The sequence below is a fragment of the Pleurodeles waltl genome, chromosome 2_2, assembly GCF_031143425.1.
Source record: "Pleurodeles waltl isolate 20211129_DDA chromosome 2_2, aPleWal1.hap1.20221129, whole genome shotgun sequence".
Lineage (NCBI taxonomy): Eukaryota > Metazoa > Chordata > Amphibia > Caudata > Salamandridae > Pleurodeles > Pleurodeles waltl.
In genome coordinates, this window is record NC_090439.1 from 17,809,655 (window position 1) to 17,881,743 (window position 72,089).

Genomic DNA, 72,089 nt, shown 5'->3' on the forward strand with positions numbered 1-72,089 from the left:
GTGAGTCCTGTGGCGGGGCCTCCTGGCCACTAGCAGCAGCGGAAGTGGAAGGCTGTTCAGATGACTGGCTAGTAGCAGGGGCCCGCTGGTGTGAGACTGCCTCCCTCATAATGTCGGCCATGTCTGTCAGCACCCCTGCTATGGAGATCAGGGTGTTGTTAATAGTCTGCAAGTCCTCCCTGATCCCCTGGTACTGTCCCTCCTGCATCCGCCTGTTCTCCTGCACGTTGTCTAGGATCTGGCCATCGTATCCTGGGAATGTTGATGGGCTCTCAGGATCTCGGAGAGTACCTCCTGGAGAGTCAGTTCCCTGGGCCTGTCCTCCCCCTGGCGCACAGCAGTCCTCCCAGTATCCCTGTTGGCCTGTGCCTCTGTCCCCTGACCCATGTGCCCACTGACCCCAGGTCCCTGATTGTCTTAGGTGCGAGTTGTAGCCTGGGGTCCCTGTAGAGGTGGGCAAACTGCTGATTGACATGTCCTGGGGACAGAGGTTTGGGTACGCTGGGTGGGTGCTGTGGTGTTGTTTTCTGATGGGGGAGGCTCTGTGGTGGTCTGTGACTGGGCTTGGGTAACCGTCTGTCCATTGGTCCCTGATGGGCCAGGTAGACCGCCCAGATCCCGAAATCCAGAGTTACTGTTGTCACTGTGGGCCTCTTCTGTTGGGGGACTGGATAGTGCTGGCACCTCCTCTCCGGTGACATTGGCTGGGGTACCTGTGGGGATGAAAATGATGTAATATGGTTAATGTGTATGACATAGTTTACATCCCTGGCTTCCCCTCCATGGTTGTTGTTGCCCTGCCATCTTTTACTTGTGTATGTTGGTGTATGGTGGGGTTGTTAGTTCTCTAAGCTGTGCATGCTTTACTGATGTGTGTCCATGCAGGGCTGTGAGGGGTGTCCATGCATTGGTTCAGCATGCAGGGCTTAGCACTGGGATTAGTGAGATGTGATGGTGGGGTGTGTGGGATGTAGTGGAGTGATGGTGAGGGTATGTGATGGCATGTAGGTATGGGGGTGATATTTGTTGAAAGTTGACTTACCAGAGTCCAGTCCTCTTTTGACTCCGGCCAGGCCCTCAGGAAGTAGTATTGTCAAGGCTTGCTCCTCCCATGCTGTGAGTTGTGGAGGAGGAGGTGGGGGTCCACCGCCAGTCCTCTGTATAGTGAGTTGGTGTCTTGCTGCTATGGAATGTACCTTCCCCGTAGGTCGTTCCACGTCTTCCTGATGTCGTTCCTTGTTCTGGGGTGCTGTCCCACGGCCTTCACCCTGTCCACGATTCCCCATCATAGCTCCATCTTCCTGGCTATTGATATTTGCTGCACCTGTGCTCCAAACACCTGTGGCTCTACCCTGAGGATTTCCTCCACCATGACCCACAACTCCTCCTCAGTGAAACGGGGGTGCCTTTGTGGTGCCATGAGTGTTATGTGATGTGTGTTGGTGAGGGTGTGTTGGGTAATGTGTTGGGGTGTGTGGAGTAGGGTGCGTGAGGGATGTATGGGTGTATGTGCTGTGTGTATGTAGTTGTGTCAGTGGTCTTGGTGTCAGTCTTGTGCCAATGAATTATATTCATAAAGGGTTGTGGGTACTGTGGGTGGGTGTTTTATAGTGGTGTGGGTGTGTGGGTGTGGTGTGTGTATGGGTATCAGGTGTGTGTTGTTTGAATTGTCCAATGTAATGTTGTTTTGTATGTGGGTGTCCATTGTGAGCGCGGCGGTATGGACCACCAATGGTTTACCCCTGTTGATTGTCCGCCATGGTGATTCGTGAGTCATAATGTGGTGGGCGTTGTTCTCTTGGCGTAACAGTGTGGGTTTTGATACCGTCAGTTTATCACTGACCTTTGGGCTGGTGGATTTGTGTCTGTGGCTGAATTCTGTCGGATTGGTGTGTGTGTGTGTCATAGTATGGTGGACGGATATCCACCGCAGCGGTGGTAAGTTGGCAGCCGTCAGCATGGCAGTAAGTGGGATTTACCGCCAGGGTAATAATGAGGGACCAATTGTCTTAATACACTTCTCAATATACTCCGGGGTCTTAGACACCTTCTGTCAGTTTTGTCTTTTCGACAACCACGTGTACAATTTTCCCAAGCACTAAGCCCACACACATGTGAAGTTCGCCGACTTCCCTACTCGTATATACTTCAGAGTACGCCAAATCTCTTTTGAACATTATTTCTCCCTCTAGAGTACATCCACTCCTAAAAATCTCACAAACAACTCAATGAACTGCAAATTAGCTAAAGCTGTGCAAGCGTGTATTCTACCTACTCAATCGAACAACGATACGCAGAGAACATAGAAAACAATATGCTGAGAACATTCCCTATCAACTTAGAGAACCTCCAAGAACCGGGAAAAGTCACTTTAGGCATTTAGCAACTCATTTTATCAAATTTGAACAACATTAAAAAAAATTACCAATCGAAAACACACCTAGTAATTCTTACAACTTATGACATAAGCAATGACATTATCAAAAGGATCCATAACCATCCTCTGCTACCAAAACTGTTGACGCAGAGAAACTCTAGCTATATTTTAGCCACAAGAGACTAGATAGTGGATTTCACACACTAGGTCGATGAACCGAACCAAATCTGTTTTGAATAAATGTCATTCGGAAATATGTCATAAACATCACTTATAACAAACGATAATCAATTCAACCTCAATAACCACACCAGTTTATTGAGAAGTTGATGATTTATTTCCCTATGTTAACAATGCTAAAGTCACGAAAATAATTCCCAAACACAATTGATACATATAGGGAAAAAACACAGGCTGATTCGAACGCCGGATAGATCTTGGTTTAATCTATGCAAAAAGAAAAATTATCTCAATGGTTATAACACAAAACCATAGCAAAAGATTCTGAGCAAGAGAAATTGAATACATCTGAACATTTTTGTTCATCTCTTTATTATGTAGGATACAACAACATATTCAATTGACAACCAAGTCATTCCTTCCAGTTCATATTATGGGTATATCTTTGCAGTAAGGGAAACAAACAAGAGGAAATGTCACTGACAGGAGGGGGGGAGAAGGACACATAGGTATGATTGTTATAGTATTATTGATGTTACCAGGGTGCTGTGAGCTCCCATCCGCACATGGTGAGCATACTAAAATGAAGCCACATGAGCATAATGAGGGACACGTAGACCCATGTATTACCATTGCACGTATCCTACTTGCTGAAACAGATCTGTGTTGGGGTAGTCATAACGCTAGTCGCGTCTGCTGGTACCAAATATTAGCTCATTCTGTTATGGGCAACAATGAGGCACTTTATAGGTGACGGTCACCCTTATCCTTGCTAGTCATTTACTGCGGGCCTCCTCACCAACTCTGCAGTGGCGGTAATGTTTTCCTATATTGGCTCCAGGGTGCCTAGTTATGTAAGTCCTCAGCGATTTGGGTACTCTGTTCTGGTTTGTTAGCCTCACATGCACCCTGTGTTTAATCGCCACCTGGATCGTGTCACAAATACGTAAGCCCCGCCCACCTGGTGTCCTCCCTTGTGAGTTTAGGGGGGGTGCGTGTCATCTTTGACCTCAATTGAAGTTATAAATTTAGAACCTGTGCTTCCGCGCTTGCCCATCTCAACAGGTCGCTCCCCCAACGTTGCGTGTCTGGTGTGTTCGGTGCTTTCCATTGCATTGCCAAAAGGTGTTTAAACAGCACAAACGCCATGTCTATGAACCTATCCAACTGCTTTATCTTTGCCGACCTTGCGCGGACCCCTAGTAGGCAGGATTCAGGCATAGGCAATAGTGGATGTTCCACCAGCTCAGCTGGCAAAGAGGTAATAGTGTGCCAAGACCATAACACTGGAGGGCAGTCCCACGTCATGTGATAAAAGTTAGCATCCGGCTCTCCTCACCTCGGGCATTTGTGAGTATTGTGAGAGAACATGCGCTGAAGCCGGTGAGGGGATAAATAAGTTTGGTGTAAGTAGTTAAATTGAGTGTAGCGGAATCGTGGATTACGCAACACTGCTTTGATCATGCTAAGCGCCATGTTCCATGCCGTTTGTGATAATGGCGTTGGGAGATCCCAGTCCCATCTAGCCCTGGCTTTAATGTGAGCATCCACAGAGCTTCCTAGCAGACCACTATACAACTGGGAAATGCTATAATGAGATCCAAAGCCCGCTAGCAAATTATGTAGTAGGGGAGAGATGGTAGGTTTATTGCCCCCGTTTTGCCATACCCTGTGTGTGAGTTGTTGTAATGCACAATAGGTTTTGAAATGTCCTAGACCGACGTTGTGTGTGGTTGCGAGCTCAGTGTATGACATCAATCTACCCTCCTTGAAAATATCCCCTATTGGTTTTATGCCTAGTGCTGGCTATGCCTAAGGGGCACGATGTGCATTTAATTTCCGCACCTCCTGAACGGCCAACAATGGAACCCTGGACGAGTAAGGTGGGACTGAACCCCCATTCATTATGTAACGGTGCCAGCACTTGTGAGCCACAATCATCAGAATATTTGTGTTTTCCGTGGAGGACTTGTGATGTCATGTAGCCATCCTAGTACATAAGGGAGAGCCCCAGGTTATTGTGCACTGATGTTATCTCTCTGTTTGGAAGGTTCTGTATCCAGTGTAGCGGCCATTTTAGCTGTGCCGCTGCGTAATACAACTCGTAATTCGGTGGGCCTACTTCCGCTTTTGCGAGTGGTGAATATATTACGGCTAGAGCTACTCGACAGCGGCCTCTGCCCCATATTAAGTCAGTAAGCAGCTATTCATCATTTTAAGGAAGGAACAGGGGATAACTATTGGAAGCGCTGTAAAGTAGTATAGTAATCTGGAGAGTATTATAATTTTTGCAATTGTTACTCTTCCCAATGGTGATAGTGGTAGTGAGCTCCAGAGCGTTAGGGAGCCCTTGATTGATCTGACCGCGCGTCCTAAATGGCCTTCCCTTAAGTCAGATATATTGTGGTGTATCTGAATACCTAGGTATTTGAATGTGGAGTAACACCATGGCAGTCTGTGAGTTGGTAGCTTAGATCTTAATTCCTCTGGGACCGGAGTCATTGGGAACAAACAAGATTTCGACCAATTCACCTGTAAACCAGGTATGTCTCTGAAGTGCTCCAGTAGTTGTAAGAGGTCTGGAAGCGAAGATGTGCATTTATGTAAATATATTAGTGCATCATCTGCTTAAAGGAATACTATCTGATGTCTGTCGCCGTCCAGTATGCCCCACTGTTGTGCCCGTAGTCTGAGTGGGATGCAGCAGGTTTGATCTCTAGTGAGACCAACAGCAGTGATAGTGCACATCCTTGCCTAGTTCTACGGCCGATAGGGAAGCTTTCAGAGATAACCCTGCCCATTTTGACCCTAGTTGTGGGGTTGGAGTACAGGGTATCAATCCAACCCATGAATACGTGGTCGAATCCCATACTCTTCGGGACTGCTCTGAAGAAAGGCCAACCAAGGGTATCAAAAGCCTTCTTAATATCCAAGGAAACTGCAACTCTATTGTGGTCCGGCTCCAGAGCAGCTGACATGAGCCGCAACAGGCATCTAACATTTAGGGAGGTATTCCGACCGGGAATTAACCCTGATTGGTCTCGTGTACCAAATGCGACATGAACGGGAGCAGTTGATTCGCGAGTTTCTTGCGCAATATTTTACAATCCAGGTTCAACAATGATAAAGGCCTATATGACCGTACATCCAGGGAATCCCAGCCTGGTTTGAGCAGGACCGCTATTAGCGCTTCACACTGGGGTTCTGAGAGTTGCCTCTTTATTTGTGTTTCATGAAGCATCTCTAGGTACGGTTTGAGTATCTGTGCATTGAAAGTATGATAGTATTCCACCAGTAGGCAATCTCTGCCCGGTGCCTTGTTGCGGGCTAATTGTCGCAGCGCTGACTGGATGTCTTCTACATCAATGGGCCTCTCTAGCTCTAACTGTTGCAGTGGAGAAAGCTGTGTGAGAGAAAGTGAATAAAAGAAGTCTGCTATCCTTCTGTTGGGGTGTCAGGTCTCACCTCATTTAGGCCCTCATATGGACCTCGGCGGTCTTTTCGCAAGACCTCTGAGGTACCGCCGTGCTGAAGGGCGCCAGTGCAGACGGTTTTCCGCACAGCGTATTATGACTGCTGGCAGCCCTTTGCCCTTTTCTGGATGGAGAGCCACCAGCAGCCATACTGGCGGTCAGCAGTGAAGTGGAGGCTGCTCCACCTCCACCGTCACGTCATCAGAACACCGCAAACCGAATCACGTCCCATGATTCGGCGTGGCGGTGTTCTGGTGATGGGGAGCTGGCGGCGGAGCAGCCCCCATGGATCCCGTTCCCTCCCGTAGGATCACCGGACCAGGTAAGGTGATCGTCCCTTAGGGGAGGGCGGTGGGGGGGTGTTGTGTGTTGTGTGCGTGCATGTGGGTGTGCGTGTGAGTGTGTAGAGGGGGTGTGTGAGTGCATGTATGCATGCAGGGGTGTGTTGTGTGTATGGAAAATGTGTGCATGTATGTCTGTGTGTATGTGTGTGTATTTGTGCGTGTATGTGTAGTTGTTGCGTGAGTGTGTGTGTAGAGGGGTGTGTGTGTCAATGTTGGGGGGGTGTGGGGAGGGGGGTCCTACCACCTTTGGGGAATGGTAGGTGGGTTGTGGGTTTGGGGGAAGGACTCTGGGAAGGGAGGGGGGTTGGACAGACCCCTATCAATGGCAGGGAACGTATTCCCTGGCACTGATAGTGCCTACCGCCATGGATTTCATGGCGGTACAGAACCCCATGAAATCCATGGTGGTATGGCGGGTCGTGATACCGCCGGCGGTGTAGTAACGGCCGCCGGGCTGGAGACTGAAGTCTCCAGCCCAGCGGTTGTTACTACCCTGGCGGTCAGAGTGGAGAAGTGGCGGTTATGCATGGTGGTCACCACCATGCTTGTAGTTTCATTTTTTTTTACCGCCCGCCTGTTCACTTCTCCACCGACCGCCAGGGTTGTAATGAGGGCCATAGTCTGCTGTAGTATTGCTTAAAGGCATCATTGTTGTCTGCCTATGTATTAACCAACGTCCTGGTGTCGAGCCGTATGACTCCAATAGGAGTGCGCGGTAGCTCACCACGGATTATTCAAGCCAGTAGTCTGTCTGAGTGATCACCCTTGGAGTGTGTCCTGGCAATATAGTGTCAGTAGTCAAATTTCCACAGGCACATGTCCACCTCGTACCTACGTGTGCGTGGTTCAAGAAGGGCATCAGGATTGAGCTTGCCCTGTGCTACTGCGCATTTCACATCCCGCAGATCTGTTTATAGCTGTATCAACTCACGCGACAACGTGCGTCGCAAACCACCCGCGGCTGATAGGCAATGGCCTCTCACCACAACTTTATGGGCATCCCATTCTATTGTGCATGACGTGGCCGTTCCCCCATTTAGTTTGAAATATTTAGAGATGTGCTCAGCCATTTCCTGGCAAAACGGAGGGTCTAACAGCATGTCTGACTGCAGCCACCATGTGGGTATGGAAGCGCGTGGTCTACCCCATTGTATAGAGGCTATTAAAGGGCAATGGTCTGATAGTGTCTCAGCCAAGTAGGATACCCCCTTGAAAGCACTAGCCAGTCCAATAGAACTGAGCAGCAGGTCTATGCGGGTGTTTAAACGATAGACCGGTGAGTCAAAGAAGTATTCCCTGTCTAGGGGGTGGGTAAGCCGTCACACGTCACACAGTCCCCTTTCAGATATCCATGTCATCAGTGCCTTGGATATTTGTCTGCTAGGGGTGCCGACTAACGGTGGATGTGACCTGTCCATGTCTATGTCCGGTACACAGTTTAGATCATCTCCCCATATAATACTGGACGTTGGGTCCCTAAATAGAATAGTTGTGAGCAATAGGAGGAACTCACCTTGTTTCGTGTTGGCAGCGTATAGCTTTGTTATGGATAATGGTTTGCCATCCACTGAACCTTCCAATAAAACATAACAACAGTTAGTGTCTGCCGTGCAATGCCCTACCACATATGGAACCCCTGGAGCCACCCACACCTGCACCCCTCTGGTGTATTCCGATGTTGTTGTAGCAAATAATTGTCCCGCCACTTGTTTTCAAGAGCATGTAGTTCTGCTGCTATGAGGTGCGTTTCTTGCAATATTGCTATGTGTATCCTGTACCTCTTCAGGTAAGTGTAAATCCTGGTTCGCTTAGTGAGAGTAGCCATGCCTCTCACATTCCAGGTTTATACATTATAGACGTCAGCGCTCATATGGTTTCGATATTGTAGAATAATGTATGATCTAAACTTTACCACCCATGTGGTCGTCCCCCCTCCCTGTTGCAGTTGGATCGGTGTCACAGAGTATATGTTGGCATGATAACAATAAACAAGGTGCCAACTTACTGGGCAACACCCAGCTTGTGATGTGTAAGCACAACAGGTGCAACATACAACAATGGTGTAAACAGTGTCTCTACGGAAACCCTTAGGGTGTGGAGGGGAGTAGGTGAAAGGAATAGAAGTGGCATGGGCCTTTGGCCCAATTTGACTAATCTGCTCACCCGTTCTATCTTATCTGCATAGTCTTTTGTTGTGCCTGTGTTTTGGTGACAGGCCCCAGAGGGAGCACCAGACGGGCCGGAGGGTAAACACGGTAAGGGGAGATTGCTTAGTCACCTCAGTTCTTCCATCGGTTACCTTGACATTCATTGCATTGTCTGCATAGCCAGAGAATTATTAGCCTGAGCTTTGGAGTCAGGGCGAGGCCCCCAGAGCCATGAATGCTGGACAAATTTAGAGGTCATCTGCTATGCACGGGGTGAGTTCTGGGCCAAATGCAGATGGGGACATGGAGGCACTTGAGCGGCCTTGCGACGGGGTTCGAGTCCTTGCTTTTGTCCTTGCGAAGGGTGTCGTATTGGTTAGATGAGAGCTGATGGACTCTCGGCCACTTGCGCCCTGGATGTGCACACTGTGATTCTGGGTTTTTTCTTGTGCTGAGTTTGCGGTGTAACCCAGTCGTCTGTTTTGGTTGTAACACTTTGAGATGAAACCAGACTTTGGCATGTAACCAAGTCCATAAGTCCTCCGAGGAAGGGAAGATGTTAATTTTTTCTCCATCTACCACCCAGAAGCGTGCCGGAAACAGTAGAGAATAGGTGATGTTACACTTCTGCACAAGCTGTTTAGCCCTCGCGAAGGATGCTCACTTTCGTTGTACCACCATGGTGTAGTCGGGGTAGGCGATAATGATAGTATTGTTGAATTGCCAGGGGCCTTACGATCTGAAATTCTGAAGAATCTGGTCCTGATTGCAAAAGTTGAAGAGCTGTGCTATCAAGTGACCGGGCAGAGCCCCCAGACGAGGTGGCCTGCCCAGGATTCGGTGAGCACGTTCGACCACAAAAGAAGGTGACATATTATTTGCCAGCACTGTGTCCCTTAATCACTGTTCCAAAATGCCTCAGCATTAGGCAGCTCGACTTGCTCCGGGAACCCAATAAAGTGAACGTTGTTTCTCCGCGATCTGCCCTCCGCGTCCTCCGCTCTGCATTTCAGTATTGATACCTCTGTTTTCAGCCTCTGCAGCTGAACCTGTACTGCCTTGATTTCATTCGAACTGTTATGAGAGTGGTTTCATTTGCAGATACCCTGTCCACTAATTTACGGTGATCCGCTCTCAGTAGATTCACCTCAAGCACCACCAAGTCTATTTTTCCTTCTAGGGTCACCTTGGTGTCCAAAACGGCTTGTAGTAACTTTTTGAATTGGGAAGAGTGGGTCCTTAATGTCTCGTTCATTTGTTGAAGGGACACAGCCTGGTCACTTGCAGCATTATCAGGGAGTAGCATCTCGTCTCCAGTGGATGAAGGCGGTTGCATCTGCTTTGGTTTGACCATGATTATGGGTGACCGTGTTCCTGGTCACACGGTCGCACGTGTTATTTGTGGCTGCAATTAACTAAGCCCGTCCACTATGCAGCGCACCCCTGGTGGCGCGTACAGTACTGTGCGCAATGTAAGAGTCTTAGGTGCTGGTGTGAAGCTTTGGGGAACCCACCCCGCACTCAACATGAAGCGGACGGCTCTATCAGGGTGTGGCCAGAGCATTCTCCCTTGAGCCTGTTGGGGCGGCCTGTAGAAATCAACGGCGGGCTCACTCTAAATTAGGTAAACACACAACACGTATCCCTCCTGTTTTATATGGCTGGTCCCGCTCTGAAAACCACTCACCAGCTCACACTTGGCCCCCCTGTGGCAAGAGGATCCGGGACCCACGGCTGTCTGCGCCATGTTGCTGTTCTGGTTCTGGATGGCCCTCAGTCTGCGCGAACTCTCAATGCATCCGCCGCTGTGCACTCCCAATGCAACCTACGGATCGCCCGACACCGGGGCAAACCGCCGTTGCGCCGTGCCATCATCTCCCTGATGCTCGCAGGCTCGCGGGGTCTCCTTAATCAGGGCCCAGGTCACCGACGCAACCATTTCTTAAGTCCTCTTCCGGAGGGCCGCGTCCCCCAATTATGGCTGGCACTCCAAGCTGCCAGGCCGCACGGCTCTGCCTGGTCAGCTCTCGCGGCTTAGATAGCGCATCCACATCGGCTCCCGTTTAAGCCCCCGCGGCCATCCCGAACACGTTGGTAGGCCCCAGCGAGGTACGGGCGGGATGGCAATTAGGATCATTTTAGGGGTGAGAGCAGAGCTCACTATTTAGCGTCCGCTCCAGTTGCCATCTTGGCCACGCCCCCCTACATCTGAATAATGAGAAGATAGAAAATATCGATGACAGTTCAGGAGCATGTGAGTAACACCTCACTAGCTGCTAACTAGCATTAACATGTTGGGCTTAATTTGTCTTAATTTATGTTAAGTTTTAGTAACACAAATTTAGAAAACATCTAAACTATGGCGCTATCAAAATTAGGCAGCAGTGATTAAACAATTGCAGCTGGTGCCTGAAAAACATAAGACAAATATCAATTCACATTATATATAGATTTACCAAATCACTATAGAAAATCAGCAACAACGTCTACTTTGTCAGTGGGACAGCAAAATCAGACACCAACATCAGGACTGGAACAGGAACAAGGGCAAGGGTAATGGTTTAGAAAATTAGACTATAAGATACATTAGACCATCTAAGCATAGATTCAATATTAAGCAGACATAAACTAATAAAGTACCAGAATGTCATTGGACTATGAGGTGAGAAAGTTATGATCAATCAGAACATTAACAGATATAAAAATTGTACAATTAGTTTACTCCAAACACTTCTATTTGCTGTCATTCCATTGACAAAAACTAAACAAATACTTTAGTACTCTATACTTCCTCTTCTTCAGCTTAATCTGTGGATCCATTGTTTCCACTCCACCGGAATACGAAGTCGCAGGAAAACGATTACAAAATATGCTACTACACCATTTCTTTTCCCTCTATGAAAGACATACAAGTTGGAAACATATCTTCAAACAACGAAGTCAGTCAAACTACGGAACACACTAGAGACATTTTATACAGCTTGCATTGTACAGCGAGCTTGCATCTGCTTCTACTTCAGTCTAGCAGAGGCCACTAAATACACATTTAGTTCTACCATTTATTTTAGTTAAGGAATGCACTCTCTTGTAAAGACAAAATAATTTCATCAGATTAAGTTAGCATGGACAAAGTATAGGCTTTATATAAGATAGTAGCCATTCAGTTAGTCACCATTCTCGTAAACACATTACCATTAGATTAATTACACACATCAATTCGTAAGTATAATTACATAAAGACTAAACAAACTATCAATAAAATCTCAGCTCTCACACAACACTGTTGTAAACTGCTGATCACTAGGTAGTCAACCGGCAGACTGCTGCTGCTGTTGAAAGTGCGTGTGTCAGAATGTTTTAGTGAAAAAGAAGAGGACAGTATTTCAGAATTCACTTAAAATGTGCCCTCATTTTTCTTTCCACAGCACTAACCATAATTTATGTGACAATATGAACTCCCTCATTTTGTTCCTTTGTAAATTAACCCCTTCACTGCCAGGCCTTTTCCCCCTCAGGTGCCAGGCATTTTTTTTTGGCTATTTGGGGCAGTTCGTGCTTAGGCCCTAATAACGTTTTGTCCATATGAGCTACCCACACCAAATTTGCATCCTTCTTTTCCAATGTCCTAAGAATTCTAGATGTACCCAGAGTTTGTGGGTCCCGCTGGAGGTGACCAAGAAAATAACCAAAATACAGCAAACCTTTTTTTTTTTTAAAGAAATGGGAAACAAGGGCTGGAGAAGAAGTCTTGTGTTTTTTTTCCCCTGAAAACTGCATCAACAAAGGGTTTGCAGTGATAACATTACCATCTTCCAAGCTTTCAGGAACAGGCAGACTTGAATCAGAAAACCACATTTTTCAATACAATCTTTAAATTTTACTGGGACATACCCCATTTTTATTATTTTTTGGACTTTCAGCCTCCTTCCAGTTAGTGACAGAAATGGGTGTGAAACCTATACTGGATCCCGGACAGCTAAACATTTCTGAAAAGTAGGAAAAATTCTCATTCAGCAAGGGGTCATGTGTGTAGATCCTTCAAAGTTTTCATGCAGAAAATACAAGCTAAAATAAAACAAATATTAAAATTCAGGTAAAAGAACAGCCATTTTTCTCCACGTTTTACTCTGTAACTTTTTCCAGCAATGTCAGATTTTCAAAAGCAATATACCATTATGTCTGGTGGACTCGTCTGGTTCCGGGAATATATAAGGCTTGTAGGTTCATCCAGAACTCGAGGTACCCAGAGCCAATAAAGGAGCTGCAGGTTGCAATGGGTTTTCATTCTATACGGTGTATACAGCAATTCATTTGATGAAATATAAAGAGTGAAAAATAGGTATCAAAGAAACCCGTGTTTTTCCAAAATGGGCACAAAATAAGGTGTTGAGAAGCAGGGGTTATTTGCACATCTCTTAATTCTGGGATCCCCATACTTGCGTGTGAATTACAAGCATTTCTCAAATAGACGTATTTTTTCCAACCTATCAATCCTGTGCATTTCTCAAAAGTAGACGCCTAGGGGAATTTAGGATTTGGTGACTTGTGGGGTTCTCACCAGGTTCTGTTACCCAGAACCCTTTGCAAACCTCAAAATGTGGTAAAAAAACACTGTTTCCTCACATTTCGGTGACAGAAAGTTCTGGAATCTGAGAGGAGGCACAAATGCCCTTCCACCCAGCATTCCCCCAAGTTTCCTGATAAAAATACTACCTCAGTTTTGTGGGTAGGCCTAGTCCCGCGACAAGAAATGCCCCAAAACACAATGTGACACATCACAATTTCCCAAAGAAAATGTATCTGTTTTTTGCAAAGTGCCTAGCTGTGGATTTTGGCCTATGTCTCAGCCGGCACCTAGGAAAACCTAGCAAACCTGGACATTCCAGAAAACTAGACACCTAGGGCAACCCAGGATGGGGTAACTTGTGGTGCTCTTACCAGGTTCTGTTACCCAGAATCCTTAGCAAACCTCAAAATTTTGCAAAAAAAAAACTTTTTCCTCACATTTCACTGCTGCAAAGCTCTGGAATCTGAGGGGAGCCACACACTTTCATCTACCCAGAGTTCCCCTAGGTCTCCCAATAAAAATAGTACCTCACTTGTGTGGGTAGACCTAGTGCCTGGGACAGGAAATGCCCCAAAACACTATGTGAGCACATCAAAACTATCAAATACAAAACTACCTGTTTTTGCGGGGACACGCCTGCGTTTTTGGTCCTGGGCTCAGCAGCCATCTAGGGAATCCTACCAAACCCAAACATTTCTGAAAACTAGACACCCGAGGGAGTCCATGGAGGTGTGACTTGCATGGATCCCCAGTGTTTTCTAACCCAGTATCCTCAGCAAACCTCAAATTTAGCTAAGAAATCTCATCATTTTTTCCCACATTTCTGTGTGGGATCACTGCATCAGCACAAATTTCCTATCACCCAACATTACCCTCAGTCTCCTGGTAAAAATGATACCTCACTTGTGTAGGTGGGCCAAGAGCCTGTGACAGGGAAGAGCCAAAAACATGTTGAAAATGAATGAGAACCAAAGCGGGTCTAAAAGGTCAGTTTGAAAAAAACAATTTTAGGCTGACTGGTGCGGCAGAATTTTTATCGGAATAGATGTGACAATGCTGGGTGGTAGGAATTTTGTGGATTCCTGCAGATTCTAGAAAATTCCATCACAAAAATGTGGGAAAAATTTATGATTTCCAGCAAAGTTAGAGGTTTGCAAGGCATTGTGGGTAAGAAATTGGTGCGGGATGCATATGAAGCACACCATCCTGGACTCACTCAGATGTTTAGTTTTCAGATGTGTCTAGATTTCTTAGATTTTTCTACATGGCAGCGTCCCAAAGTGCAGCCCTCACCATTCCAAGTGGGATTATTTTGAGAGTTAGACAAACTCTCATGGCCCCAATGTAAAACCAAAACCCCAAATAATCATATGTCCTCTTGCTTGCCATGGGATAAGAGGTTTTAGTGTGCGGGGGAGAGTTGAAAGACTGTAGCTACCACTCCACTATTTTTTATTTTTGTTTAATTCCCTAGCATCTAGTAGGCTTTCTGCCCCCCCCCGGGAGTAATTCCCGCATCTCCCCACCAGTGGGAAGAACTACTTTGTCCCCATTTATTTATGGAGGAGGTATGGCCATAACCACACCCTCTTTTTTTGAAAAAAAATAAATCTTCCCTGGTCTCTGGTGGGCTTTCTGCCCCCCTTGGGGGCAGATGGGCCTTACAAAAAATAGTCCAAGAGTAATGGCCCAAGGGGCTGCCCCCCAAACAAAACACACATGCACACACACACACCAATCCCTGGTACCTAAGTGGTTTCTGCCCCCCGGGGGCAGATTGGCCTCATAAAAATATGCCAATCTGTCCCTTGGGGGGCAGAAATGGCCTAAAATAAATTTGCCCTCCGGGGGAGCCTAAGGGATTGCTCCCCTTGAGTGAAATTTGCGCAAAAAAAATAAATGGTGCCTAGTGGTTTCTGCCCCCCTTGGGGAAAGATCGACCTAAAACAAATAGGACGAACTGCCCCCAAGTGGGGCAGAAATGGCCTAAAGATAATTTGCCCTCCTGGGGAGCAACCCTTGCCCGAGGGGTTGCTCCCCACAGTTAAAAAAGTAAAAAAAAAAAAAAAATGATCCCTGGTGTCTAGAGGTTTCTGCCGTCACCCCCCTCCCCCAACAGAGGCAGAAATGACCTTAACATATTTGCCCCCCTAGGGAGCTCTCCTCATGTCAATAGCAAAAAAAAACAAAAAACTCTGTGGTGTCTAGTGGGCATTTCTGCAGCCTGATCGCTTCACGATCGGGCTGCAGAAAAGCTCATAAATACATCAAAGGAAAGGAAAGGCCTTTCCTTTTTTTGATGCCTCTCCTGCCCCCAGCCCGTGATTAGAAGAGAAATGCTTTTGCATTTCTCTTTCAATCCGCACTGGAAGCTTAGCTTCTAGTGCAGTAGGGGCGACCTCTGATGAGGTCAGCGCACTGACGTTATCTGATGTCACTGGGGTGGGCCGGGGATGGGCAGGGGTGGAAGGAGAGACCAACTCTGGCCAGAAAAAAAAGGAGGAAGAAGGCAAAAAGATTGGGGATGACACTGCAAAAAGGGCCAAGTCCAACACACATGGAAAGTCAAGCTGGGGCCAAGAAAAAGGGGGGTCAAAAAACATTGCGTTTCCCATGTTAATTCCCACAGATATTTAGATACATCTACAGTCCGAACCACTGGATGGAAATGACACCAAATTTGCCAGAAAGTTAGCTGTTGGTAAACAGATTACGCTTTCGCTTATTTGGTGTAAATCGATTCAATAGTTTTGGAGGAAATTAGGGAAATCCAGATTTGTGTATCCATGGCAGCGAACTATTCTTGAAAAAAGACGACCTCGTGCAGGGAAATGCATAGCTCTGATTGGCTGCCATGACTTCAAACCAGGAAGTGTTGGCAGGCATCTTGGATCTCGGCTTGATCCAAGTCCCAGTAAAAAAGTTTAAAAAAAACAATGGGACATGGTACAGAAACCCTGACCCCTTAGTTCTGGTGGTGGGGTTCCAGAGGAACCTCCAAAGAGCAAAAAAAAAGATTTTTTAAATTATTTTTTTGCCACTGATTTGTGATATTCATGGCAAATTAAAATAAGCACTTGCTTTTTAATGGGTCCCCGGGTGGGCCAGGTCCCCGGGCAATAATATTTTTGAGTGTGCGTGTGTCTCTCGGACCCCCCACAGGTCGGGGACAACCAACTCCCTGGGGTGAATTTCATGATATATGCGGGGGGCCATGGTCCCCCCACACCCAAGGGACCACCACTTTCCTGGGGCAAATTGCATTAACTATGTTGGGGAGGCCTTTCACCCCCGCAGCCCCAGGGATCATCACTTCCTGAGGGTTAATAGCAGAATATCTAACAGGGGTCTGTTTCTGACTCCAGCTAGCCCCCGGGACTACCACCTCTCAGTGGAGCCAATGATGGCCCTGGGGTCGGCCACCTGCAGATCTGGCTCCTGCTATGTTCCAGGGTTCCTACCCCTGGGACATAGCTGTTTGCTGTGGCATGGCTGCAGCATTGAAGCAGCAGCCAAGCCACAGCAAACACTCTGGTTTCCGTCAGCGGGACCCGCTGTCCAAAAGCGGAGTTTTCATCTCTGTTCACTGCATACAGGTATGCGTACAGGGATGAAAAAATTGCTTCACCAAGCATGCAGCTGGTGTTAAAAGCAGCTCCTCGCTTGCTGAAGCAATGGCACCATGAGATAGGCCTTGAGGCTTACCCAGTGGTGCCAGAAAGCCCGTAAATGGAATTTTGTATAATAAAATATAACAAATATAAAAAAGAACATGTAGGGAATGCAGGGGAGCCCTTGAGGGCTTCCCCCAGTCCCAGATAGCCAATAAAGATCTAAAAAGAACTGGAATCAATAAAAAAAGCAATAGCTCAGCATGAAGGCTATTTTTACAAAATTACAAATGTTTGAAGGTAAAATAAAAGGGGATTTTATTTTTTAAAATAAGAAATACCTTTTTCTTTTTAAATTGAACAGAAATATCAAATTCTAAGTATATCATACATGAAAGCCTAAAAAGTCTCTATCTCTCTCCCTCTAACTCTCTTTCGATTTCTCTCTCTCTCTCTCTCTTTAAATCTCTTTCTCCCACTCACAAACCCTCTCAGACACTAATGCACCCACTCATAGACCCACTGAGATCCATGTGCACAGACTCACAGCCCCAGTCAGACCCTCAAGCTCCCACTCACAGCACCATTCAGTCACGACCCACTCACAGACCCACTCAGGCTCTTACACACCCACTCACAGACCTGTGAACAACCTTATGCACCCACTCACAGACCCGAATGCACACTGAGGCACCCACTAAAACACTGATGTAGACTCTTCACACCCAGACAGACACTCTCACAGCCACTCTCATCCACAGATACACCCTTTAACACTTATTCTGACACCCAGAGAGGCCACGAGCAATTTCCACCACACACGGTTAAAGGGCAGTGTACAGCATGGGATTGAGTGGTTAGGGGGTTGGCTGCAGGGACTGGCTGCAGGGCAGCCCGTTCGGGCAACTCCTACTGCGCAAGGTGAAGGTCGTGCACTGTGCAGGGTTGGGTGCTTATAGAGGGTTGGCGCCCTGTGGCTGGATTAATGTATGGTAATGAAAATTACTAAATGTTAAAAAAAAACATAGAAATTCACTGAAATAAACAAAGGTTACAAGGATGTTACAGTTAGCAAATGGAATTAAAAAAAATATAGAAATGTACTTAAAAAACCAAAGGATACAGGGACATTGTAGTTAGGCTCACAGTTTAAACTTTCAAAACCATAGAAATTCACCAGTTATAGATAGAGTAAGTTACCTCAAATAACTATAACTCGTGCCCTAAGGTATTATAACTGTCACACCCGCCATGCACTGTTAATTAACCCACAAAATACTGCATTCTTTGACAACACCATTGATAATATCAATGTAATTTTTTCAGAAACTTTTTTGACGGAAAAACTGTGCATGTTATAGTTACCATATATATATATATATATATAAATATATATATGTATGTATGTATATATATATATATATATATATAATAATATATATGTGTATATATATATATATATATATATATATATATATGTATATATTTACCTCACATATACTTAGCATTGTTTTGTGAAAGCATGCATGGTGAAGGCATATGCCCTGGAAAGATCCGCTGGTAAAAACAATGAGTGGTGAATGCACTGCGTGGTAAAGGATGTGTGCAAGCTTGATGTTACTGAAAGAATTTACTCTGACTATATTATATATATATATATATATATATATATATATATATATATATATATATATATATATGTTGCCAGTAGGGCCAGTAGGCAGTTACAGTTAGGACCTAGTTTCCATTTTCCATAGGGGGAAATATATATATATATATATATATATATATATATATATATATATATATATATATATATATATATATATATATTTATATTACCATGTGGCAGTCGCCAGTTATAATTAGGACCATATTTTCATTGAAAAAGTGTTTTTTGATTGCGTATATCTTTGGCGTTGTTCTCCACAACATTTTCTTAAAAAAGTGTCCTTGAGAACCTTGTTGTACACAGGAAGTTTCGGGGTGATCCGTCAAGCAGAGGCCTGAGAAAAAGGGTTGGTCAAAAAAGTGTGTTTTCCATTATAATTCCCATAAGGATTTTAGACACGACTAAAGCCCGAAATGTTGGATAGGATTACACCAAATTTGACAGGGAGATAGTTCTTTGTCTGAAAAGAGGGCTGTTTGTTATTTGGTGTAAATCTGTTTACAGTTTTTTGAGATATTAAAAGAAAAATAAATATAGATATCTAGAGGCGCGAAGGATTCCGGAATGATAACAAGAGCTCTGTTTGGCTGCCAACATTTCAACTAGGAAGTGTGAGTGTGTGGCAGGTGTCATAATAGGTATGAGATGGTGCCTCCGAGTGACAATGGCTGTGAGAGTGTCTGTCTCTGTGTGAGAGTCGGTGTGAGATGGTCTATGTGAGTGTGAGAGTGGGTGTAAGAGGGAGCACTTACTACTGGTTAGTTAGAAAGTGCTATCTCGTTAGGTGAATGGCCAGTGTTGGGAAGGGGGACCCTCAAGGTCCCCCTCTCCTGGCAAACTTTGTCCCTGGGGGACACCTGCCCTGCGGGCCCAGCCTTCAATGAATGGAGGAGGGTGGCCATGCGACCCCCCATTTCCTGGCTGATTTCAACCAAATGGAGCCCAGCAACCAGAGCCCGGCATTAACATTTTAGTTGGGGGGCATGTGGCCCCCTCCCTAGGCCAATCATGTCCCTTGGGACCACATTGCCCTGGGCACAGCCTATAAAAAAAATTGGGGGTGGCAGCGCAGCCTCCCTCCCCCGGCTGATCTCAGCCCTGGGGACCCATCCCCTGGGGCCTTCTCTTAACATATTATTTTTAGGGTAGCTGATCTGGGCCCAGGGACCCATCCCCAGGGGCCCAGGTTTAACATATATTTTTTCTGACCCACTCAGACCCTTGCGCACCCACTCACAGACCCACTCAGATACTCATGCACACACTCATACACCCACTCAGACTCTCACACACCCACTCACAAACCCACTAGCACGCCCATGCACCCACCTACAGACCTGTGCAGACACTGAAACACCCACTAAGACACTGATTCATGCACTCTCACACCCGGAGACTCTCACAGCTACTCTCATCCCGAGATACACCCTCTTACACCTATTCTCAGACCCAGAGAGACAGGCTGCGGTCAACTCCATCTGCGCATGGCCAAAGAGCCATGCGCTGTGTGGGGTTGGTGGTTAGGGGGGTTGGTTGCAGGGGCTGGTTGTAGGCCAGGTTTTGCGGGTAACCCGTGCCATGCACAGACGAAGACAATGCATGGTCCAAGGTTGGCTGCTTATAGGGGATTGGCTTCGGTGCCTGGTTGCAGCCCAGGCACTGTGGCCAACCACTGTGGTGATTGGATTAACGTCTAGTAATTACTATACAATAAGAAAACATAGACAGTCATAAAAAAAACAAAGGTTACAGGGAGGTTATAGTTAGGTTGGTTCACATTTTAAACCTACCAAACCATAGAAAAGTACCAGTTACAGTTAGATTTATCTGATGAGCTAGAAAATGGAGAAGGACAGGTCAGTATATCAAACCAGCTGAATAAAGATAAAGATACAAGCTTACCGGATCAAACAGGAATCCAGCCATTAACCGCAGGAGGCTGCCACAGTGGATAGAGATCTACAAGTAGCACACAAACCAACTCAAGGTATCAAGGCAAAATGGAACTAGGAAACTAAGAAGAGGAACTGAGGAAACTGAAGAGAGATAACACTACAAATATGAGGATCAGTCGGATACAAGTGTGAACGGGTATGTAAAAGGAGAGAGCCAATGCAATTAGCTAAAAGTTGCCAGATGAAGACTTTGGGCCTTATTTATAGTTTTGGTGGCAGGGTTACTCCACCACAACAGTGACGGATATCCTGTCCACCAAAATATAAATCCCAATATATCCCATGGGATTTATATTTTGGCAGACAGGGTATAAGCCACCGCTGTGACAAAGTAACCTATCCGCCAAACTCTAAATCAGGCCATCTGAGTTCTGAGTGATCTCAAACATAACTTTACCACTCTTGACCCAAACATGACCTTAAAATTAGGATGTGAGAATGTGATTTCCATGCATCTAGTGTTTCTGATCTCACAAGCTTCCATTGGCCTGTTCTATCATTTCCAGCTCATGGGCATGCTATTCTGCTTATGTCTGGCCTGAGCCCTTAATTGGCGTCAGGGTTCTGGGAGCAGATTTCTCCACAATATCTCTGTATTTTGTGGAATGTTGGACCTGTAGTGGCTAGGTGTGACATTGACATGCTTTGCAGTCAGGACCCTAACTTGATGTTTTGTGTCCATGTCACTTTTGGGGCTGTGTGACGATTGGAGCTCTATTAGTTAGGTTTGGGCATGATGGTTGTAACAAAACTGATGGAGATGAATACTGAGGATTAAGTAACTATATTTGTATATTTTTATTTTTCTTCAGTAAAGAATACATGTCTTTACACATATACATAATACTCAGCCTTAACATTACGTTTGGTGCATTGGATATGGTTGTGATGATCTGCTGTCTCCAGGAGTTTGCCTTCCTTTGCGTGTTTTGCAGACCTTTACTCAAATCCCTAGCTCTAGCCACCGCTGACTCATACCAGGATTCACCAACAAATAAAGAGAAGTGCCTCCATCAACAAGATCACTTATTCTCACCTAACCCATCTCTTACACAAATACATTTTCTGGCTCATGCTTGAGGGTCATAAAGTCACTTTTCAAACATTTACACCATGATTCAACTCTGCAGGTAGGGGCTCTCTAACAAGGGATAAAAATGAAACACCCTATACTTTTAGTCACATGGAATAAAATGCCCTAGCAAAGTGAGTGATCCCAACCCTTGTTATAAACCACTTAGCTGCTAGGTATTCCACACCCCCTTGTGCTGAACCCTTTCTTGGTTGTTTGAGTAGTTCGCGCTAAGGGCTCTGTAGATTTTTTTCATGCAAGGTACCCATGCCAGATGTGTGTTCTTTTTTTCCAACATTCTGGGAATCCTAAAGGTACCCAGAGTTTATGGATATCCCTGGAGGGGACCAAGAAAACATGCAAAATCACACAAAATGTTGAGATTTTTAAGAAAAAAAACAAAAAGTGTTCCAGGTAATTGTGTGTTATTTCCCTAAAAATGGCATCCATGAACAGTTTGCTCTGTTAAAGTCACCATCTTTCCAGCTTTCAGGAACAAACAGAGCTGAATCCAAAAGCCTAATTTTGTCCCACAGTTTTGACATTTTTCTTAGAGGTTGCCTATTTTCCTTATTTTTGTGCTCTCAACCTACATTCAGTTTGTGGTGGGAACCAGTGTGAAGCCTATGGCTGACACAGAAAAGCTATAGATTTCTGAAAAGTAGACATGATTTTCAATACACAAAAGGGTCATATGTGTCGATCACTCACAGTTTTGGTAAGGAAAATAACTGAGAAATAAGGAAATATTTAAAATTAGTAGGAAAAAACAGGGATTTGTGACAACATTTGCATCTGTAACTTTTTGTCATAATGGCTGATAAACAAAACTAGCATACCATTGTGTCTGCTAAACTCTTCTGGTTGCAGGGATATATATATTTGTAGGTTCTCCAAGAACATAAAGGACCCAAAGCTAACAACTGAGCTGCACGGTGTAATGGTTTTTCATTGAGTACAGAGTATAGACCAAATCTTACAGCAAACCAGGCAGAGTGAAAAATGGGTATGAAGGAAACATGTATTTCTGAAATGGGCACAAGCTATGGAGTTTAGGATCAGTGGTTACTTCTACATCTCTGAATTTGTGGGTACCCGTACTAGAATATGATTTGGAGGGTATTTTTCAAAACGTCAAATATTCTCATACACTGGCTTACATTTGAAAGGCACAGATGTGTCAAAATCCATTAGGTAATAGAAAATGTTCCACTATTCTATGCTCCCACAAGTCTCCTGATACAAATAGTACCTCAGTTGAGTGGATAGGCCTAGTGCCCGTGATAGAAAACAGCCCAAAATGTACATGGATGAAGCACATTTTTCGACCAAAATCTATCCCTTTTTTCCAATGTGGACAGCTCAAAAATTTAGACCCTAGCTAAGTGACACCTAGGGAAACTTGGACAACCTGTACATTTTTTAAAACTAGACACCTAGAGATATAAAGTGTGGGCTAACATGTATGACTCTCACCATGTTTTTTTTACACAGAATTTCTTTGAAACCTCAAACTTTCACTAAAAACAAAGGGGCATATTTATACTCTGCTTGCGCCGGATTTGGGTCATTTTTATTGACGCAAATTCGGCGCAAACCTAACACCATATTTATACTTTGACGCTCAACCCCGCGAACGTCAAAGTTCCGCCGTGTGCGCCATTTTCTGGATGCGTAAAAACCGCTGTCCGTTAATGACATGCAAGGTAGGCATTCCCGTGCGTCATATTTATCCAACTGTGCAAAAATCCTGCACGTCTGGGAGACAGAGTAAAAAATTATGCACAGCCCGATTTGCGTCAAAATTTAACGATTGGGTCAGGGCAGGAAAACACACAGAAGCAACATCAGAGCTCAAAAAGGAAGACATGGAGGTGCTATTCATCCAGCATACACGGAGATGCAGAGCACAGGACCAACAGCAGCAGCTTCCACCACACCAACAAGGACCCCAAAGGAAACGCAGAAGGCAGGAGGGGATATTCCGGACCAGGACAACCCTTCTGGGCCTTAGGTAACATGACATCATTCAGAGGTACAGACTAAACTGGCAAGCCATACAGCAGCTGCTGCGCAATATTGAGCCACAGTTGGCACCCAGCTTGCGGACATCCCACACCATTGCACCAGAGACCAAGCTGCTAGCTGTCTTCCACATGTTGGCAAATGGCTCTTTTCAAACAACTGGTGCCCTGGTTGCCGGAATCTCACAGTCCTCATTCTCTGCCTTCCTACCCAAGGTACTGGATGCCATCATCTCCCTCACACCCCGCCACATCAGCTTCTCCAACACACAGCTGAAGCAGCATGCTTGGTGCCATTGACTGCACACATGTACGGATTGTGCCACCTGCTGCAACTGAGCAATTATACTGCAACAGGAAGCATACACATTCCATCAATGTGCAGGCCATTGTAGATCACCAGGGATTGATCACCAACATCGTGGCAAAGTGTCCTGGGAGTTTACATGATTTATTCATCTTCCGCCACTGCACCATCAATCAACACTTCCAGGATGGACGATATGGAAATGGCCTACTTGTTGGTAAGTACAGAAACCCAGTTATATACACACTGCACAGCAACCCTGTAGGACACACAACACATACATCACTACATTGACACGTGGCCAGGAAGACACTGAGGTTGTGACACTGCTACTCATGTTTGATATCCTGACCCAATGGGATACACACCTATGGACAAATGACGGATGCAAATAAAAATAGATGCCACTCCAGAGCCACAAGGGACCAATTTAAAAACACACAGTGACAATGACGTGGCCTTAACTGGCAGTACAACTTGGAAGATTAATCTTTCAATATCACATCAATAACACTCAATCACACACCCTTCCAAGCAATATGTACTGTGTAAAGGGTGTGTAATGTGTTTCACTGCAGGTCAAACACCATGAGACACATAGCATGATGATGATGACTCTAATGAAGGTGACATGGAATCATTGAGGCAGTACAACATCTCACATCTCTCCTGGGGTGACATTGCCCGCTACCAATCAGTAAGTGGACTGTGCTAAGAACACATATTGATGTGACATTATTGCAAAGTGCACATTGCTACACATACAGATTGAGACAATTACACATATACACAACAGATGTAGAGGAATATGGACCTTCTGACAATTAAACCTTTACCCCCACAATCAAGTTAGCCAGCTTACCTGGAGCAGGTTCATTAGTGTAGGTACACGTTTGCACATGAGCCAACTCAGTGAGGGCACAAAAATAGGTTTGCACAGAACTTGTCACACATGGGTTATTTTTGCATTGTAAAATGTCAACACTTCAGTGCTGCCAACTTATGGAGATGTGTTGTACGTTGTCATCTAGCCAAATCAAAGGGCCTCACTGTTGTTTTACACATGCTATTACATATGTTGAATTAGATGGGATCTTCAGGCCACATAGTGCCATCGTGTTACCACCACTGTGAAATCGATTCTGTGTGTGGAAGTATCATGTCACCCCCAGTGAAGACACATGGACACTTCTTTCTCATGACATAATGCATGGGAGTATGCAATGTACTGCAAGTGTACAAAAATACCGCTGATATTCGGTCCATCAGCCAGACACCAGTTTAGATAATTAAACAACCCAATGCTGATCGTACATCCTAGAAGCCTAGGATTCCACACAATAACACAAGCACAGATGAGTCACAGACAATACATGATAACAAATGCCATGCAAAGTGATAATCATGGTACAAGCTAAATTTTTCACTCATTTTCTCTTTCAGCTGCTCAGGGGTATGGGATCCAGCCATGGATCATGACCCCATTTGCCAACCCAAGCACAGCATCAGAGCGTGCCTATAATGAGGCATATCGGAGGACACGCACTATAGTAGAGAGGACTTTTGGCATCCTGAAGTCACGACTCAGGTGCCTCGACATCACCAGAGGCAGCCTCTTATATTCATCTGAAATTGTCTGCAAGATCATTTTGACCTGTGCCATCCTGCATAACATATGTGTAAGGAGGAAAATTCCCCTCTATGAACCAGAGCCACAAATGCCTGAAGAGGAGGAAGAGGAGGATGCTGTCCATCAACATGAGGGGGACCATCCAAAAACTGCAGCAGGATTGCGTCGGAGACAACACATTGTACAAAACTTCTTTTAACTATAGTTACCATCACCACTGTTTTACCATATGTCATTAAACACCTCACTTCATCACTCAATCATGGTCTGGATAATTATTTATGCATCACATGATCCCTAGGAATCATAATCAGAGTTTAGCCTCATGGAGCATTGCAGAAATACAGATTAGAATGCTGAAAAAGGCACATCACATCACATTTGATGAGTATGAATGTACAACCCAACTTCACACACAGTGTAAATGACATATATCCTGTCTACTTCACATTTGAAGAGCAGGATTGTATGACCAGACCCTTGACAGCAGTAAGTGACATCGGCTATCTCTGCAAGGAGCATGTGTGACAAGAAGTCCATGTAAGCTGCGAATGGATAGCAGGAGTGCCCCAGGTATGACAAGCATTGCTCACAAGACATGCCCTATGCATGCCATTCCATGTTATAAGTCCTGCCACAGGCATGTTTTCAGTCTATCCCCACCCTTCTCTAGGGGGCCCTGTAAATGGACTATTTGTACCATGATAACCTTCATCTACACATACCCAGACTCACATTCTGACTACAGTGTGCTTCCCTCTTTAGTATGGAGGCCATAGTCTGAGTTCATCTGTCGACATGGACTTCATATCCGATAATGACTGCCTAGTAGTCTGTACGATCTGTAATCACCTGTCCATTGCTTCCCATGTGAAAGGTACTGTTGGCCCTTTGAACTTGATTCTCACCTACAGGACTTGTGAGAGACTGAAGCTGCACACACTTGCGAGCACTTCCATGCAGACCAGCCATTTGAACCTGCACTGCCATTGCTGCTGCCTGGAACGGCTTACAAGCTGCCATTTTATGTATATCCTTGTTGTGCATTGCAGTATAAATCACTTGTGTAACACAGGCCTTGGGTTATTGTGTAACATTGCAGCCCACAGCACAAATACAGTTTTTATTTTCCACAGTGTTGTTGCAGCTTTTCCCAGTCAGAGTCTGCTCACTGTGCATTTGCCTTGTTCATGTTAGTTCCTGACAGAGCCTGCATCCTGTTAGCCTGATTGGTTCCTAACTTTGTGTTACCATAGAGGTTCTCTGTGGCTACATTTGTAACATAGTTGCTTTTCATTCCCTCACTTTCCTCCTGGGTATTGTGTCTGGTAGGTCTACGATGAATCCTCAAATAGAATGTATTGTGTAATCAGTTTACTTATCGTATCATGATCTGGGGCATGTATTCAAATAGACTAATCCCGGCCCTATCCCTTGTATGGGTTTCATGTATGCATGATTGACAAACAGTGACATTGTACTATGGATGTATGCATGGATTGGGTATGTACCTCCAGCACATCAAACTATGGGGGTCATTCCAACCCTGGCGGTCGGTGTTAAACCAGCGGCCAAACCGCAAACAGGCTGGCGGGAAAAAAAATGGAATTCCGACCCTGGCGGAAACTGCCAACAGAGACCGCCACATTACCACACCGCCCGCCACGGCGGCACAAACAAACAGCGCGGCGGTCACCGCCAACAGACAGGCGGGAGACAATGTACCGCCCACTGTATCACAACCTACCAATCCGCCACCTTTTCCGGGGCGGTAGCCCCGCCGATAAAAACACGGCGGAAACAGCCATTTCGAAGGGAAAACGCTCACCTCCATACAGCCCACGAGGAATAAGGACAGCATGGAACCCGAACTCCACATACTCCCAGCGATTGTGTTCCTACTCCTCTACCAGGAGCACGAACGCCGGCGCAGAAGACAACGGTGAGTACTGCACCTACGACACAGGGGAGGGGGTGGAGAAAATATTACGGGTACACACATACGCGACACACCCACCCTCACCCTCACCCACTACAACACACACATCAATGCGTATCAACACATCAGAGTGACACCCCCCAAACCCCCTCGAAGAATGCAAACACAAAAGGAAATGATTCTAAACATAGGAATATATTGTATTACTGGCTTAAAAATATAATTCTACATCAAAAACTGTTATATACATAAATGTACAAGTCCGAGCATTGTAGCATGTATTGTCCGTGGACCACTGGGCCCAAATCACATGGGCAAAGCCCATACAAGATACCTGACTCCAATGGAGAGAACACTGCAGGGGCATCAGATAGCAAAACTACAGGCACCTCAGGGGGAAGGGAAGGGGGGGCACCTCAGCCAGATGAGTCCACGACGCCAGATCCACGAGGGGCCTCCATGGCCACTGTTCAATCCTGGGGAGTGCAAAGCCACAGTCTCTCAAGTCCGGACAGTCGGTGGGTTGCCCACTGTTCAATCCTGGGGAGTGCGAAGCCACAGTCTCTCAAGTCTCTACAGTGGGTGGGTTGCCCACTGTTCCATCCTGGGAGTACAAAGCCACAGTCTGTCAAGTTTCAAAAGTGGGTGGGTTGCCCACTGTTCAATCCTGGCGAGTGCAAAGCCACAGTCTCACAAGTGGATAACAGTCTCCACTGGTTCTGGGTGGGGCCTGGTGCCCAGACTGCTTCGTGCAGCCCTGCCCGACTAAGATGCGGGCCAGCCCCTGGCGCTCATGGTTCAGCGGTGCTTGAGACGGCGGTGCCCAGTTCACCGGTGCTTGAGATGAAGGGCCCAGTTCAGCGGTGCTTGAGATGAAGGGCCCAGTTCAGCGGTGCTTGAGACGGCGGTGCACAGTTCAGCGGTGCTTGAGACGGCGGTACCCAGTTCAGCGGTGCTTGAGACGGCGGTGCCCAGTTCAGCGGTGCTTGAGATGAAGGGCCCAGTTCAGCGGTGCTTGAGACGGCGATGCCCAGTTCAGCGGTGCTTGAGACGGCGGTGCCCAGTTCAGTGGTGCTTGAGATGAAGAGCCCAGTTCAGCGGTGCTTGAGACGGCGGTGCCCAGTTCAGCGGTGCTTGAGATGAAGAGCCCAGTTCAGCGGATCTGGTCATAGCGTGGAGCTCATTTGCCACCTGTCCTGTGGCTGGCGGTGCCTTCCTGCCCATCTGTCCTGTGGCTGGCGGGGCCCTCCTGGGCTGCAGTGCCGGGCATGTTGGTGGCCTCCTGCCCACTTGGGATGGGGCTGGCGGGGCCCTCCTGGCCAGCTGGGCTGATGGTGGTCTTGTCAGGCATGCTGCCCTTCCCAGCCTTCCCTGATCGCCTGTGGCCCTTCCCCACCTTGGGCGGTGTGACAGCTGTCTCCACACCTCCTGCCGGAGCCACAGTAGGGGTTTTTGTGCCTGGTGTCTTCACCCTCTCGCGCCGGCCACTGCCTATCTTTGATTGTTTCTCCGGGGGTGGGCTGCCCGTGCCTTGGCTCCGTACTGAACTGGCTGCCCTGGAGGGTGGGGGACTCCATAGTCCATGGCAGACTGTCATGACAGGGCCCGGTTTTGTGGTGGCTGAGGTGCTGACTGGAGTCCTATGACATGGACGGGGTGGGGGAGTTGGTGGAAAGAGGTTAAGTTTGCACAGGAAAAGCTTTTTAGGAGCAATGGGAGGGGTAGGTGTAGTGGGTATGGGAGTGGAGGAAGAGGATGTGGTTGTAGGAGTTTGAAGTCTGGTGTCTTTGGGTGCAGGTGCTTGGGCTGGAGGCTGTCGTGAGGTGGATGGCTGTTGGGTGGGTGGCTGCCTGCGTTTGTGTATCTTGGAAGAGGGGGTCACAGACACACTGGGAGAGGACACAGGGGACGTGTAAATGGCAGTGGGGGTGGTGACTGCACGTGTGCGGGGGGTTCTGGTGTGTGTGCTGGTGATGGACGTAGTGGCTGAAGATGTAGTGCATGCAGATGTGAGTGGAGACGTGACAGGGAGGGAGGAGGGAGACGAGGAGGAGGGGGACACAGTGGAGGCAGTGGGTGTTGGTATGTCTGTATGTGGATGTTGCTTGTGTGAATGCCTGTGTGATGTGTGGTGCTTATGTCTGCCTGAGCTTCCCTTGGGTGTTGAGGTGTGTGCAGGCTGGTCTGATGGTGTGTCTGGGATAGGCAGAGGTACAGGTGATAGGGTCTGGGTGGAGGAAGTTGGAGGGGGGAGGCTAGAGACAGGGACAATGGCTGCCATCAGTGCTGAGGCCAGAGTGTTGAACGATCGCTGAAGGGCAGCCTGACCAGAATGAATGCCCTCCAGGTATGCATTACTCTGGTGCACCTCTCTTTCGACACCCTGGATGGCATTCAATATGGTAGACTGCCCAACAGTGAGCGTCCTCAGGAGGTCAATGATCTCCTCACTGAGGGCAGCAGGGGTGACTGGGGCAGGGCCTGAGGTGCCTGGGGCGAAGGAGATGCCCACCTTCCTGGGTGAGCGGGCACGGGGCAAACGCTGAGGGGCTGCTGGGAGTGCGGTGCTGGTGCGCTGGGTGGCGGCTGTACCTGTTGTTGCGGGGGGCACAAATGTTGCCGCTACCACAAGGGAGCTCCCTTCAGAGGACGAGTCCGTGTCACTTATGTCTGCCCGAGTCCCCGCTGTGGAGCACCCCTCGCCCTCCGTCCCACTGGTGAAATCGGAATCCGTTGCATGGCCCTCCATGGCCATGTGGGATGCAGCTCCCTCGTGCTCCGATGCCACTTCTCCTATGCCTGATGATGCTAATGCACACATGAACAGGAAAACCACAAAAAAGGGGGGGGGGAGAAAATAAAGACATGTTGAGTGCATGCATTGGCGACACCGTTGGCGGACAGGACAGACACAGAAGCCCCCTGCACTACGCCGCGCACTTGGGGTACACTACTCAATCCGTGGGACATGGCCTACAAGCCTATGGACGACATCTGCACAAATAGATGACACAGGGCCATGAATAGCTGTACTTGGCACCCTACAGAGGTGGGGGGCAGGGGCACAGGGCCATGCCTTACGGAGGGGCCTAGCCTACAGAAATCGCCCTTGCCTAGGGATACCCACAGCCCTCCTCCCCCACCCAGACACCTCCACTGCGCGCAAAGTCACCAGAATAAGAGTGTACTCACCCCCTTGTGTCTGCTGTGATGTCCTCACGCGCCCATCCAAATCGGGGTAGGCCACCGCCAGGATCCGGAACATCAGGGGGGTCAAAGTCCGACTGGCACCCCTCCCACGTTGGGAGACCATCCCCAGCTGAGCCTCCGCCGTCTTCCTGCTCCAGCGTCGGATGTCCTCCCATCTCTTCTGGCAGTGGGTGCCCCGATGGCACGCCAAATATCAATCTTCTGGTGGGCACTGACCTATGTGAAATGTACAGGGGGAGAAAAAGAGTCATCACCTTCTGCACCCTCAATGTGAGTGGCCCCCCCATCCCTACCCTTGCCATGTGGCACATGCTCTCATCCGTCATTTGATGCATGCCTCAATCGCTCCCCTCCCCACCATCTTTCATCCACCCCACTCAACACAGGCATTGGCCACTAATCATGGCCCCAGTGTACTTACCTGTTGGTCTGGAGGACCGTAGAGTAGCGCATACTGGGGGAGGACCCCATCCACGAGTTTATCCAATTCCTGAGCAGTGAAGGCAGGGGCCCTTTCCCCAGTCGCATGAGCCATTGTCTCTTCCAGACCGAGGTCACAGCAGCACTTGCAGTGTAGGTCCTCTCCTGTCGAAGATCAGGTATCGAGTGATTAAGCCGATAGAAAATGGCGGTCACGCCCGCGGTGGTGCGTACCACGGCAGTGCGTACCGCGACCGCCAGCGCACATCGTCATTGGCTCCTGAGACCCATAGGGTTCAATGTTAACCAATGCTGCTTAGCGCCACGGTCTTTGACCGCCTACCGCCACAGTGTGCCAAACCAGCGCATTTACCTCACATCCCATTGTCGCACTTCACAGGTCAGGCAGCCGCCATTTCAAGGGCCCACATGGCTTACTTTTTACTGCGTCACATATACCTAGGCCTTGCATCAACACCCATACAAACCATTCAATGCATTGGGAATCGTGTTTTGTGCAAGCTGTGGTTATGTACCTGTGGGTTGATTGACTCTGTGCTCGCTGTTGTCCTTCATAGGCACCGTCCACTGGGACATGCGAGGAGATGGAGGAATCTTCCTGTGTACAGACCGCTGGTAGACCTGTCGACAATGGAGGAAAGACATGTCATACTGACATACAGGCTTGACCGAGCCACTATTCATGAACTGTGTGCCCAGCTGGAGCCAGACCTGATGTCACCAATCCGCCAACCCACAGGGATCCCCCCTCTAGTGCAGGTGCTGTCAGTACTCCATTTCTTTGCAAGTGGGTCATTTCAAACAACAGTGGCCATATCATCAGGGATGCCCCAGCCTATGTTTTCCAAGGTGTTGTCCAGAGTGTTGTCTGCCCTGCTGAAACACATGCGGAGCTACATCGTTTTCCCTGAGGTGGGGGATTTGCCTACAGTGAAGGGTGATTTCTATGCCCTTGGACATATCCCCAACATCATAGGTGCCATTGATGGGACCCATGTGGCTTTAGTACCCCCCAGCAGGAGTGAACAAGTGTACAGAAACAGGAAGAGTTATCATTCTATGAATGTACAGATGGTGTGTTTGGCAGACCAGTACATCTCCCATGTTAATGCTAAGTTCCCTGGCTCAGTGCATGACGCGTACATTATGCGGAATAGCAGCATCCCTTACGTGATGGGTCAACTCCAGAGGCAACGTGTGTGGCTAATTGGTGACTCGGGTTACCCCAACCTGTCATGGCTACTGACCCCAGTGAGGAATCCCAGGACAAGGGCAGAGGAATGGTACAATGAGGCCCATGGGAGAACTAGGAGGGTGATCGAGCGGACCTTCGGCCTCCTGAAGGCCAGGTTCAGGTGCCTCCATATGACAGGTGGATCCCTATTGTACTCACCAAAGAAGGTGTGCCAGATCATCGTGACCTGCTGTATGCTTCACAACCTGGCTTTGCAACGCCAGGTGGCATTTCTGCAGGAGGATTGTCCAGATGGTGGTGTTGTAGCAGCTGTGGAGCCTGTGGAGAGTGAAGACGAAGAAGCCGAAGAGGACGACACAGACAACAGGAACGCAGTAATACAGCAGTATTTTCAATGACACACAGGTAAGATTCCAACCCGGCATATTACATATACCTAACCCTTACTACCTCTCTACTGTCTGACCTTTTCCCCCAGTGTATGGTAACTGAGTTGTGACTTTCCCTTCCAATTTCAGAGATGTGGGCCCCACTGCGTGACATCTGCTTTGTTTCCCCATGCACTACAGCTGTGTGACAGTGGTATGTTGGCATCACAATGTAAATATGCATTTTTGGCACGGTAATGTCTAATACATTTGTACAAACTCGTAGCCAGACTCCTGATTGTTTTGTGCAATAACTGTGTTTATTTCAGTGCTCTATATTGGTGGGTGATTGCAAATCGGTGAGGGGTGATGGTAGAGGATTGTCCATGGCAGAGTCCAGACTATTAGTATCACAGGTGCATTGTCCAAATGCCTGTGGAAAGTGGAGCATGGGCAGTATAAGGATGGACAGGGTGTCAATGTGGGACAGTCAGGGAGGTATCCTTTCCTGGCGGGGGTCTTGGCATCTTACTCTGTCTTCTTCCTGGATCTCAGGGCCCGCTTGCGGGGTGGTTCTCCTTCTGCAAGGGGTGGGGTGCTGGAGGCCTGTTGGTCCTGTGGCGGGGCCTCCTGTCCACTAGCGCCGGCAGAGGTGGAAGGCAGTTCTTGGTCCATGCTAGTGTCAGGGGCCCTTTGTGGTGCCACAGTGTTCCGCAATGTGGTGACTACCTGATTCAGAGCCCCTACAATGGTGGCCAGGGCGGAACTGATGTTTCGTAGTTTCTCCCTGAACCCCAAATACTGTTCCTCCTGCAGAAGCTGGATCTCCTGAAACCTGGACAGGACCGTCGCCATCATCTCCTGGGAGTGGTGGTAGGCTCCCATGATGGAGGAGAGGGCCATGTGGAGAGTGGGTTCCCTGGGCCTGTCCCCCCCGTCGCACAGCAGCCCTCCCAGTTCCCCTGTTTCCCTGGGCCTCTGTCCCCTGGACCGTGTGCCCACTACCCTTGCCCCCAGGTCCCTGTTGTTGTTGGGGTGGTGGGTTAACCTGGGTGCCCTGTAGTGGTGGACACACCGCTGATTGACGTGTCCTGGGGACAGAGGTATGGGCCTGCTGGGTGGGTGCTGTGCTGGTGTTCCCAGAGGGGGGAAGGTCTGCTATGGGCTGTGGCTGTCTGAGGGGAACCGACTGTCCAGAGGTCCCCGATGGGCCGGGCTGGTCATCTAGATCCAGGTCGACAGAGCTGCTGTCCTCACTGTGGGCCTCTTCTGGGGGTGGAGTGGACATTTGTGGACCCTCCTGCGCGGTGACGTGGCGTTCGGGTCCTGCAGGGGTATAAAAGTATGGTTATTGCATTTGTGTGTGCCATAGCGTGTAATGGGTGGGTGCCCGTGTACCCCAGTGCTGGCATTCCCGTGTGGGGGCTTTTGTGACGGTGGTTTGGGGGGGATGGGTATGTGCGGTGGGCATGCTTTGTTGATGGGTGTCCATGCTTTGTGGTCGCATGCAGGGCTTGGGGTTGGGATGGGTGGGCTGTGATGGGGAGACATTTGCAAGGAGCAGGATGTGATGGGGTGAGGGTGGGGGTGGGGGTATGAGTTGGCATGCTGGTGGGTTGGGGGGATGAAGTAGTGAAGATGAGACTTACCAGAGTCCATTCCTCCAGATACTCCTGCGAGGCCCTCAGGATGCAGGATTGCCAAGACCTGCTCCTCCCATGGTGTAAATTCTGGGGTAGGAGGTGGGGGTCCGCCGCCAGTCCGCTGCACCACGATGTTGTGCCTGGATACCATTGAACACACCTTCCCCTGTAGGTCGTTCCACCGCTTCCTGATGTCGTCCCTATTTCTTGGGTGCTGTCCCACAGCGTTGACCCTATCGACTATTCTGCTCCATAGCTCCATCTTCCTGGCAATGGTGGTGTGCTGCACCTGTGTTCCGAAGAGCTGTGGCTCTACCCGTGCAATTTCCTCCACCATGACCCTGAGTTCATCCTCCGAGAACCTGGGGTGTCTTTGTGGTGCCATGGGGTGGTGTGGGTGATGTGTGGGGTGGATCGTGTGGTGATGTGTATTGGTGTGTTGTGTGAAGTGCGTGGAAATATTGCTGGGTGAAAGTAAAATGCGCGTCTGGGTGCTCAGTTCTCTTTTTCTCAGTGCGTGGTCCCGATTCTGTAGGAGTGGGGGTTTGAGGGTGATGTGGGTGTGTGTTTTATATTGTGTTGGGTGTGTGGGAGTGGTGTGTGTATGTGTATCAGGTGTGTGTATTTGTAATTGTCCAATGTGGCTGTGTTTTGTAAGTGTGTGTGTATTTTGAGCGCGCCGGTGTGTACCGCCAATGGTATACCGCGGTTGAAAGACCGCCGCGTGGATTCGTGTGTCGTGATAGTGTGGGCGTATTTCTGTTGGCGTGACGGTGGAGGTTTGGTCATCGCCAGTTTCTCGCTGCCCTTTGGTGTTGCAGACTTTTGTGGATGTCTGTATTTTGGCGGTTTGCCTGTTGTGGGTCAGAATGACCGTGGCGGTTTACCGCAGCCGCGGCGGTATGTTGGCAGTCTTCTGACAGCGGTAAGCGGCTTTTACCGCCAAGGTTGGAATGACCACCTATGTTTGCTAATGTGCATGAAAGGACAAAACATGTTTGTGCCCTGACGGTCCACACACAGATTCACATTGTCCGCAACCTAGTGATGGTGCTTGCGTGGTGACTAGCTGTGAGATTAATTAGCACAGAGGCACTGATGTTCCCTGTTGCAGTGGGAATTTTAGAGGCCACCCTGTGTACAAATGTTGTGATGAAACCTGCCGGTTTCCATTTACTGATCCATTAAGTTTGTGAGCACACCAAGGTTGCCCTGTTGTCAGCCTCATAAAACTTCTGCAGTGCCATAGCTGGACTATCCCCATGTGTGTTTTCAATTCCTCTTTGGCTTTCGGTCAATTCTGGTTTGAAGGATACTCTGTTGATGCAGGGAATGGCTCCACAGACTCATGACTAGACCTGCACGTAACTGTGACAACATGGAGGCCAATAATGACACAGGGTACACATGGCCACACACTTGAACTGGACACCTTTGTGCAATTAACCACTGGAAATATGTGAACACATGCAGCTTGGTCTGCTGGTCCTCCACTGCCAGAAGAGAAATATAGGTCATTTATATGACTCAAACTGGGGAGTGACATTACATTTTTGGATTGGTTTTGAGACTCTGTGTCACAAACACTGTACCTACATAGCATTTTCAAATGCCTGACTCGTGAGTAGTATACAAACAAGTGACAGTGGAATCCAACATTCCAGTACATGTGATGGCTTACTCTTGTAACATTGCCAATATCAACCGTCCTCTATCTATCCTGTGCATAGTTTGTCATGGGAGATGTTTTGTCCCAAAAGTCAGGGAAGTTCCCACAGCATTACATGCTACGTACATGCTAAACACATATCCTGACTCATTTCCACACTGAATAGCATCTGATGGTTATCCAAATTTACAACACATGCACACATGCACACAAGCACATTAATGAAAGCATGTCTTGTGACGGTCACACAGAGGCACAACAACAATTGAAATAGCCAACTCACAGACATAAACACACAGGCCATGAGTTAATGTATTAAGTTGCGTAGCCTTGCTATCCTCTATTGACGCACTACCTGCTCAAACTAGGTAATACCAATTTTTATTCAAAATATTCTTGTAGCTGTTGCGTCAGTTAAGAGTGCTCATCCGTTACAACAACATGAGTATTATGGTCCGCAGTAGTGTGGTTTGCCACATGTGCTCAAACACAGGAACACACAAGGCAGGCGCAGATAGCCTATCTCTGTACAGTTACAGCTTTCATGTAAGTTAAAAATGAGAGAAATGACACAAACACAGTTAAAGGCAGATATTTTGATGCAAATGTGTCAAAAAAAGACACATATGTGTCAAAATTTGCCACATATGCGTTGAAAAATAACGCTCACAGCCATTATACATCCATTTGGCCCAAGCGGTAATTCCTACACTATACCCCATGAAATTGGTTACCAATGAAAAATATATGGAACTATGGATGGTGGGAACTATGGATGGTGGGGAATTTTAAGCATTTGCAGCAATTTTTTTTTACGCAAAGCCCGTATGCGTCATAAAATTTTCACATATCATAATAAAAACGCACCGCATTTGAGACAGGAAGTGATGTAATAGGATATCCTGTTTACAGAAATGGTACAGTGGGTGTAGTTTCACTTTCACTTTGCAGTCTGTGATTTTTCTAGACTGTGTGGCTGTGCTGAGAGTTTTGTCTATCCAAATTGTGCTTTTGTCTCCTGTGTGCCATCCTATTTGTCATCTGTTGTTTTAGTAATTGTCTCAGTTGTTCAGTGTAAGTGTGTTTTTGTCATATTTGGTGTCTAAATTTGTCTTTGTACTGTTGGGAGTGTCTAGTGGGTATTGTTAGTTTGGGGATTTTTGGGCTATTTGTGGGTTCCTTTACTTTCATTTTCCTCCCTCCTTTCCCTGTATTTTCCTCTGTACCCTTTTCTATAACTACTATTTCGATCATATTGGGTAGGCCACGTCTGGGGAGAATGGGTGAGGAGGAGCCGGAGGCATTCATTTGGCTGGTGTGCCACCTCTTCCCCCTGATAATTAAGGCTGGTGGCAGGGTGATACAGGGGTATCACTCGCAGGCGAGGAGGCTCAGGTGGTCCAAGGTGCTGTAACATCTGAGGAGAATTTTCAAAACATGCGCAACGTCCACCAACTCAAGCATCGCTGGGCTGACCTTGTTGCCAGAGAGCAGACCTGCTGGACCACCTGGGTGTGGTGATTGGTGACCCTCTTGGTGAGTACAATTCAGAGTAATGTGCACATTTAAATGCTCTGTAGTGACAGTAGGAGATTTGTTGATATGCTGCAGGCAATGTTTTTGGACACGTGGAATGCAAGTTAAATATACAGTGGCCCTGATTTATAAAACATTTGTTACACATTACCGTCATTTGTTGACGCAACAGCTGCAAAAACTTACAAAACACAACTTGATCTTGTAAATTAGTGCTGCTTTGACGTCAATAGATGATGGTAATGTGGCTCAAACATATGTTTCATTCATGGTCAGTGAGAGTTCCAGGAAAGAGATGTATTTCACAAGCTAAAGCAAGGAATTAATGTGGTCCTCAATTATTTGGAATACATGTCTGAACTGTATTCCTGGTCATACGTACAAAGTTCTTCCTATTCTCAGGTAATATCTTAGGCTGATACTTTGACTTGGTTTGTGCAGCAATTAAATTAGAAATGGACACCAAAGTTATGCACACTGGTTCATATCTAAATGTTTGGTGCTACTTTCCATAGCTGTAGCGTAAAACATTAACCAAATACTACAAATTGAGGAATAAAAAATATATCTGGCCCTCTGTTCATTGTTCCTGTGTGTTTTAATTTGCCTTGGGCACAATAGCTGGAACAGAGCTGATGCATTTTCCATTTGGGTCACTTTATAGCCATGCAATTCTCGTAAGTTATTGGGTCATCATGGGATACCTGAAGTTGGTGATTGATTCCTCACAATTTATTACTTGCCTGATATTGTGCAAGGGACCCCTGACCGATTCCATCATACATATAAAGTGTCCAAATACTTTGGTACTTTACGTTTGGTACACCCCTGCTGATCTAATGCAGCATATGTACAATAGCTAGCTTCCCAGCATGAAGGCTATCACAGACATGGGTGTATGCTAAGAACAGAAGACCAGCATTCCTCTGACTGCTGCCATTCCCAAGGTGCATACAAATTGAAACTTACATCATCAAGATTGCCACAGTAGGACATTTGCTAAACCATGTTTCAATAATGGGACAGTGTCAGTTTGTTGAATACTCGCAGATCACCCAACTTGGCTAATGTAAGATGATGAATGTGGCTAACTGTGAATTCCAATACCCAATATGGGTACACAGGGCAATGAGTTACACATTTAAGGTGCAATGACTACACCTTTGCCCATGCATTCTGTCACGGATGACCAAAATAGACACTGTCAGCATGTATTTCTTTGTTGTATTAATTTCAATAAATGGCCAATCCATGTTTAGCTTTAGATTGTCCTCAAGTAACACACAGGATCCCTGCCATTATGGTTTCATAGGGGGCATATCTAGCTCTGGGTACACTGTCAATGTAGCATATGTAACCTACAGACAACACAGGCCCACATGTAATGGACCATAGAAAGCATAATAATTCATGAGCTAAACTCAACCCACATGAGCATCACACAGTAACTGATTGTCCCTTGATGCACAAGCCACAATACCTGAGTGACTGGTATTGCAGTGCACCAGGACCGTGGCTTTGCTTGTCTCTCATAACAACAAATGAATAAATGGAGTACACTCTATAAATGAATCTGTAACCAATCATATTTGTCACCACATGATTGTTAGGGCCACTGCATGTGTGCATATGTGTGTGTATCACTCACTGGAGTGACAGGGTCAATACATGTATGCAGTGGGATGTATGTTGGAGTGTCATCATGCCTGAGGGGCTGGACTATCAGATATAATATCACACACAGTATTTTTTTCTTCAAAGTGTTTTACAGTGCACAGACATTGAGCACATTTCACCCTTCCATGCTTTACAGGTGGACCTGCCCCCTACACAATTGGAGAAGTGGCTCAATTTGCGGACCCAGACATATCCAGTAAGTGTTGATATTTCAATTCTGTGTCGTGTTTGGAGCTGTTGTGTGATTGACTCCTGTGTGTTTGCACATAGCAAGCTATGATGTGCTGGCACATGATCTGATATGTGACTTGACAGGAGTTTGACCTTTTTTTCCATATTTGAGTTGGACAATCAGTGGCGTAGAGTCATCATTTGGGATTGTAGTGCAGCGCTGTAGGCATGGCCATGTGAATAGGGTGACATTTGTTGTTACACACCTCACAAGCAGACACCTCCACAACATCCATGCACACATCCCCTGTGTCCTCTCCCACTGTGTCTGCCCCCCACCCTCCTCAGGTACACAAAGCAAAGCACTCAGACACCCAACAGCCATCCACCTCACAAAAGCATACAGCCCATGCACCTGCACCCAAAAGCAGCAGACAGATACCTCCAACAACCACTGCCTCATCCTCCACTCCCATTCCTTCTCCCTTCCCTCCCCAATGTCCCTAAAGAATGGTTCCTATCCACCATTGACCTCTTCCCTACCCCTTCCCGCCCTGTCCTGCACATATGACCAGGTTATCACGAACCCAGCCAAGCACCTCAGCTACAAGGTCCACGGGACCAGTCCTAACCGCACCCCCTCGTGGTAAAAGGATCCAGGCCACATGTAGCAAAGGGGAAGGAGCCTGCACCAGCCAGCCTCAAGGGGTCGGAGACAGCCCCAGCCGGCAAGAAGGGCAAGGAGCCTGCACCTGCCACACGAAAGGCCAAGGAGTCTGCCCCAGCAGTCAGGAAGATCAAGGAGCCTGCACCAGCAGGCAGGAAGATCAAGGAGCCTGCACCAGCAGGCAGGAAGATCAAGGAGCCTGCACCAGGAATTGTGGCAGAGCCCCCACCACCAACCATGGTTGTGCAGCCGTCCGAGGTTGCAGGGGTTGGGCGGGAGCCTTCCCCCACCAGCAGCACCACCACTGTGCAGCTGTCACCGCTGGCGGACGGTATGTAATTCTGCATACATGGGCTGCAGTGCAGCCTGTCCACTCCAGAACTAGTGGGTATGACACCCACCTTAGAGATTGTGACCTTGCACTCCCAAGGATCAAGCACAGGGCACGTTCCCCCCTCCAGAACCAGTGGGTATGACACCCACCTTAGAGACTGTGGCCCATCACTCCCCAGGATCAAGCACAGAGCACGTTGCCCCTTCCAGAACCAGTGGGAAAGACACCGACCTTACAGACTGTGGCTCATCACTCCCCAGGATCAAGCACAGGGCACGTTGCCCCCCTTCAGAACCAGTGGTCTTGTTACATCTTCCAGCAGAGGTACCCTCGCAGCCCCCATCCCCCTGAGGTACCTGCCTCTTTACCAACTGATGCCCCTGCAGTGTTCTCTCCGTGTTGAAGCAGGTGACATGTGTGGCCTTGGAATTTGGCCTGTGGCCATGGGCCTACGAAAACTGAGGACTGGGCTGTGTCCCTTTTTCTGTACATATGTATATATCTATTATCTTGCATAACCTATTATTTTTATTGAGTTGATCTTATTACAAACATTTTTGCGAAATCGTTTTGTCCTTGCATTATTCAGCCGAGTTACGGTGTCAAATTGATTTTTTAATGCATCTGGTTGTGTATATGGTGTGTCTGTGTGGGGTGTGTGTTGTGCGTGTGTGTGTCACTCTCTTTTTCCTCCCCCCCTCCATTGTGTGCTAGGCAGCTGTATTCACCGTCGTCGCCTTTGCCAACGTTGGTGTTCGTGGTGGAGCAGAACGTAGAATATCATCGGGCAAACATGCAGTTCAGGTTTCGTGGTGGCGTAGTTCTTCCCTGTGTCTCCAATGGTGAGTCCTTTTACTTCCGAGCTCAGTTCCGCCAGGCTTTTGATGTAGTTGGTACCGCCCCGGAAAAGGTGGCAGAATTTCTGGCCATAATATGGTGGGCAGAACATTGACTTCCGCCTGGCTATAGGCGGCTCCCGCCGTGGAGGCTGTTGTTTCCGCCCTGGCGGTCAGTGTGGTACACTGGCTGTCTTTCGAAGATCTTTCCACCATGGCCATAATTTGGCAATAAGTACCGACAGCCTGTTGGCGATATTACCGCCACTTTATCACCGACCGCCAGGGTCATAATAAGGGCCAGAGTCTCCTATTCAAAGTACTGACATTGATCTTCTAACCATATCCGAGGGAGCCAGAAGGTAACTCACCACCAATAGGTAAAGCTGGGGACATCCATTCTATAACAACATTTAAGCACAGTATTGCAGGGTACTACAGATTATCTTCTAAATAGCAGTATTAGCCACCTAAAAGGTAAAGATTTTGGGCCATATTTATGGCCTGGTTACATGCTTTTGCACAACGCAATTTGCAGCGTGTGAATCAAACCTTAAGTGAGATTTATAAAGCCACGCAAGGCCACCTTGAGTCGCCCTGCGTGGCTTTATAAAGCTCGAGTAACGCAGAGCAAATTGCTGCGTTACAGTGCTCTGTGCCAGGGGGGTGCTTCCCTGGGTGTTGCATGAGTTTTTCCATGCAACATCCATGGAAACTGACAAATTCCCAGATTTCCAAATCTTGTAAACCTGGGGATGTGCCAAAAAGATATGCCTCCCCACAGGAGGTGTAACAAGGAAAAATATGCTTATTTCTCCTCGTTTTGTTCCTATTTCTATGTGTGCTGCATTCTGCACCACACATTGAAAGAGTCAAAAGCCTCCCAGGATTGTTTTTGTGCACAAAGGTGCTCCTTCTTGCACAAAAACAATCCTGCATTCAACAAGCGCAGCCTTCCAATATGGTGCATGGATATCTGCATTGGCGCTTGGCTGCCTAGAGGGTGCCAGTGCAGGGAAAAGGACATGAATGTGTGGTATTCCTTTAAAAAACAAATCTCAACACAAGTTCAGGAGCACTCATGGGGTATTCGCGATGTATTGGCAGCAATTTACAACAGACTCGTTTTGGCATTAAGGCTTCTTCTGTGCTTTCAAATGCATCAAGAGTGGGGCACAATTACTGATTCGTTTGAAAACTCTCACCACACTTCTCATTAGTGACTCTATGGCCAATGGAAGGATTACAACACTGATATATAATTCTCTTTCGGGTCTCCATGGGTTTGCACAAACTGCATCAATATTCATACATATTGCTCTTATACTGGCCCAGTGTCATAAACACGTGCATCGCTTTCTGACGATCAATTGGAATACCAAGTAACACTCTCTCACATCCAATGAAGGCCACTTGATTTCATTTACCTCCACATATTAAACTATCACGCATGGGTACTGCATTGTCCAGTTTTTTTGTGTACCACATACCCCTTGTCCAGCTGTTGAACTCGCAGATGTCAGCCAAATGGCTAGGCATCACAATTTTAAATAATTTGCAACCTAATGGTCGACTAGATACTCTGGCGGTTGCGGTTCTCGTGGTATAGTGATTAATCAATTTTCCAAGTTCCCACCAACAACCATGGAACTCCAAGATGGGTGCCTCCTTGACTTGTGAGGTTAGGAGTTGCGTACCCCATAACAAATCTCAACAGTAGTTCTGGAGCACTCACGGGGTACTCAAGATTTTTTGGCAGTAGTTTACAGCAGACGCATTTTGAAGTTAAGCCTTCTTCCATGCATTCAAATGGATCATGAGTGGGACACAATTACTGGTTTGTTAAAAAAACTCTCACCGCGCTTGTCATTGGTGAATCGATGGCCAGTTGGAGGATTACAACACCAAAACATAATTATCTTTCGGGTTTTCAACGGTGTGCACAAACTGCATCATAATTCAGTAAAATTGCCCTTATACTGGCCCAATGCCAAAAATACCTGCATGGCTTTCCGATGATCGAGTGCAATACCAGTCACAGTCTCTCACATCCAATGAAGGTCACTTAATTTCATTTACCTCCTTACACTACACTATGCCACATGGGTTGCCACATTGTCCAGTATTATGGTACCATATACCCCTCGTCGCAGCCGCTGGATTTGCAGGGATCAGTTAAATGACTAGATGACACAAATGTTAATAATCTGCGGCCTAACAGTTGACAAGATATTCTGGCGGTTGCGGTTCTGGTGGGATACCAATTACTTTGTTTTGCAAGTCCCCACCAACAACAACAGAACTCCAAGATGAGTGCTTCCTTGATTCGCAAGGGTAGGGCTTGCGTATTCTATGACAAATGTCAACACAAGCTCAGGGGCACTCACGGGGTATTCAAGATTTATTGGCAGCAATTCACACCAGACTCATTTCAGCATTAAGCCTTCTTCTGTGCTTTCAAATGCATAAAGAGTGGGACACAATTACTGGTTTGGTAAAAAAAACTCTCACCACACTTCTCATTGGTGAATCTCTGGCCAATGGGAGGATTACAACACGGATACATAATTCTATTTTGGTCCTCCATGGGTTATTTTAAATACAGTGCATTCCTGTCCGTTTCCAGTGATGTAGTGCAATGCAGCAAAGTGACTTACCACCACTATTCCTATAAATATGCCCCTCGATTTTTGTTCAAAATAATAGAAAGTGCAGCATAGTAGCCCACCCTCCAAACTCACAGTCAAATAAATCATGTACACCAAGGTTACTTGTAAAATTGGACAACTATAGTCTGGTGGGAAAAACCTCACAATGAAATTTACTATACAAAGTGTGTCCTGCCTCCGGAAAGATTTCATTAAGATACTTTTCCTCTCATCATGATTGTTTGACAGAGAGGTGGTTATCAGTCAAAGTTTAAAATCGAAGAATACCTCATTGACCCTAGTATGACTTCAGAATTAATTGTTGTAGGGTTCTTCCACAAATCATCATGACCCAGCTTGCTTAGATTCCTATTAACATAAAGTACCCTAGCATTGTTTAAATATTTGTGAGGTTTAGACACCTCAGCCACGTCCTGCAGATAAGATGCATCAAAATTATTAATGTTCAAATGCAACCAATACATGACAAGAACACAGCAATAATGTTAGAAATAGGATGATATCCAGGGGCAGATCCTCTGTGAGAGTGGAGGAGTGTTGCCCAACTGGAAAAATGTCACAGTGTCAGGACGGAGCAGGGCAATTGCTGCTGAGTGACAGCAGGAAGCTGTGCACTATGTTTAAAATGTGTATGTCCCTTTGGTCGTACACCTTGGGTCGGCCAGCCTGACATGCGTACTTTAAAATTCTCTAACCTAGCTTTCTTAAGACAGCTGGGTTAAAGAAAGCACAGGCCTCCAGCGCTCTTAAGAGCACTGAGATACCCTGCTCCCTTCAATCCTGATGCTTCTCTTATGCTGTTTAACAACATATGAGCAGTGCAGGATTGGTTATTGTGGTTTCCTGGGTCCGGAGCTTCGAAAACAGAAGACACCAGAGCAAAGAGTACGTTGTGGCAACAAAATAAGGTAATAGCTCTTTTTATTATTATTCTGTTATTGTCGCCCTGCCACTTTATATATATGGCAGCCATCACTGATGTAATCTCACGCAAGTACAACGGTGTGAGAGGCATGCCTGGATTGAGTTTTAACAAGGATCTTAAAAAAGTTATTTTCAGCAGTCTGTAACTCTTTAGTGTTGCCGTGCCCCGTATTTCTTCCCCATTTATTGCTGAAGTATCACCTTTTGATCTATAGACTTGGAGGATAACACTCAATACTTGACAGTCGATTTTATATTGGAGTTGCAGAATGGCATTCAACGTTCATTGCAGATTAGCTAGGGCTTTATCATTTTGTTGAAACTTTTATCAATGTGATCATCCTTCTCAGTATGTGATTAAAAGGATCCCCAATAGTCATAGACTCGTACTTCCCCAAGGTTGTGGCCACCAATCATTGGATGTTTCTTAAGAAATGGTGACATGGCCATAATTGTCACACAATAACTGCATTGTCTGCAAGAGGGGTCTAACTACAGTCAAACCCAATTTTGGAATATCCAGGCCATCTTTCTCCAGGAATCCTTCCAGATTGATCAAGAAAAAGGAGAATAGAGGAGCAAGCATAACACTTTGCTGCAATCCAGAATGAATGTTGAAAAATTCACTGCTTTCTCCCATGGTTCCCATGTGTGCATGCCTGCCAGTGGCCGTTAGGGGATGACCTCTGATTGCCAAGGCACACACTGCGCACAGACAATTTGCACACCGACTCCACTGTTATGACTTGCTGGACAAACCTCGAGCAGTTAGCTTCTGTTAGAAACTGGGTCACTAGTTGCCAGCGGTTTGCTCGCTGTCCAAGTAGGGACCACAATCCTAGGCAGGGCAAGTAAGATACACACTAAAGGTTTACCTGTGCTCACACTCTGGTAGCTTGACATAGAGTAGTCAGACTAAACTAAAGAGGCAATGTGGAAAGTATTTGGGCACATACAGAGTAACTCAGTGAAAATACCACAAAAGATCTCCGCATCATTTTAGAAATATAGCCAATATTTATCTGAGTCAAACAAGACCAAAATGACAAAAATCCACACTCTTCACAAGCGAATTTATGTCATTTGAAAGACAAAATCAAAATGCAGTGCTTAGAAGACAATAGCTCCCACCCGGGGCTATAGGAGTCATGAATACCAACTGACAGTACATTCATTGCAGTGATGGTCGGTGATGATGCGTTGATCCAGAGGAGGGGATTCACCACACTTGCAGGCAATGCATCGCTTCCTGATCGGACAATGTCATTGATGCGTCCTAGTCCAGAAGCGATGAGTATTGGTTTTGATGTGTCAGTGATGCGTCGGCCAAACCGTCCTGCATTGCATGTCAGGATCATTGCATTGCTCAGTCGTCGAGCGATGTCTGCATCTTTGGTGCAGGCAGTGGCAAAATGGTGTTTTTGCAGTGGAATGCGACGGTTCCAAATGACGCGCTAGTGTTGTAGCTTCAGTTCTTATGTTGCAGCACCACACTCACCTCCAAGGTCCAGGACTGGATTTGGCACCACTTGGCAAAAAAGGACTCTCAGCATAGGAGACCAAGTCCTGCTAACAAGATGCAGGTGAAGACTTTGATGTCCCTGAGACTTCAGAAATAGGAGGCAAGCTCAATCAGGCCCTTGGAGAAACTTTAGATTGCAGGATGTAGAGAGTTAGATCCAGTCTTGTCTCTCCCAGGCAAGAGGTAGCTGGCAGCAGGCCAACACAGCAGAGCAAGCAACACAGTAAACCTTTGTCCTGGTAAAATGTCCTCAGTCCAGAAGTGTTCTGAGCATATTTTGTCAGAGACCCAGTACTTACACCCAAATGTGCATTTGAAGTGGGGGGGACTTCAAAGAGTGATTTTGAAGTGCCTCCGTTCCCCTTCAGTCCAGCCTTGTCTGCCAGGAGGTCTATGGGGAGTTATCAGTCCTTTATATGGGTTCAGGCCACTACCCTTTGAAGTGTGAGAACCATTTTACCCTTCCTGCCCAGGAAGACCGATCATTATGCAGCTGGAATGCAGGTGCAGTTGAGTGTCCTGTATTTATGGCTGTTTGAATGGAATGCACAAAGGTAGCTGTCACCTAACCTTACACAGACCATAAGTGGATTGGAGGCAGGCTAAGGCATATGATGGTTAAAGTAAGAAAATGACAACTTTCTAAAAGTGGCATTTTCAGACCTGTAATTTAAAAAAACACATTTACCACAGGATGTGTTTTAAAATTGTGATTCCAGAGACACCAAACTCAATTTTTCTCTCTTGTCCTGATTGGAAATTACACTTAAAAATGTTTTAAGGCAAACCCCATACTATCCTATAGGAGAGATAGTCCTTGCAATAGTGAAAAACGGACATAGGAATTTTTCACTACAGGACATGTTAAACTTAAAAGTACATGTCCAACCTTTTAAATACATTACATGTTGCCCTTTCGGCTAATCAGGGCCTACCTTAGGGGTGTCGTACATGTAATAAAAAGGAAGGCTTGGGCCTGGCAAGTGGGTACACCTGCCAGGAGAAAATAACAGTTTAAACAGCACACACAGGCTCTGCAATGGAAGGCCTGAGGCATGTTTGAAAAGCTACCGTAATGGGTGGCACATCCAATGCTGTAGGCCCACTAGCAGCATTCGACCTACAGGCCCTGGCCCACATAGTGCACTTGACTAGGGACTTACTAGTAAATCAAATATGCCAATCATAGAGAAGCCAATGTTGCCATGTTTTAAACACAGAGGACCTACACTTCAGCTCTGGATAGCAGTGGTAAAGTGCACAGTCATAAAGCCAGCAAAAACAAAGTTCATCACACAGTCAAAAAAGGAGGTCAGAAAGCAAAAAGTCAGGGGAAACCGAGCTAACAGATGCCAGGTCTAACAGCTCCCCTTTTATTTTTCAGCTCAGCCGCGCACAGCCAAGCTGTTGCATGCTTACATCACGGAAATGACAGTGAGCCCAGATGGCTCACTACATCCCATCCAACCTTATATGCTGGGTGACAGCCTCAGCTGGGCACATGCTAAATTGCTAGGTGTTCTGTTGGGTGCTGGATTTGATCTTAACTCATATCATTGTCCAGTGTGCCGCTGGGAAGTTGTGACTTCTTCAGTCACATGTCTGAACCATGAGACATTCCTTGTCATCTCCTCTTGGCCTCCCTGAGTAGTGACCATGGTCCCATTCACTGCCATTACAGTCCATGATCCTCTCTCAAAGGGGGTGCAACATTTTCACCCAAGGGAGATGATTATGTATCAGAACCTTGTCACCAACCCTTAGATGACAGCTATCAGCTCACCTGGTCTTTCTGGCCCTTTTGTTAGTTTCCTTTCTTCTTGCCTGCACTTACAGCTCATTGAGGGGTCAGGGGTGCCATCCTGGGCCCGTGAAGATACTATCCCGGCTGGGGCTTTGGAACATCACATGCATTGGGGTACACTTTTGTGGAGTGAGGTGTGTTGTGATATGCTCATACAAAATAGTGGCGCTCCCACTCATAGTACTGGCTTTTGTCGACTGCCACATGCTGTGCCATGTTCAGTGCCCTCATGAACCTCTCCACTGTGCCATTTGCCTGGGGCTACTGGGATGTTATCTTCTGATGATTGATGCCTAGTGTCACTGAAACTCAGCTCCCTGAAAAGATGGTCCATTGTTGATCTTGATGTTGGTAGGTATTCCCTATGCTGCAAATGTCTTCTCTGGCAGTGGCCTATTGTGGGAGAATACTGAGGTAGCCATCAACTCCACTACTGGGTATTTAGACTGATCTTGAACCATCAGCCTGGTCAGTCTCCCATCAGCGAAGCTGCCGAAGCCCATGCTCACTCTCTCCCACATGGTCTCCTGCACCACTTAAGTCCGTACCAGGGCTGGTGCCACAGGACTTCTGAGGAGTTGGCATGTCTGAGAGGCCTGCACGTAGGCCCTCCTGTAAGAATACAAAACCAAAGAACTCCACCTTTGGGTCTAAGAAAGAGTACTTGTATGTGTATAGAGTCAGGGCAATTTCTTTAGGGTGCTGAAGGGTGGCCTTCAGTTGCTTGTGGTGATGCACTAGGGTGGATAAGAAGATTAAAATATCGTCACTGATATTTAAAACTCCCATTACGCCAGGGAGGATCTCTTTTTTTGCATTTTAAAATACCGTTGATGCTGATGAAATGCTAAAGTTTAATCATTTATAGCGACGTAGCCAAAGGGGTTTTTGAGAAGATGGTTATGTATCAACTGTCAGGGTGAAGCACCAGCTGATGGTACCTAGCATTTAAGTCCAACCTAGAAAACCATTTTACCCCACTGAGGTCTGCAATGATATCGTATATTGTTGGTGTTATGTGACACTCTCTGCGGATTGCTTAGTTGGGTAGCATCATGTCTATACACAGCCTGATGGCTTCTGGCTGTATGGGCTTTTATGTGATCACAAGTGGGGACACCCAGGAGGTAGGCCTCATCACCTTCTCAATCATATCCATTTTCTTCAGCTTCTGTAGCTCTGCCTCAATTTGTTGGCACAAATGGAATGGTACTCACTGATGTCTCAGGGCTGTCGGCTGTTTTGTCTTGTCTATGTGTAGTTTGATGGGAGGGCCTTTCTGACGTCCTAGTCCTGTGAATAGCTCTGGCAACTGGTCAAGTATGTCACCCACCTGCAGGGTGTGGATTTCTTATGCAAAGAATGCAAGGCTCAAATATTCGGATGTGTGGCATCCGATCAACGAGCCCTCTCTTTCTTCTGTGACATAGAAGCGTGCCTTGACTTCTTGATCTCTGTATCTGACTTGCACCTTCATAGCTCCAGTCGGCTGTTCCTTCCTTCCTTAAGAGTATATCTAGGTATGCAACTGGGTTAGGGGTGGATGTGGGCTGTCAGAGTCACCAGATCCTCAGGGTCTGCGCACTTTCCCAACACGTCCACCACTGAACAGCTCCAAGACTCTGATAAATAAATCACAGAGGCTAAGAGAGTTCAAGAGGGGATTAGGAAGGGAAACAGCTGGGAAGGAGACCTGTAGTAAGAAAAAGGTTAGAACACACAATATGAAAATTATATCTCCTGAAATCAATACTAGACTATGATTCTAAGCATAGTCATTCGGAAAACCTGAACAATCTAAGAATTAAGTTTAAAATGACTAAGTTTCAAGATGTCCGGATACCTGTAAGGGAATCAAGATGGATTAAATGAAAACTTTCTTATTCAAGTACTTTCCTTTACATGAGAATCAGAAAAACATTCTGACTAAATTTTCAACCAGTTATATCAATCCTTTTTTTGAGAATGCATACTAGGACCATACAATATTGCATCTACAAACTCTGATCTTCTGTGTACTCTTAAAATGTTTCAATACAAATTCCCAATATTGTAGATTTATGTATATATATATATATATATATATATATATATATATATATAGTAAACACCATAAAAGGATTGTGCACCATGAATAACACAATATGGGTTCAGGAAAACAAATCACATAACTTGTCAACTCGAATATTACATGATAAATATCTTAGAATAGTGGCATACAATAAACAACATGAATTGAACTCGAGGAGAGAATCGTGCGTCTTGCCGATTCGAGCGTCACCATGTAAAATGCCAAGAAATGGTAGTACGCAAAGAATATCAAAGTCAAATCATCATTAAACGAATCGCGCGTCTTGATGATTTGTAAACCACTAGGTAAATGGCAAGAAATAACAGCTCACAATGAATAACAAGATCAAAGTACAATGAAACGAATCGCGCGTCTTTTGCAGATTCTTAAGCCACCATGTAAATGTCAAGAAATTGTAGCACGCAATGAACAACAAAGTTAAAACACCATCAAACGAATCGCGCGTCTTGCCGATTCTTAAGCCACCATGCAAATGTCAAGAAATGGTAGCGTGCAATGAATAACAAGATTAAATTATCATGAAAAGAATTGCGCGTCTTGCCGATTCGCAAGTCACTCTGCAAATGTCACAAGCACTCAAGCGCATATTTCACACGTGCAAAGTACTCTGTCAAATCATAAAAGAATTAGGCCCAAGAACATGAGAGTTCTCGATAACGGCGTTGGGAGGCCAGCCCAACCACCGTCTTACCGCCCAGAACAAGGATCTCCAAATGAAGAATGAAAGTCAGATGTCTGGAAGATCAAATAGGCCACCGGGACAGGAGCTCAGGAAGTAGCTGCTGCTCTGCACCGGGACCTCTGAATAGTGAGCACTTGGAGCTGGGCTGGCTCCTTTTTATAGAGTCTTGGCCCAGCCCACAGCCACACCCAGGCATGTTGCAGGGAAAGTCTCTAGAAGGCCCTGGAAAGGGACCACACCCTAACACACTCTGAAAGCCTGCAGCAATACATTGCAAATGAACAGCATTTGTAAGCACATTCAAAATAAGTCTTCAGGATTGAACTCTGCAATGCAAAAGGTTAACCAACAACATATCAGCACAATGCATAAATTACGTTGTTTTGAGAGTGCTGGGTTTTTGCATTCTAGTCGCCAATAGAGCACGCACTGCCCTGGTGTTGACAGTACTCCCTTCTCCCAGATGCGCTCTAGGGCCTGCTTTGCCTGGATTAAGACGATGAAAGCGTCTCACAAGTACTGGAGCATGAACATCAGATGCGGAAACCCATGAATTACTTTCAGGGCCATAACCTTTCCATGAGATTAAGTACCATAGATTACGCCCTCGTAGTTTAGAATCCAACACTTTCTTAACTTCATATTCTTCTTTCCCTGTACTAGAACAGGAGCTGGATGAGGGTGGACCTTTTGGACTGCCCTTTTCAATAGGGATGTGTGGAACACTGGATGAATCCGTAAGGATCTGGGCAATTGTAGTTTATAGGTTACCGGATTGATTTGCTGTAGGACTGTGTAAGGACCTATAATTTTGGGATTAAACATGTGCTTCTTCTTGAAGTCTATATGTTTTGTGGAAAGCCACACTTTGTCACCTGGTTGATATTGCGGTCCCTCACAATGTTTCTTGTCATAATGCCTTTTGTATTTTTGTTTGGCTTTTTCTAAATGCTGTTGAATCAGTTTCTGGGGTTGATGCAAATGCTGAATGGTTTCTGAGACAGCTGGAGTAAGAGAACTTTCTTGAGGAATTGTGATGGGCAAGGTATCAGGATGATAGCCAAATAAACCAAAAAAGGGTGTAACGCCAATAGAAGTGTGGAATGAGTTATTGTAAGCTAACTCAGCTAACCAGAGCATAGATGTCCAAGAATGAAGTGCCTTTTCAGCGTAGGCACGTAGGTATTGTTTCAAAGTCTGATTTAGTCTCTCTGTTTGTCCATCTGTTTGAGGATGGTGACTAGTAGATAGCGTAGATGTCACTTGGAGTGTTTTACACCATGTCTTCCAGAAACTGGAGGCAAATTGCGACCCCCGATCGGAGAGGATAACTTTTGGCAGTCCATGATAACGAACCACTCTGTTCAGTAAAATAGTTGCCAGTTCACTAGAAGGGGGCAATTTTTTACAGGCAATGAAATGTCCATATTTCGCGAGACTATCTACTACCACCAGAATTACTGAATGCTGTTGAACTACTGGCAGACCGGTAATAAAGTCTAAAGAAATGTGCTCCCATGGACGACTTGGGGTTGGAAGTGGATGTAACAACCCTTTTGGTTTTGAATGACTTGTTTCAATGCGAGCACAAACTTTGCAGTTGTTTACCATTGCTTTTACATCTTTTGTTAGGGTAGGCCACCAAAAATAGCGTTGGATCAGTTCAAGAGTTTTAGGAGTACCTGGGTGACCTGCCGTCGGTATAACATGCAACCAATGAAACACTATCTTGCAAAGTTTGGTAGTGGGTACGAACAAACGAGCATCATGAAAGGGTAGTCCTTGCTTGATTGACCTTTTGGGATCTGCTTGGGCCCATGTTTGCCATTTTTCAACAGTGAAAGAGTTGCGAATTTCTTCAAAGAAATCTTCAGTTTTTATGATACATAGAACCTTGTCAGGAGCAATGATAGCTCTGGAGGCTTGAAATGCAGGCAACGTGGTAGACTCTTGACGGGACAAGGCGTCAGCTTTGCGATTATCTTTACCAGGCCGGAAGGTTACTAAAAAATCAAATTCGGCAAAAAACAGCATCCAGCGTAATTGCCGAGGGGTCAAAAGTCTGGCGGAACTCATGAATTGAACATTACGATGATCAGTATATACTGTGACAGTGTATTTGGCACCCAACAAATGATGTCTCCATTCTTTAAAGGTGTCACGAATCGCCAGAAGCTCTTTTTCAGCAATGACATAGTTCTGTTCGGCTTCGTTCAACTTCCGAGACATATAAGCTACAGGATGAAGTTGACCAGTGTCTTTAGTTTGTTGTGATAAGACGGCTCCTAATGCTACATCTGAAGCATCAGCTTCCACTATGAAAGGTCGATTCGCATCAGGATGAGTCAAGACTGGGGCAGTGGGGAAAGCTTTCTTCAAAGTCGAGAAGTCTTGATCAGCTTCTGGGGACCATACAAACTTTTCTTTCTTTCTTAGTAGCTTAGTGATTGGAGCAACTGTCTAGGAGAAATGATTTATGAATCTCCAGTAAAAATTTGCAAAACCCAGGAAACATTGTACATCACGAACAGTCTTTGGGGTGGGCCAATCAGATACAGCTTTTACTTTCTTTTCTGACATCACCATACCTTGCGGGGTAAGAATAACCCCTAAAAACTCAACTGTGGTAACATGAAACTCACACTTGGTTAGTTTGCAATATAAATGGTGCTTTCGAAGGGCTGCAAGAATTTTCTTGACATGTTGGACATGTTCATTTTCATTGTCAGAGTAGATCAAAAGAACGTCATTCAAGAAAAATTGAAATGCTGCTGTAGCATTACACAGACCAAAAGGCATGACGGTGTATTCAAAAAGGCCATATCTTGTCTTGAACGCTGTTTTCCATTCATCACCCTCTCTCATTCTGACCAAATGATAAGCACCTCGAAGGTCAAGCTTAGTGTAGATTTTTGCTCTCTTTACTTGTTCCAATAATACCGGAATTAGGGGTAAAGGATATTTATTCTTGATGGTGACTTTGTTCAAACCTCTATAGTCGATGCAAGTTCGAAGTTCTCCATTAGCTTTTGAAACAAAAAACAAAGGTGAAGCTGCAGGAGACTTAGAGGGGCGAATAAAGCCATTCTCCAAAAATTGATCTAGGTATTTTCGTAAATGTTGATTTTCATGTTCTGATAGGGCATATACACGACAGTTGGGAAGTATCACACCTGGGGATAGATCAATTTGACAGTCATAAGATCTATGAGGAGGTAGAGTCTCTGCTCCTTTCTCATCAAATACATCTTTGTAAGATGAATACTGTTTGGGCAGCTGAATTTCTTTCTCCGCGGCAGTAGCTATGCAAGAGTTACAAACTTTTGGTACTTGAATCTTTTGGAGACATTGTTTGTTACATAGCGCAGATGAGAGCACGATTTTTCGTTCTGCCCAATTGATCTCTGGATTGTGATGAGTTAACCATGGCAAGCCGAGGATAATCCCATATTGGGGAGCATGGATCACGTCAAGAATGATTTTCTCTTTATGTTTCTTTCTTTGATTCTTGTCTTCACAAATCATCGACAAGGGGATAGTCTGAAGAGTTACTGGACCTATAGTCAAGAGTTTTCCATCGACTGCCTGGATGATTTCTGGGGTCTTCTTTTCAATACATGGGATCCCCCATGTACGAACCAATTGTGCATCAACAAAGTTACCAGTAGCCCCAGAATCAACTAGAGCTTTTTTTAAATAGATCTTTTTCTTGACCTGAACTCTTATTTCCAGTTTAAGATGTCTAGATTGTGAAGGGTCCACGGTGACACCCAAGAGCAACCCTTCTCTGCATCTTGGGTGTTTTAGTTTTCCAACTCGACTGGTGCATTGGCTGCCACCTTCTGAACTGGACCTTGCTTGTTCTTTGGTTTGATTGGACAATCTTTGGCAAAATGACCCTTCCACCCACAATAAAGACATTGTCCATTTTTTCTAAGTAGGTCCTTTTCATCTTTGGTCAAAGGTCTTCTGATGGTTCCAATTTCCATCGGTTCCGGCATTCTCTCTTTCGGAGTTCTTGAGTCTCTGCTATCTTGAACACGTTATTAATATTTTTCAATCTTGTTGCGCATTCCTTTACGTTCTGCTAAACGATGATCAAGCCTCAAGACAAGGATTATTAATTATTGACAGTCTGTAGGTTGTGGGTCGACGTGCGCTAAGATATCTTTTAGATCCTCTTTGAGTCCCTTTTAAAACACGACCGCTTGTTTTTCTTCAGGCCAGGATGTCTCGGCAACCTGCCGGTTAAAGTTGGCTAAATACAACACTAGGGTGGTCATTACAACATTGGCGGTAAAAGCCGCTTACAGCCGTGCAGAAGACCGCCAACACACCGCCGCGGCTGTCGAATTCCGCCACAGCTACTATGACCCACATCTCGGAATCCGACAAAATTCAGACACCCACACAAGTCCACCACACCAAAGGTCAGTGAGAAACTGGCGAAAACAAAACCGACACCGTCACGCCAACAGAAATACGCCCACACTATCACGACCCATGAACCAGCACGGCGGTTTTTCAACCGCGGTATTCCATTGGCGGTACACACCGCCGCACTCAAAATACACACTCTTACAAAACACAGCCACATTGGACAATTCGAAATACACACACCTGATACACATACACACACCACTCCCACACACCCAATACAATATAACACCCACCCAGCGGGCCCATACCTCCGTCCCTAGGACACGTCAATCAGCTGTGTGTCCACCACTACAGGGAACCCAGGATAACCCACCACCCCAACAACAACAGGGACCTGGGGGCAGTGGGCACACAGTCCAGGGGACTGAGGCCCAGGAACACAGGTGAACTGGGAGGGCTGCTGTGCGACAGGGGGCGGACAGGCCAAGGGAACCCACTCTCCACGAGGGCCTCTCCAACATCATGGGAGCATACCACCATTCCCAGGAGATGATGGCAACGGTACTGGCTAAGTTTCAGGAGACCCAGCGCATGCAGGAGGACCAGTATTTGGGGTTCAGGGAGGAACTCAGAACCATCAGCTCAGCCCTGGGCAACATAGTAGGGGTGCTGAAGGAAGTACTCAACACCAGGAGGGACACTGTGGCACTCCAAGGGGCCCCTGACACTAGTATGGACGATGAACTGCCCACCACCTCTGCCGGCGCTAGTGGACAGGATGCCCTGCCACAGGACCACCACACCAGCACCCCACCCCCTGCAGACGGAGAACCACCCCGCAAACAGTCCCTGAGATCCAGGAACAAGACAGAGCACGATACCAAGACCCACGCCAAGAAATGAGACCACCCTGATTGTCATCCCACTGTCCCACTTTGTCACCCTGTCCATATTGAAACTGCCCCAGCTCCACTTCCTGTGCCCATATGGGCAATGCACCTGTGAGACTAATAGACTGGACTCTGCCATAGACACTCCTCCGCCATCACCCCTCACCATTTAACATCCCCCTCCAATATTTTGTATATAAATAAACACACCTAAAGCACCAAAAGATCTGGAGTCTGTCTGTGATTTCGAAATAGTGTATTTGCAATTACAGTGACAACATGTTCATGAAATAGTAATGTCAACATACCTATGTCACACAGCTCTGGTCCATGAGGAATCTAAGCAGATGACACACCTTGGTACCAACACCTGTGAAACCGTAAGGGAAAGTGACAACTCAGTGACCATACACTGGGTGAAATCAACTGACAGGAGAGAGGTAGAAGTGTAAAAGTACATGTAATAGGCTCACTGGAAATATTGCTGGATGACTGAGTCCCTGTTCTGCATGTCTTCTTCCTCTGCTTCCTCCTCATCACTGTCCACAGGCTCCACAGCTGCCACAACACCACCATCTGGACCATCCTCCTGCAGAAAAGGCACCTGTCGCCGCAAAGCCAAGTTGTGAAGCATACAGCAGGCCACGATGATCTGGCACACCTTCTTTGGTGAGTAGAATAGGGATCCACCTGTCATATGCAGACACCTGAACCTGGCCTTCAGGAGGCCGATGGTCCGCTTGATCACCCTCCTAGTTCGCCCATGGGCCTCATTGTAGCGTTCCTCTGCCCTTGTCCTGGGATTCCTCACTGGGGTCGCTAGCCATGACAGGTTTGGGTAACCGTAGTCACCTAATAGCCACACACGGTGCCTCTGGAGTTGACCCATCACATAAGGGATGCTGCTATTCCGCAGGATGTAGGCGTCATGCACTGAGCCAGGGAATATGGCATTCACATGGGAGATGTACTGGTCTGCCAAACATACCATCTGTACATTCATGGAATGATAACTCTTCCGGTTCCTGTACACCTGTTCACTCCCCCGGGGGGGGGCGGGAACCAAAGCCACATGGGTCCCATCAATGGCACCTATGATATTGGGGATATGTCCAAGAGCATAGAAGTCACCTTTCACTGTAGGCAAATCCTCCACCTGAGGGAAAACGATGTAGCTCCGCATGTGTTTCAGCAGGGCAGAAAACACTCTGGACAATACGTTGGAAAACATAGGCTGGGACATCCCTGATGCCATGGCCACAGTTGTTTGAAATGACCCACTAGCAAGGAAATGGAGCACTGATAGCACCTTCACTTGAGGGGGGATTCCTGTGGGATGGCGGATTGCTGACATCAGATCTGGCTAAAATGGGTACACAGTTCCTGGATTGTGGCACGGTCAAACCTGTAGGTGATAATCAAATTTCTTTCCTCCTTTGTCGACAGGTCCACCAGCGGTCGGTACACCGGAGGATTCCGCCATCTCCTCACATGTCCCAGCGGACAGTGCCTATGAAGGACAACAGCGAGCACAGAGTCAAACAACTCAGAGGTATGTACCCACAGTCTACACAGAACACCATTCATACACAATATCTGGCCTGTAAGTGTGTTGAGACTAGGCCTAGGCATGTGTGATGCAGTTGGTAATTAGGCCATGTGGGCCCCTGAAATGGCGGCTGCCTGACCTGCAAAGTGGGACAATGGGATGTGAGGTAACTGCGCTGGCGTTGTACACTGTTGCGGTAGGCGGTCGAAGACCGCGGTGCAATGCTGCATTGGTTAACATTAGACCCTATGGGTCCCAGGAGCCAATGACGATGTACACCGGCAGTGATGGTACGCACCGCCGCGGACGTGACCCCCGCGGATGTGACCGCCATTTTCTATCTGTTCAATCACTCGATACCTGATCTTCGACAGGAGAGGACCTACACTGTAAGTGCTGCTGTGACCTCAGTCTGGAAGAGGCAATGGCTCGTGCGTCTGGGGAAAGGGCCCCTGCCTTCACTGCGGAGGAGTTGGAGAAGCTCGTCGATGGGGTCCTCCCCCAGTACATGCTATGTTCCTCCGGACCAACAGGTAAGTTCACAGGGAGCATGTTGTATGGGCTATGCCTGTGTGGAGAGGGCTGGTTGTAAGAAGGAAGGGGGCAGAGTTATGCATGCATGAAAGACGGTGGGTGCATGTGCCACATGGCAAGGGTAGGGATGGGGGCCACTCACTTTGATGGCACAGTTGGTAATGACTTCTCTTCGTACCCTGTACATTTCATGTAGGAGGGCCCTGCCAGCCACAACCCAGATGCCCAGGAGGGCCCTGCCAGCCACAGCCCACCTGCTCAGGAGAGCCCCGCAAGCCACAGCCAAGCTGACCAATGAAGGACCACCAGCCCCAGCCCAGCTGGGCAATGAAGGATCGCCAACTCAAGCACCACTGCACAGGGCAAGCACCGCTTAACAGGTCAAGGACCGCCAACTCAAGGACCGCTGAACAGGGCAAGCACCGCTGAACAGGGCAAGGACCGCCAACTCAAGCACCACTGCACAGGGCAAGCACCGCTGAACAGGTCAAGGACCGTCAACTCAAGCACCGCTGAACAGGGCAAGCAACGCTGAACAGGTCAAGGATCGCCAACTCAAGCACCGCTGAACAGGGCAAGCACCGCTGAACAGGGCAAGTCTCCACTGTAGAGACTTGAGAGACTGTGGCTTTGCACTCCCCAGGATGGATCAGTGGGCAAACCACCCACTGTAGAGGCTTGAGAGACTGTGGCTTTGCACTCCCCAGGATTGATCAGTGGGCATGGAGGCCCCTCGTGGATCTGGCGTTGTGCACTCATTCGGCTGAGGTGCCCCTCCTTCCCTTCCCCCTGAGGTGCCTGTTGTATTTCTATCTGATGCCCCTGCAGTGTTCTCTCTGTTTTGATCTGGTATCGTGTGTGGGCCTCACCCATGCATTTTGGGCCCAGTGGTCCACGGACTATGAATGGTGCAATACCTGGACTAATACTCTTGGTGTATATTTTGTTAATAGTGTATATATGTATATTTTCGCTTACTGAATTTTGATATATTACAATGGTTACACTCATTTCCTTTTCTCTTTGCATTCTTCCGGGGGGCTTGGGGGTGTAACTATAATGTATAAATATGTATTAGTGTGTGTGTTGTAGTGGGTCAGGGTGGGGGTGGGGGTGTTGTGTGTGTATGTCCCTGTTTTTTGCCTCCCCTGTGTCATAGGTGCAGTACTCACCGTGGTCTTCGCCGCCGTCGTTGGTGCTCCTGGTACAGGAGCAGGAAGACTATCGCAGGGAGAATTTGGAGTTCTGGGTCCATGGTGTCCTCCTTCCTCGTGGAGTGTGTAGAGGTGAGCGTTTTCCCTTCTAAATTCCTGTTTCCGCCGTGTTTTTATCTGCGGTCTGTCTGTTGGCGGTGACCGCCGAGCTGTTTGTTTGTACCGCCGTGGCGATCGGAGTGTTAAAGTGGCTGTCTTAGTTGGCGGTTTCTGGCACGCTCGTAATTCCAAAAAAACTCTCTCAAACTCACGACCAAAATTTCTCCAGTTGTACAACAAGGGACTATTTTTACGCACAAGAGGAATTGCCCAAGTAGCTGCATCCCCAGCCAAATATGATAACAAGAAAGCTACTTTGGACTGGGCATCTGGGAAAGTATGTAATCTGCAGGTGAAGTGTAGTTCCACTTGAACCAGGAAAGATTGCGCTTTCAAAGGGTCACCTGAGAAACGTTCTGGGGGAGCTAAAGGAATTGTGGAAGGAACATTTAGGGAAATGTTTGACAGATTACTTCCAGAAGCCTGAGAAGAAGTACCTGGCCAGGACACACCTGTGGGACCTTGTTCCTTCTTCTCTACCTTATCTTGCAACTGACTCACTCTCTCAGCTAAGCTAGTTGTCAATTCTTTGGATGATACCACCTCTGCCTGGAGCAGGATGATAGCTTTGACTAACTCGTCCAGCGTGGCCATGCTGAGAACATACACAAACCAGGAGGATAATAATTTGTGGGCTCACTATTCTGTCAGAGTCACCAGATCCTCGGGGTCTGCGCACGTTCCCAACACGTCCACCATTGAACAGCTCCAAGACTCTGATAAATAAATCACAGAGGCTAAGAGAGTTCAAGAGGGGATGAGGGGATTAGGAAGGGAAACAGCTGGGAAGGAGACCTGTAGTAAGAAAAAGGTTAGAACACACAATATGAAAATTATATCTCCTGAAATCAATACTAGACTGTGATTCTAAGCATAGTCATTCTGAAAACATGAACAATCTAAGAATTAAGTTTAAAATGACTAAGTTTCAAGATGGCCAGATACCTGTAAAGGAATCAAGATGGATTAAATGAAAACTTATTCAAGTACTTTCCTTTACATGAGAATCAGAAAAACATTCTGATTAAATTTTAAACCAGTGATATCAATCCTTTTTTTGAGAATGCATACTAGGACCATACAATATTGCATCTAAAACTCTTCTCTTCTTTGTACTCTTAAAATGTTTCAACACAAATTGCGCATATTGTAGATTTATATATATATATATATATATATATATATATATAGTAAACACCATAAAAGGATTGTGCACCATGAATAACACAATATGGATTCATAAAAACAAATCACATAACTTGTCAACTCGAATATTACGTGATAAATATCTTAGAATAGTGGCATACAATAAACAACATGAATTAAACTCGAGGAGAGAATTGTGCGTCTTGCCGATTTGAGTGTCACCATGTAAAATGCCAACAAATGGTAGTACGCAATGAATATCAAAGTCAAATCATCATTAAACGAATCGTGCGTCTAGCCGATTCGTAAACCACAATGTAAATGCCAAGAAATAACAGCTCACAATGAATAACAAGATCAAAGTACAATGAAACGAATCGCGCGTCTTTTACCGATTCTTAAGCCACCATGTAAATGTCAAGAAATGGTAGCACGCAATGATCAACAAAGTTAAAACACCATAAAACGAATCGCGCGTCTTGCCGATTCTTAAGCTGCCATGCAAATGTCAAGAAATGGTAGCGTGCAATGAATAACAAGATTAAATTATCATGAAACGAATCGTGCGTCTTGCCGATTCGCAAGTCACTCTGCAAATGTCACAAACACTCAAGCACATATTTCACACGCGCAAAGTACTCTGTCAAGTTCTCGATAACGGCGTCGGGAGGCCAGCCCAACCACCGTCTTGCCGCCCAGAACAAGGATCTCCAAATGAAGAATGAAAGTCAGATGTCTGGAAGATCAAATAGGCCACTGGGACAGGAGCTCAGGAAGTAGCTGCTGCTCTGCACCGGGACCTCTGAATAGTGAGCACTTGGAGCTGGGCTGGCTCCTTTTTATAGAGTCTTGGCCCAGCCCACAGCCACACCCAGGCATGTTGCAGGGAAAGTCTCTAGAAGGCCCTGGAAAGGGACCACACCCTAACACACTCTGAAAGCCTGCAGCAATACATTGCAAATGAACAGCATTTGTAAGCACATTAAAAATAAGTCTTCAGGATTGAACTCTGCAATGCAAAAGGTTAACCAACAACATATCAGCACAATGCATGAATTACGTTGTTTTGAGAGTGCTGGGTTTTTGCATTCTAGTCGCCAATAGAGCGCGCACTGCCCTGGGGTTGACATGGGCCTAGGAAGAAGTACTGTTGATGAGTCATTGCATTCCCCGATGCCCCTGTGTCTATCATGGCCGGTACTGTTGTGCCCGTGATCATTATACTGCAGCGGGGTTGGGGCCTCCAGCCTTTGCTGCTAGGGGCAGTATATGAGATAAGAGTGTGTCTTCTTCTTCATCCACTTGATCTCCTTCCATATCCCCAGGATGCCACTCTAGGCTTCTAATGGGCATGGTGGACTTATCGTTGAACGAAGACTGCCAGAGCGCTCTTGTTGGTGGTCATCAGCCTCAGCCTCTGGGCCCTCTTTCACTGCTCTTGCAAACTCTTGCTAAGTGATTTGGTCTGTTACAAGCTGAGCATCTCTAGCCTGCTGCTGGGCATCTTTCCAGAGGGTGGTTTTCTAGGCCACAGTTTCTGTCTGGTACTTCAACTGTTGCATTCACTCTTCCTCTGAGGCTCACATGTCTGATTTGAATTGCATCCACTGCCTCGGACTTTATTGCTATTTGCTTCTGTGCTGGCCCCCTTCCTATCTTTTACTGAGTACTACCTCCATTTCGTTCACCCTTACATTGGACAGGCCGCATCTGTGAGCTAGGATCAGCATGTCCTCCAGTGCGATCCCCAGTTGTAGTATTAGGTGTATTAAGTGTGCTGAACATTGTCTGTTGAAGTGCTGGCTAGGGCTTTTAGGCGAGCATAGAATGCGTCAATCGATTTCCCCTCTTTCTGCCTGGCCAGCCATAATTTAAACCTCTCGAAGTCAGGGTGGAATTGACAACCAAAATGGATGCCGAGGGCTATGATTGCATATTACAAACCACAGAGGGTAACCCTGTAAACCCAAGAAGGGCTGGGTAGAGATTATCAAAAGACTACAATGCCCAATTGGGAACATACTTCCTATCATTAACAAGCAGCATAATAAAAACAAATTAGAAAGACCATCATTTATTAATATACAAAGAATTAAATCACATATAAAGATAAGAAACAACCCCTATCACAGACATAAAATGAGAAGGACAGAAGAAAGTGCTGAGAAATAAAGTGCACGTGATTCAGAAAGAAAGGGACCAAAGGTCCATCCAATAGAGACATAAATTCACAAAAGAGGAGCCTGTTGGTTCAACATTTTTCTCATTGAATCATTAAGGTAAAAACAGAGGTAATAAATGCTCATTCAAGTCCTTCCTTCATTATAAAAAAGAAAAATACATCGAAGCTCAAAATACCATCGTAGACGTTTCGACCTATCCAAATTCATAAGTTTGATTTTAGAACGGTTTTGTTGTGAGTTACAAAAGCGTGCTTGATAGTTGAGCAATTGAGTGCTAATAATTATTGTGACTTTGCTGAAAGACTCTGTGATTGGGATTTGTTATTCATTTTCACACAATAGAATTGCTCCAAAACAACCAGGATAAACATTTAAGTTTGCATAGATATTGAGTGATGCTTTCAGGAGTTCATAATACTTAACTTCAGTGCTGCTTTTAAAAATACTTCTCAAGCTGTCTTTGGAAAATAATCTTGTATCACGGGTTTTTCAGCATCGACAAATGTTTTTCATAATACACCAAAAGGTCACTAACCTCAAGAAGGCTGAAAACAGGCAGGCAAGAGGGGAATTGCTCACAAACCGACTTCTCTTGGAATGTTTTGATTATTTGAGGAAGATGGAATACTGCTCGTAAATTCTCCAGCCTCTCTGAAAGTAATCCGCTCCAGAGAGGGAAGCTCCGATGAAGCCTCGCACTGGAAAGATGACTCCTGAAAGAATCACGGAACTCCAGCTAAACCGGGAACACATGTGAGCGAAGGAAGACTCGAAGCCAAGCACAGGAAACAGCTTGGCAGTTCTATGTATAGACTGGTGTGCTGGTGATGAGTAATCAGACACATGCTGGTGATGAGTCATCAATCATGAGGGATATGGATGCTGTGCTGGTGATGAGTCATCAGACATATGCTCATAATGAGTCATCAAACACTTCTGATTATTCATATAAAGGAAATCTATGGCCCTCATTATGACCTTGGGGGGCGGCTACAGCCGCCTGCCAAGATCTGACCGCCGTGCGGCCGCCAATACAGCCGCACCCCCGCCGCGGTCATTAGGAGATCCCCGCTGGGCCGGCGGGCGGAAACCTGGTTTCCGCCCGCCAGCCCAGCGGGGATCTCGGCGGCAACATAGGAGCCGGCTCCAAATGGAGCTTGCGGTGTTGCGGCCGTGCAACGGGTGCAGTTGCACCCGTCACGCTTTTCACTGTCTGCATAGCAGACAGTGAAAAGCCGCATGGGGCCCATGCCAGTGGAATGGGCAGTGCAGGGGCCCCCAGGGGCCCCACATCTCCCCGTACCACCAGCCTTTTCCTGGTGGTTCAAACCGCCAGAAAAAGGCTGGCGGTCGGGGACTCGTAATCCCCTGGGCAGCGCTAGCCCAGGCGGATTATCACCGCTGGGGCAAATGTGGCAGAATACCGCCGGCGGTCGTAATACCCCAGGAAGCACAGCCAGCCTGTTGGCGGTGCTTCCGTCATTTTAGCCCTGGCGGTCTCGTACTGCCAGGGTCAAAATGACCCCCTATGTCTCCATAAACAGCTTGGCACACAGTTCACAAATGGGACAACACTTGCTTTCATCAATATAAACAAACAAGTAATGTAATATCCGGTCTTCAGACAGATGGTAACTTTCCTCACAAGTTATAGGGAAGTGCTATGCTGTAAACACATTTATGGCATGTTTCATCTTTTTTCATACATGCTGATTTTTTTTTGTGAGGGAGCAGCAAGAAGCATGCATGTGTGAGTGAGAGTCCTAGCACACATGCACTCACAAATACAATCTTACAAGCAAAGAAGAACCCCTACAACTCCTGATGCAAATGTGAATGTGTACTTGCTAGGCAACTTATGTGCAAGTCTAATTGGAAAGAACTACAAGGGCTGGAGGCCATAAATATTATGTAGCAATTCCCCTTCACAGAGATGTTGGAGCGTGCAGGAAGTTGTGTAGATGGACTGCTGAGGACCACTCACAAACCGACATGATCCATGTGTTGCATGTACAGTATGGACACAATAACTTCACACATGTACACAATGTTCCCCCACTGTGACATGCAACCATGGATGGAGAAAAGGCAGTTGTGAAACCATGTCACTCAGTTGGTATGTGGGAGTGCATACTGTGTTGTGCATCATGTCAACTGTCCTGGACAATAGTGGTCAATCAAACGCATGTAGTGTAGTCCAACACCAAAATCTGGGGATGACCATGGACCTATGCATGTGTCTGTGCCAGCTATATCCAGTATGGAAATACAAAGTGGTTCACATCCACATTTTGACTCTCCACACATGTACTCTGCACACATAACATTGAAGGGACTAGAGCAATTGGAAATGGCCTCCACCAGATTTTAAGGGTTTAAGGTAAGTTTTTCTTTTTTTTAATGGTTTATTCGTTTTAGAATTTATATATATACAACTAATAAACCATAAAAAAAGAAAAACTTACCTTAACATTCGTTGTTCAGGCAATTGTTATTCAGGCAAAGTCGTTGTTTAGACAGTAGTTGTTCAGTACTTTGTTGTAGAGGCTTTTTAGTTGTTTAGCAGTAGTGGTTCAGGCAAGTAATGGTTTAAAATTGTCTAAACAACGATTTTGCCTGAAAAACTATTGCCTGAACAACAAATTTTAAGGTAAGTTTTTTGTTTTTTATGTTTTATTAGTTGTTTCGAATTTATATATAGATATATATATATATAGATATATATATGTATATACATATATATATCTATATATATATACAGTATATATATATATATATATAGATATATAGGAATTCTAAAACTAATAAACTATTAAAAAAAGAAAAACTTACCTTAAAATTCGTTGTTCAGGCAATTGTTTTTCATGCAAAATCGTTGTTTAGACAGTAGTTGTTCAGTACTTCGTTGTGGAGACTTTTTAGTTGTTTAGCAGTAGTGGTTCAGGCAAGAATTGGTTTAGACCTCGTTGTTCAGGATGTTTCCCATCAGGACTATTTACCCAATCCACCCATACTCACGGTGCATTTAACAAAGGATATAGGCCCTCATTATGACCTTGGCAGTAAATACCGAATACCTCCGCACTGACTGCCACCAACATACCTCCACGAAGGCGGACATCCGTCTCCCAGATTATGACACATACATACAAAACCAACAGAAAACAGCCACAACCACAAATCCGCCAGACCCACTGGATGTGATGAACTGTTGGTACTCCCACCCATACCGTTACGCCACCAACACTACGCTCTCCAAATAATGAGCCACAAATCACCACAGCGGACGTTCAACGGCTGTAAACCATTGACGGTGAACAACCCTGTGGCGGAAATGGCCACCCAAACACAAAACAAGACAACATTGGTCAGTACAAAAAACCCAAACCTGACACAAATACACACACCGCACACTGCCACCAACAGCACTTTATAACACATACCAACATCACCCACAATCCTTTGCAAATACAAGAAGACGGCTACACCCCACCACTTCACACATCATCCTCTGCACAACGTACACACACCACACAACACCCATGTCCCTACAAATGCACCCCCACTTCACCGATGAGGAGTTGCGGGTCATGGTTGAGGAAATAGTCAGGGTAGAGCCACAGCTGTTTGGAGCACAGGTCAAGCAGATTTCCATTGCCAGGAAGATGGAGCTATGGCATAGGATCGTGGACAGGATGAACGTCGGGGGACTACATCCATGCACGAAGGACGACATAAGGAAGAGGTGGAATGACCTACGGGGTAAGGTGCGTTCCATTGCAGCAAGGCACCAGTTTGCCATCAGGAGGACTGGTGGTGGAGCCCCACAGCTAGGAGAAGCAAGTCTTGGATATACTGAACCCTGAGTGACTCATTGGAATAGCCTGAGGACTGGACACTGGTGAGTCTACATTTAATGCCTGCCACCACGACCCCTCCCTCTGACACACATCACCCCACTCCATCCCACACAGTGCACCACCACAATTATCAAAATGAAATGCCAAGCCCTGCATGCCATACCCACTGCATACACATCTCTTCCAGCCCTACATGTACACCCACCACCAATGCATGCACAGCATGGAGAACTAACAATCCCATAATCCATCACCATTCGCAACCAAAGGGGGCAGGGCAACAGCAATAACATTGGTTAAGCAAGTGATGCAGAATATGTCACAGGCGTAGCATACTACACCACTTACATCCCCACAGGTGCCCCAGACAACCTCAGCGGAGAGGAGGTTACATGGCTATCCAGTCCCCCACCAGAAGATGCCCCCAGTGATGACAGCAACTCTGGAGCTCTGGAACTGGATGGATTCCCTGGCCCATCAGTGACCACTGGTCATTTGGCTACCACATCCCGCACCCAGTCCACTACAGAGCCTCCCCCATCAGAATCCAACACCACAGCAGCCACCCAACGTCCCCAGACCTCTGTCCCCAGGTCATGTCAATCAGTAGTGTGCCCACCTGTAAAGGGACCCGAGTCTACACCTCACAGACAAGGCAATGAGGGCCCTGGGGTCATTCGGAGTGGGCACACCATTCAGGGGACACAGGCACAGGTGCCCAGGGATGGTCAGACTACAGCTGTTCACCAGGCGGAAGACAGGCCCAGGGAACCGGCTGCCCAGGAGGCACTCACTAATGCCCTGGGGGCTTACCAACAATCCCAGTCAAGATGGGTCAGGTGTTAAACATCATGCAGGAGAACCAGCGACTGCAGAGGGAACACCACCAGGAGATCAAGCAAGAATTGTAGGCCTTGAATACCACCATGATCTAGATTGCAGGGGTGCTGGGTGACATGGCCAACATCATGAGGGAGTACACAGCACAACAGTGGGCCCCTTCCACTAGCCAGTGTACTGACCAGCCCTCCACATCTGCTGCAGGTAGTTGACAGGAGGCCCTTTTTACAGGATTCACAGGCCACCAGCACCCCTACCCCTGCAGAAGGTGAACCACCCAGCAAACAGTCCCAGCAACCCAGACAAACACCAAAGACAGTTGCCAAGATCAACCACTGCCAGGAAATGAGCCCCTCCTGAATGTCCTGTGGTGTCATACTGTGTCACCTTGACCACTTAGAACTTCCTTTGCTCCCCTTCCAATGGGCCCTATGACACTGGACCTATACAACAAACAGACTGGCCCACTACACTGGACTTTTGACAACCATTGCCCCACTCTATTGCACTTCGCATTGTATACCGATTTTTAATAAACACGCTTGGATACAACTTGAGTAATGGCGCTTTATCTGAAGGTAATGTACAATGTGTTGCATGATCCTGAGCAAATATCCAGTAATATGTTGATCCATCCTACAAATGTGTTTCAGCAGTCTGTACACATCATAGCATTACACTGTTGTAACCACAGCAACATCTGCAATAAGGAAAGACATAGGTGACAGTCAGGTGGGTTGCAAAGTTAGGGACTAGCATTATGCTACAGACTCACTGCACAACACTGAAATGGAGAAATGGTTAGTTCAACAGTCCTACCTGAGTGTCATTGGAAGTATTGCTGTATCATATGTGTCCTGTTGTCCACATCCTCCTCCTCTTCTTCCTTCTCACTGTCCTTTATGTCCACTGCTGCCACAGCTGCATTGTCACACTCTCCTCCTGCAGATAGGGCACATGGCATCTGAGTGCTACGTTTTGCAACATGCAGCACACAAGAACAATCCTGCAGACCTTCTCAGGGGAGTAGCATAGGGATCCACCTGTTAGATGGAGGCACCTGAACCTGGCCTTCAGGACACCAAGGGGCATATTTATACTCCGTTTGCGCCGAATTTGCGTCGTTTTTTTCGACGCAAATTCGACGCAAAACTAACTCCATATTTATACTTTGGCGTTAGACGCGTCTAGCGCCAAAGTTCATGGAGTTAGCGTCATTTTTTTTGCGTGAACACCTTCCTTGCGTTAATGATATGCAAGGTAGGCGTTCCCGTCTTAAAAAATGACTCCGATGCTATTGCGTCGGATTTATACTCCCGGGCAAAAATGACGCCCGGGAGTGGGCGGGTCAAAAAAACCCGCATTAGCACCGGATTTTAGCACCTGGGTCAGGGCAGGCGTTAAGGAACCTGTGGGCTCAGAATGAGCCCAGAGGTGCCCTCCCCTGCCCCCAGGGACACTCCTGCCACCCTTGCCCACCCCAGGAGGACACCCAAGGCTGGAGGGACCCACCCCAGGGACATAAAGGTAAGTCCAGGTAGGTATTTTGTTTTATTTTTTTTTGTGGCATAGGGGGGCCTGATTTGTGCCCCCCTACATGCCACTATGCCCAATGACCATGCCCAGGGGACAGAAGTCCCTTGGGCATGGCCATTGGGCAAGGGGGCATGACTCCTGTCTTTGCTAAGACAGGAGTCATTTCAATGGGGGATGGGCGTCGTAAAAAAATGGCGCAAATCGTGTTGAGGCTTTTTTTTTGCCTCAGCCTGACTTGCACCATTTCTTGACGCCCATACGCCATTTTCCCCCTACGCCGGCACTGCCTGGTGTACGTCGTTTTTTTTAACGCACACCAGACAGCGCCGGCGGCTAACGCCGGCTAACGTCATTCAATAAATACGGCGCCCGCATGGCGCTTCAGAATGGCGTTAGCCGGCACTAATTTTTTTGACGCAAAACTGCGTTGGCGCAGTTTTGCGTCAAAAAGTGTAAATATGGGCCCAAAGGTCCTTTCAGCAATCCTCCTGGTACACCCATGAGCATCATTGTACCTATTCTCAGCCCCTGTTCTCAGATTCCTAACAGGGGTCAGGAGCCAGGACAGGTTTGGGTAGCAGGAATCACCTGCAAGAAGTGAGGGACACATTAGCCTTGCACAATGTCAAGGGCTATGACTCCTGAAGACATAGGGGGTCATTCTGACTCCCGCCGGCCGCGGTAACCGCGGTGCCGGCGGGAGCCGCCAGAATACCGCTGCGCGGTCAGAAGACCGCCGCGGTTATTCTGTGTTTCCCGCTGGGCTGGCGGGCGACCGCCAGAAGGCCGCCCGCCAGCCCAGCGGGAAACCCCTTCCCACGAGGAAGCCGGCTCCGAATGGAGCCGGCGGAGTGGGAAGGGTGCGACGGGTGCAGTAGCACCCGTCGCGATTTTCAGTGTCTGCATGGCAGACACTGAAAATCTTTGTGGGGCCCTCTTACGGGGGCCCCTGCAGTGCCCATGCCATTGGCATGGGCACTGCAGGGGCCCCCAGGGGCCCCACGACACCCCTCACCGCCATCCTGTTCCTGGCGGTCAAAACCGCCAGGAACAGGATGGCGGTGAGGGGGTTGGAATCCCCATGGCGGCGCAGCAAGCTGCGCCGCCATGGAGGATTCCACAGGGCAGCGGAAAACGGGCGGGAGACCGCCGGTTTTCCGTCTCTGACCGCGGCCATACCGCCGCGGTCAGAATACCCTTGGGAGCACCGCCAGCCTGTTGGCGGTGCTCCTGCGGTCCCCGGCCCTGGCGGTCCATGACCGCCAGGGTCAGAATGACCGCCATAAACTGACATACATTGGGGTGTCTCAGGTTCACCTATAAGCCACACTCAGTGCCTCTGTAGTTGTGCCATCAGCTGTGGGATGCTGCTATTCCTCAGGACAAAGGCATCATGCACCAACCCAGGATTCTTGGCAGTGACGTGGGAGATGTACTAGTCAGCAAGGCACACCATCTGGACATTGAGGGGCATATTTATACTCATTTTGCGCCGGAATTGCGTCGTTTTTTTTTACGCAAATCCGACGCAAAGCTAACTCCATATTTATACTTTGGCGTTAGACCCGTCTAGCGCCAAAGATCTTGGAGTTTGCGTAATTTTTTTGCGTGGACACCTACCTTGCGTTAATGAAATGCAAGGTAGGCGTTCCCGTCTAAAAAATGACTCCAAGGCATGTGCGCCTTATTTAAACTCCCGTGCAAAAATGACGCACGGAAGTGGGCGGGTCAAAAAAAATGACGTCCAGCCGCTTTAGCGCCATTTTTTTAACGCCTGGTCAGGGCAGGCGTTAAGGGACCTGTGGGCTCGGAAGGAGCCCAGAGGTGCCCTCCCATGCCCCCAGGGACACCCCCTGCCACCCTTGCCCACCCAGGAGGCCGTCCAAGGATGGAGGGACCCATCCCAGGGAACTTAAGGTAAGTTCAGGTAAGTATTTTTTATTTTTTTTGTGTGGCATAGGGGGCCTGATTTGTGCCCCCCTACATGCCACTATGCCCAATGACCATGCCCAGGGGACATAAGTCCCCTGGGCATGGCCATTGGGCAAGGGGGCATGACTCCTGTCTGTGCTAAGACAGGAGTCATTTCAATGGGGGTTGGGAGTAAAAAAAAATGGCGCAAATCGGGTTGAGGCCAATATTTTGCCCCATTTTTTGACGCCCAAGCTCCATTTTCCCCTACGCCGGCGCTGCCTGGTGTGGGTAATTTTTTTTGACGCACACCAGTCAGCTGCGCCGGCTAACGTCATTCCATAAATAAGGCGCCCGCATGGCGCTTTGGAATGGCGTTAGCCGGCGTTAACTTTTTTGACGCACAACTGCGTTGGTGCAGTTGTGCGTCAAAAAGTATAAATATGGCCCTGAGTGAGTGGAAACTCTTCCTATTCCTGTACAATTGTTCATTGGCCCTGGGGGACGAAGGCAGTATGGGTCCCTTCAATGGCCCCAATAACATGTGGTATATGTCCCATTGCATAGAATTCTGCCTTCAAAGTGGGCAATTCATCTACCTGGGGGAATGCGATGTAGCTTCACATGTTTTTGAGCAAGGCTGATAAAACCCTCACAAGCACAATAGAGAACATTGGCTGTGACATTCCTGCTGCCAGCCCTCTGTCACCTGGAAAGAGACAGTTGCCAGGAAATGGAGCACTGATAGTACCTGCACAAAAGAGGGTATTACTGTTGTGCAAAGGATAGCAGGTAGCAGATCAGGCTCCAATTGTGCACACAGCTCTGTGATTGTGGCCCTGTCCAGACGATAGGTGAGAATGATGTGCCTGTCCTCCAGTGTAACCAAGTCCACAAGGGGTCTGTAAACGGGTGCTTGCCTCCTCCTCCTATTCCTTCACAGTGGTCGGTACCTAAGGGACCCAAAAGTAAGAAGGGAGTGACAACAGGAACTATGAACACACTACAGCAGTGTACACAGAGCATATTTGTATGTTGGACACTGGAATTGTCTAGGTGTGTACATTCAACAACAATGGCACACTTTTAAATCAGTACATGTGTACTAGCAGGAGAAAATTGCAACCGCCTGTCCTGTATGCAGGGACAGGTGAAAGTGACCTCACTCCGCTGGCGTTAGGCATCAGGGCGGGAGGTGGTCTGCACCGC